This window comes from Hirundo rustica, chromosome 1 (genome assembly GCF_015227805.2).
Source record: "Hirundo rustica isolate bHirRus1 chromosome 1, bHirRus1.pri.v3, whole genome shotgun sequence".
Taxonomy (NCBI): Eukaryota; Metazoa; Chordata; class Aves; order Passeriformes; family Hirundinidae; genus Hirundo; species Hirundo rustica.
In genome coordinates this window covers 12,186,034-12,258,122 of record NC_053450.1, presented here as the reverse complement: position 1 = coordinate 12,258,122, position 72,089 = coordinate 12,186,034, and the positions used below count along the sequence as shown (strand labels likewise).

At 41.7% G+C, this 72,089-nt stretch overlaps 1 protein-coding gene across 2 annotated transcripts; it reads right to left on the bottom strand.

Moving 5' to 3' along the window:
• Positions 1-20,460: 20,460 nt before the first annotated feature.
• On the bottom strand, positions 20,461-39,994 carry HAS2 (hyaluronan synthase 2). Of its 2 annotated transcripts, XM_040067289.1 has the most exons (5): positions 39,878-39,994; positions 39,397-39,470; positions 29,845-30,471; positions 25,253-25,354; positions 20,461-23,282 (listed from the first exon to the last, which is right to left on the bottom strand). In XM_040067289.1, exons 3-5 carry the CDS (start codon positions 30,469-30,471, stop codon positions 22,350-22,352), a joined length of 1,662 nt encoding a protein of 553 aa, XP_039923223.1. In that variant the 5' UTR covers positions 39,397-39,470; positions 39,878-39,994; the 3' UTR covers positions 20,461-22,349. The 2 variants fall into 2 exon arrangements, with proteins under 2 accessions (XP_039923223.1, XP_039923213.1); XM_040067279.1 differs by having other exon boundaries at positions 39,397-39,984.
• Between the last annotated feature and the right edge of the window lie 32,095 nt (positions 39,995-72,089).

Below are 72,089 nucleotides of genomic sequence, written 5' to 3'. Positions count from 1 at the left end.
AGTATAGCAGACTATTGGATGGGGGAGAAGAGCAAGGAAAATATAAATTTATTGTTTAATCTGTAAAAATTGTTTATGGAAATCTAAAGTCACATTGCTTGTGACTAACTCACATCCTTTGCCCTATATTGGCCAAAGAGTGTTGCCGATGAATCACCCTGATCTCTGAAATCTTTGATGTATGCTTCTGGAGAAAAGGACATGGTCTCTATCTCTGACCATATGTTAAACTTTCTTCTTCTCTCCTTATTGGATTTATATTGACAGAGAAAAGGAAGGAGGTTTTGGAATAATCCCAGCAAAGTACAGAGACAAATGATTAATGTTTCCTCTCCTGGATGCTTGATAATGAATGTAACCTCAGACATCCTGAAGGAAGATATTGCATGTGTGGACCATACTTCTCATAACCTCCTAAACCTCGAAATTAGTTAAATACAGTCAGCTCTGCAGTTAGAAATTCTGTAAGGTAATGTCTTCGTAAAAGGAATCTGAAGTGTTTGGATTAACTGGCTGTCAACTGCATCTGGAAAATTAACTGAGAGAAGACAAGAGGAAACAAAAGAAACAAACAGATTTTATCAATGTCCCAAGGAAAACATATAAACATCATAAAGCTGATTTATAGTCTCTTATTTGATATGTTTAAACTAAATCCTCTCTAGAAACTATCAACATTAAGACTGATAATGCCAGAGACAAGTAAATTAATCCTGAATGCTCTTCAGTGTATCACTCCCTGGGACATCAGTTCAATATTGAACACCCCACAGAATCCTTAGGCTATCCTCAGATTATAAGGCTTGCACATGCAAAATAGAGTTCCTACAGCCCATGGATGGGTATTCCCACCACTTCTTTATGGCCTGTGGCCATGTTTTGCATGGATGCACTAATTGCATGTGACATTGTGCTGCAGACTAGGGTGGACATCCAAGATTGCTCAAAAAGATCATGCAGCCTTCAATAAAAAGAAAATTGCCTCTCCCCACATAGTAAGATCCAACATCCCCTGAAATTACAAAGAATGAAGCAACAGCATGAGTTTCCAGAGCAACTATGTCTGGACAACACTTCAACCTTGTTAACACTTCATGAGAGGGTATTGCCATTTCTCTGGTGCTCTGAAACTCATCCCAGGATTTGCGTTAATAAAGAAATTGACACTATGTCTCAAATTTATTTTATTTTATTTATTTTTTAAGTATTTATTTCTTTATTAGTATGCAGTAATACAAAAAAGCAGCAGCAAGTTCCTCATATTGTGCCTCACTTCATGGGCATTTTGTTGGATGCTAGAGAAAGTGAATGGCTTGCATCTGACTCACAGTGTTTTGGTGAGTAGTACAAAAGTCTTTCCTCATTCATTTTTCCTTATTCATGTTGCCTATGAACTAGGTTGCCACATATTTTTGCGACATTGAATTATGCTCATAAGTGCTAACATGCTCTTTTTAAACACTCAGGAAACTAATATTCAAAGGACTTGCATTTCTATCCAAAGTAAACTAGTGTTTAATGGCTCTCTATTTAGAGAATAATTATATTATCAGAGATGTAGGCCACATCCAGATCATCCACATAAACACTGTCATCCTTCAAAAGTTAAAAGACCATTTCAGACTGTGGAGTTTTCCAGTCTGTCTGACTCTGGTTCCTTCAGCAGTAAAGCAGGAGCAACAGGTGATTCATTGCCAGCTGTAGTAATATGGTCTGGATGTGTAAGTTGAAGCACAGATGAGTCTAATTCTGTCTAAGAGGACAGGAATTAGTCTTCACTTCTTAATCCGCCATTGCCATAAAATCCCACCTGTGAGAGGGCAACAAAAAAGTCACCTTATGTCTTAAAAATTTACCTTACCATGAATTAATGGTGCAGAAATTTGAAACAAGCAAGAATAAAGCATTTTCTTCCTGACAGCAAAACTAATTTAATCTTAAATTTACCTCTGGTGGAATCAAGACATGAATGTGTACTGGGAAACTGAACTAAAGACCCAAAAATGCATCTAAGATTAGAAAATCTCCACATTTGCATCTAAAAAGACAACCAAACACATTTTTCAAACCATGTTTTCCATATGTAGCTAAATTGCAGAGCAATTTCTCACCATTTATCATCCTGATCCATCTGGAAGACTATAATACTGAAGGAAGCACGGCTACTCTGCAAGGTCAGAGGAAACCAAAACAATACAAGGAACAGCTTTTGACACCCTGCCACAAAACCCCTGCTCTGATGCGGCCCCCAAAATTATCATGTTCTATCTTAATGTTTCACAAATATAATTTTCTAAGAAGGTGTCCTTCTCCCCATGGCTGCCCCTCAGGTCTGCAAGTTAAGTACAAACTCAGGCCCATTGTTTCCACAGGAAGGGCTGCATTGCACAGACTGCTGGGAACCAAAGCAGAAATCAGATTTTAGATTAAATTGAAGGCATTAGCACTAGTGAAACAGCAGTTTCCAGACAGACTTCCTAGCTATTTTAGTGACCCTGCTCCCTCCCTTGTCCCAACTTCCCCTCCCCTGCTCCCTCCCTTGTCCCAACTTCCCCTCCCCACATCACCCCGAGTTTTGTGCATGAGTTCTTACTCAGGACCTTTCCCAGCATGAAGCAACTGTCTTCCCAGCTACAGAGGGTTTGCTCCAGGGTTGCTTCTCACTGACAGTAGGAGACATTACTTTCCCCACTCCCAGATGTCCCCCAGACCTGTATCAGAAGTCTTTTGCAGTCTGAAATCCCTCTGCACCATCCACAAACACATTCCACTCATCCCAGCGCTGCAACCCAAACCCCCTGGATTGTGCAGAAGAGCTGCTTTGGGAATTATGATGTAAATGACTGGGTACAATTCCTGCTGCAAAATGCACATATGCATAAATGTGTTTTACTGCCTATAGTGAAAACAATGGCTTACACAATTAGGTCTTGCCCTGAGGCACACCAGGATCCCAGTGGAAAAAACTCTACCTGTGTCCATGTGAAAGTAGGCTTCTACTTTTGAATGGAAGAATAGATCCCAGAAGATACATAACTCTATCTTCTGACTACTGAACAAGGATAAGAGTGAAACTTAAAATTAAATCATTTTGGTAAGCTGAGAAAACACCTACAACCAAGATTTGTTCTTTGAATTATTTGTTAAGCAAAGACTGAGGTAGAAGTAACATTTTTCTACATAGAAGGTGATATTAAAATAATATTAGCTAACCATGCAGTGATCTAATATCTTATGTGTGCGTAATTGAAAAAAAGTTTAAAATACCTGTAATTTGCAGATGTAGTGGTCTTAGTACAAAAATATCTTTGGACCTGAGAGCTTGTTTACTCTTTCATCTCTCTCAAAAGTCTTGGTATAAAATAAGAAGATAAAAAAAATACCAGCTAGTGCCACAGTCCCATGCCTAGCTGCTAAACAAATGCAGTGGTGTTACTGACAGGCAGGGAATTAAAATTGTCTGTGCGGTGGGATTTTTTTTGAGGTTTGCTTTGGGATATATTTGTAAGCAACATGGCAAGCTTGAATGCCAGTTGTCAGAATGGATCCAACGCGTTCACCTTCACCTCAGGAAGGGTAGTTTGCTCCCCATAATTTCCACCCCTTACTTTCAGAGGTGTCAAAAAAAAAAAAAAAAAAAAAAAAAAAAGAGTTAAAAAATGCCTTCAGAGATGAGGGGGCTGCAGGGGGAAATGCAATTCTCAGTTTTTCACAGCAGGATAAATAATCTGATGACATCATAAAAACCGTGACAAAATCCATTTAAAATCCATTTACAGTGGTGTGCCCACAAATTTTCATTCAGTCTTCCTGTAAGTTCAGGTAGGCAAACATCGACATGTTATTTTAGGAGAGAAGGTTTAAAAATACTGACAGGCGGCTGTTGCTTTCTTGGGCCAGGAGACACACTCATTTGAGCCAAGGGCTCCCACAGCACAAGAGCTTTATTGTATCTGTGCATCATACCACACTGTTCATAAACAGTCAGATTATTCATGAGTAAAAACTTTTATTTAATTTTAAGAGTGAAGACTTACATATCTTTAGCTGGAAATGCAGTTGGTAGCAGTTTAAATTTCTTTTTCTTAACTAAGTGTTAAAACTGTTGGTGTTCTGGAGAGGCGCAAGATGACAGAACAGCCTGTTTGTCTCTGGTGTTTACTCACTCAGGACAGGGAAGGGTCTAAAGAAACATCTGGTGTCAGCTTTTTTTCCACTTAGAAAAAAACCCAAAAACCCAGTAAGTTTTTTAGATAGAAAAGTAAGTTCATGAGTCATGAAACTTCAGCTAGAAATCACAGAAAGTTAGAGACGATGAAGACCAGCTATATTTGTTTTTACATAATCCATAAAGGAGAATGGGGCATTCTTACTCATGCTTGTTTCGTTTTTGGCTTTGCTTTTTTTAAAATTCTGAATGTGTCTTGTTTTACATTTCCATCTGGGAAGAAGGTTGTGAGAAATTTAGGTGCAGAGGCCAGAGGGGCGAGAAGGGCGGGAGCTAGCCTGGCCACAGCTGGGAGCTTACAGTGAGTGGAGAGTAATGAGGCAGCAGGAAAATTTCTTCCCCTCTGGCCCCCCGCTCCACCTCCTCTCTTTTTTTTTTCTTTTTTTCTTTTTTTTTTCTTTTTTTTCTTTTTTTTTTTTTTTTTCCACTTTGAAAAGGGAAAATGGTTTCAGAAAGGAAAAAAGGGTGCTTCCTTTCCCCTCTTTCTGCCCCCTTTCCTTTCCATTCTCATTCAGCCTTCCCACAGGTCACCCCAGGTTTCCTGTGTCCCAGTGGGAACGCAAGAGAGCAGCATTGAAGTCCCAGGGCAAAGCCCCCTTGTAGCTTGCAGCTGGACATGAAAAGCAGGGAAGGACTAGCCCAAAATCTATCACTGCATCCTATGCTTGGGACATCCATGACCATCCATTAAGGCCTGAGACTGGCCTTGAAGCAATTTCCCCCTGAAAATTTTTATGTGGAGAATGGAGGGGTTGATATGAAAAATCACCTTGTGTTAAAATTTCCTCCCTCTCAATAATGAAACAGCCTTGCTAGGAAATCCTGTAATTTAAGTACAAGCTTAGCACCATCCATCAAAGAGAAGATGTGAGTAGCGCTTGTAAAAAGTTAATAACCTCCATGGTGGGACCGGGCAGTGCAAAAGGAAAGTGCTGAGCAATGGCCAGGAGGATCCTTTCATCTCCCAGTGAGCTCAGTGACTGGAAATGTGAAGTTCACTTCAATTAATAGTAGTTTTTAAATGTCTTTTAAAATTACTCTGGATAAGCAAACAGAAATACTCAAATCCAGTTTTTCTGACTTGTAGGTTTTGGGGTTGTTTTGGGCAGCTTCATAGGTCACAAATTCATATGAAAAAAATTAAGTGCAATTTTTAAGCAAACAGTGACCAACTAAGGTAAATGTGCATCTTTTCTTGACATGAATTGCCTGAAAATACAATGTTAGTGTACATCTCAGTAACTGGGGACTAAATGCATAAGCCCTACATATATTTTTCTATGTTTTTAATCCTTTTCATTGTTGAGAAAACCCTTTAAGTCCTTACCTGCAGTTTAGGTTCTCTGAATTCTTGATAACTGCATCCCTTTTAAAAACTGCGTACAAATGCCTACGTGCACAATTGCACCTAGACCATACACAAATGGACCTAATTTATTTTGGTGCCAAACAATGCTGTGAAATACTTTGACTTAATTTTAAAGAAAAGCAAACAATGACCAGTGTTTGTGATGACACAAGCTGTGTCATAAAATGCACCCAACAAACCATTTACATTGCAAAAAGTTGCCCCAACTGTTGTTTATATTGGAAGATTAGCACATTCATATCCTCTGGCTAGCAGATAACTATCAGCTGCAATCACTTGCTACCCATCAGCGGCAGTGAAGAAGAGGACATTCTCAAAGTTGAGACATGCAGAAGTATTTATATTGTTTTCAATGGACAGCTTAAGCCCATTTCAGTTTGCTGGAAAAAGTATTGTTAAAAATGCAGTAAAATACCCTAATTTATGTGAGTGCTGTGTAGAATGCAATCCAAAACTTACTACAAGTTTAACTGGTGTAAATCAGCATGAATCTGCTGAATAAGGCTGATTTATTCCAACTGAGGAAGTAGATTTTGTTATATATGTTCTATTTCATGTTCCTTTACACTTCTTGATGAAAAAATGTCTGAGGTTAGTGAATTAGTCCCTGTACACCTGATAGATAGGCTGCTCCCAAAGGCTCGCCAAAATATTTCTACTCTCAGGCCTTTTGCTCTACTTCACCTACACAAGGTAAGATTTGCTACTGAGTCCAGGGCTAGAAGGAGCATGTCCCAGGCCTTGTTGACAAATAAGGAGATATTTTGGTTTTATGTATTAGTGTTCAAATTTTAAAGAACACCTTGCGCTTTTAACCAAACTAATACAGGACAGCGGGGATGTCTTTTTATTCTCCTTTTGTTTCTAGAGGAACTATTTCATTGTTGGGGTGGATTAATTGATCTGTCAAGTCACCTGCACTTATGAATATGGGCTATGATTAATAATCCAAGTGGGCTTCTTCAGGTGCATGTTTCCTACTATAATACACAAGAACAAAAAAATTAAAGGCTCTTTACCTAAAACCCTAATTCATAGAATGGCCCAGCCCTAAATCACATATTATGAATGATCGTTTGAATGTGCTGTTGTCCCTGTGTAAGCATGCAGCTGGGGCAGAATGTAAGTGGATTTAGAATTTAGCGTCTCTCTCTCTCTCTCTCTCTCTCTTTTTTTTTTTTTTTTTTTTTTTTTTTTTTTTTTTTTTTTTTTTTTTTTCCTAATAACATTTCAGATTTTCATTATGCAATTTGATTTTTTTACTCTCCAGGACAAAAATATAGGTATTAAAAAAAAAGTTATTTTATAAATACCTATGGCCACTGTTTGTTTACACTTTCTATTTCTGCAGTTTTTTCGTGGAACGAGTCCAGTAAAGCAGAAAAATGATTTCGTAAATTCTTATTTCCTTAAAGCGTTAAGTGGAGGATATGTGCAGGGGAAGGATGGCACAAAAGAGGAAGGGAGTCACGAACCAATGACCCATGGAGGCTTCCTGTCGAAGTTATACATTGAACGGATCTTGATGTCCATTTAGAAACTGGGGAAATTTCGAAATGTCTTCAGATTTCACAATTGGCTTCTGTTTTGTCACGAGACCAGCTGAGTCCTCACATCGCAACACTTTGGATCTTTCGGACTCCAGCTCAGGCCCTCGGGCCTGCGGGTGCCTCTCAGCAGAATAGAAACATTCAAGAGGCACCAAGCGCCCCACTTCCAGCCTCCCTCCGCAGCGCCGGTTCCCACAGTAGGACAGGGCCCTTCGGGGAGGTGTCGGCTGTCAGGAGTCACTTGTCAGGGTAATTCATCGCCGCGGGGAAAGCGAGCCGAGGAGCGGCAGCCCGCTCCCGCTCTGGGGAGGTCAGCCACATCAAAGCCGAGATGTGCGGCGGCCTGCGAGCCGGGAGGAGTGGCCGCTGCTCTTGAAGCTGCCAGCTCTCCTTTTGCTGTGGAGGCCCGGGAGTGTCGGGGCCTGTGTTTGAAGATCTGGGGAAAATCTGAGATCGTTCAAACTAGAGCTGAGGAACAAAAGAAGAGGGCTCTGACTTAGTGAGGCTCGACGTAGATTTTGCTCAAATGGGTTGGAAATAAGAATATTTTTTGGGCATTGCTGTTTCACTTTGCTTTTGAGCTGGCACGGTGCAAATTCATTTCAGCTTCTCTTTCACAGTGCAGTAGACAAGGAAGAGTAGATCCATCTTCTCAGCGCAAAAAAAAAGCTATTTCAGGGGTGCAGGCTTTGTCCCTTATCTCCTTCCCACTCTTTGAATTCAGAGAATTTGGGAGTGAAAACAACTTACTGAACTTTATTTTCCCACTTCTGTTTGTAAAACCTAAGCACAAGTCTGCCAGGTGTGTGGAAAAAACATGACTTTTACTAAAGCGTCTGTGTGGTGAGACAGGGAATGGACACGCCTGGAGCTGTCAGGGGAGAGAGCACATATGGGAAAGACTGGAGATCACTAGGATGGATGAGATAGGGCATGACCAGAAAAACTGTAATTTGCAGGTTTTAGTTTATTTCAAGATTTTAAAGTTGTTGATGTTCAGCTCATTGCTGAATTATGTCTGGAAAAGTGATACCTTTTCTTCCTGTTACATTCAAATGTATCTACAAACTCTATTCTATCTATCTATCTATCTATCTATCTATCTATCTATCTATCTATCTATCTATCTATCTATCTATCTATATCACCAGGGAAGGAGATATATGAAAATGTTTCACTGCTACTGAGTGAGTAAACAACCGAAGATGTCCCTGTGTTTAGGAGACTGCTCTGGCAAGGCATGAAAAGAGTAAAAAGTGAAGATGAAATGGGATAGAATAAAAAACAAATAGGGGAAATACAGTTCAGAGCATTAAAATGGATTTTGCATTTGATTTACATGGCAGTCATGATTTAAGTTATGTTGTTGTATGGTCTTTGGAATATATTTGTCAGCCCATTATGTCTGCAGGCAGTTTTATAAGACCAGCTACAGCATTGAATAGGCTGTAAAATAGAACTTGCTTAATACCCTTTCTACTGCACAGCTGACTGCAGCCCTTTGAGAGGTGAACATGAAGCCTGGATCACATCACAGGAAAAGCCTGCTGGATGTTCCTGCCTGTATTCCTCTCTGCTGGAGTTTCCTAGGATTCCCCATTCACCTTTTCTGCGCCTTTGTCATGCTTTTTGAGTGCTCCCAAGTCAAGCTGAGACAAGTTCCCCTGGGACAGGCAACTTAAGATGGGTTTGCCTGGCTCTGCAGTGGCCAAAATGTGCCCAGGACATAATTGCTCTGTAAGCAGGCAACACAAGAAGAGTACACGTGCTCAGTCCAGGTTTTTGATCTGGAACATACTGTAAAAAGGACATAGTGTGATGACATTTATCAGCACTGGCCATCTAGTTAACAACCCTTTGAAATGAACAGGCAAATAACACCTCAAGCCTATTGTTTTAAGTGAAGTTGAAAAAAACCTATAAACCTGTCCCACTTGCTCTGTGTCTTTGCTTCAAGATAACCCCAGCTGGGAGATTTTTGCTAAAATCTGATTATCTAACTGACAAGTTAGCTCCCGAGAATACTTGCAGATGGCTAATGTGGCACTGTCCAACTGTGAAAAGGTCTTGCCCATTTTGCCAGCTGTGAAAGCGCACATAGGGTTCCATAGTGAATTAAATTGCATAAGGAAACCAAGTGGTATTTACACCTTCTCCTTAAGTTCCAATGTCATGAAAGCTGCCTGTGGATATCATTGCTGAAAGACAACAGGGAGTACCCCAACTGAATGTCCACTAGAGCAAAATTGATCAACAAGGTCTTCTCAGTAGGCCAAGGGGTAAGGAAAGTGGTGTTATATTATGCATATGTTATGCAAATTGGGATTTCTGGCTGTACCTGTTGTTGCTGTTAGTCTATGGGACTGTCGTTCCCACAAATTTCACACATATTAAGCTTGATTAAAAACAACCAAAGGAGTATTTAATGCTCAAAGAATCCTTTCATTATGGAGAACACTGAGATGCTTGTTACATTTACACTTAATGAAGTGCATAAAAGACAGTTGCTAAAATATGCTGCACTCTGGCATGTAGCTCAGTTAACAGAATTGGGGGGCGGGGGGGAAGTTTGAAATCTGGTCTCAACACCAATTCTAAAAAAAAAAAGCAGCATTTCTGAAAGTACTGATCGTATCTTGAAGAAAGTATGGGAGGACCAAGTGGACTACAAATAGCCAAGTAGGTAGAAAATGCCCATGTAGAAATAAATTCTGTATACCTTGGCAAAAATTCTGTCAACTGTCTGATCTCTTCCAGCAGAGAAGTGGAAGTTTCCACTCTGAACTCAAAATGTTGTTACAAGGAGGTAAAAGAGCAAATGAAGGAATGAATTGCTCATAGTAAGCCACTCACTAGAAAATAGTAAGCAGATAAGACAGAAATATCACAAAGCAGTACATGCTGCATATACCAACAAGTGGTAGCAGAAGGATAATTAGCACTTCAAAGAAATTTTATTAAGACAAGTAAAATAAAAAATAATAGTCTTTCCTCAGGCAAAATGCACATTGAATTTAGACCTGTAGATGCAGGCAGAGATCTCTGCCTCCTCCACCATATGTATGGGCTTAGTACCTCACAAGGCTAGACCCATAGCTATGCAACACTGGACCAGAAACGTGTAGAAGTTTTACATGGAGCTACACTTGGAAAAGCCTGCTTCTGAAGGGAATACTGGTAAATTTTTGAGACCAAATTTTATGAAGTGTGTGGGTGGTGTTATGTGTCAATTAGGTAATTCCCATTATCCTAGTGTCCCTGCTGACTTAGAGTATACACATCTTGAATTCATTAAGTCCTGTGTTGGTCTAAGAAAGAAAATGAAGGGAATCCTCTTCTAGCTTACAGCTAGAACTGATTCAAGGTTTAAGAACAGCACAGACTCAAATTTTCACAATTGCACAGTACATTCAGATAGAGGATGTAAAGTGCTCTGAACCACTCCCATACGTTGTAGCAACCATCTGCTTTCAGTTCTGTTAGCTCAAACGAGTGAAGTAAGATAGACTTGTCAGAGAGAAGAGGTGAAATGAAAGATTTTATTGCCACAATACGTTTAGAAGGAAAGATTAAGTTTGGCTGGGGTTTGAGAGAACAGATTGAGAAAGCCTCAAACTCATTATTCACCTGCATATTTTTTGACATAGTTGTGCTTGTATTTGCCTGAATATTGGGGGTGGCTCTGGACTATGGTTTGGGAACGACCTCAGGGCAAGGAGCAGAGGGCACAGTTGATAGGAATGGAGGTAGTTCAGCCTCATGTCCCTTCTGTTGACTCCTACCCAATATATACTATCTGGTCTAAAAGGAAAGACTGCTGAAAAAGCTATTTATGCAAGTGAGCATGGCCTTAAGCATTCACTGAGTTAACACAAAACCTTTTCTGGGCCAGTAGGAACTCTCAGGGACATGGGAGCCTCTGGTGGATTGGAGGCTGACACCATGAAAAGGAAGGCAGGAGAAAAGCAAAAGGAGGACAGAAAACAGTAAGTGATAAAGTTAGCTAACATGTCTTTTCTGGGAACAAATACAGTCAAACTGCAACAACAGAGAGAGCAGAAGAGAGGGAAGCTGTAGACATCAATTTATCATTTTGATTAAACTTTCAAGGCATTTCACAAGACCATATCTTGAGCAAGGACCTATGATCCAAAGGAACCCCTATAAGTTACATGGTTGGTGAAAATATATAGATAACAATTATATGACATCTGGTTGAAAAAAGTGGTTGCATTTCAAAGAGGATGTCTCAGCAGGGATACAATCAAGATCTGCCTAGAATCCATTTTATATTTGTGGCATTTGGGCATCAGACACATGGTGATTGAAATTTTATTCAAACTCTAGGACGTAATGGTGCCACAACCCAACTTGTCTAACTGGCCATTATTCAACATTGAATGATGCTAGTTGGCACATCCTTGTAACATTTTACACAGTTTTATAAAATAGTCTTGAAATCTTAGAATTCCATTTGAGGAAATCTGGTTTCATTGAGTGTTTATATGTACGCAATCTGTATAGAATTAACAAACATACTCAGAACTTTAAGGGGAAAACAATTTCTGAGGACTTATATTTTTAACAGAGGTATGTTAAACGGGGAATGCATTTCACTGGGCTTCAGAGTTCTTAAATGGAGAATTTCTTACCTTTCTGCTAAATACTAAAGCAACATTAGTGTTGAATTCAGCACGAAGAAATTAGACAGTGACCTTATAGCCATTAGAGTTGGGAAAAAAACTCTTCAGTTCTCTTCAGTTTGCAATTAGCTCATGGGTGGAAGCTACAAAGAAAAGTGCAGAAGTTACAAGCTCAGCTCTGCTTTTAACTCGTCTCCTCTGAAAACAACCAGTTTTTGTGGACTCTCAGAGTTGTGGGTTGGAACCTACTTTTCCAGAGTATTCTACTCCTATGTAAGTAATGTAAGACTGCTCCTTCTAGCATTTTAGCATTTTAATGTTCCTGTTTGCAATAAGTTGAGGCTTGTCTGAATTTTACTGTCTGAATTTTACTGTGTGAATATAATAATAATAGGACAATCCATGGAGGAAGCCTCTTCTACTCTTGACTTACTGTGGTGTAAGAATGGCTTTTTTGGCTTTAATTCCAAATAACATAGGCTTAAAAGAAAAATCAAAACAGGTGTGCCTGAATAAACTCTCAAGAGTTTCATTGATCTATTTGATTAAAATAAATGACTTAACATATACTAAATAAACTGACATGTGCAGACAAGGTTTTTAAAACATGCAGCCCCTCCCTCTCAGAAGTTTGGCAGCAGCAGCACAGGATGATGCCAGCTGGATTACAGTCTACTTGTACCAGGGCAGAGACAGACAATGTTTTCTGATGGAGCTGTAACTCTCAAAAAAGTAAATAACCCTGGCTGCTGCTGTTGCCTCCACAGCTGGGGTCATAGAATAGAATGAGATTGATATTTGCCTGGATAATGCCGTTCAAATATTTTATCTGAATAAGCATTGATGACCATGGTTTGCATTAAGCTGGCTGACCTGGTACTGAAGCAGGTGAGGATGCAAAGCATAAAATCTCTATGGCAACAGGTATAAAGATGGGAGCATCTTGCATGCCTCACCTATTTCTAAATCAATATGGGCTATTCATCATCAGTCTAGATGCAAGTCTTCTAAAGCACAATATTCCTGGGCAAGTTATTTTAGTAGTTTACTTCATACAAATGGGTAAAAGCTGCCCTGCTAGGATACAGTCCTGCAGAATAGTATGCTTTGCAGCCTAAATGGATCTAAGGAATGTTCCATTAACTCCTTTTCTGCTTGTCTTAGAAAAACATGTGTCCCTGTGTCACGATGACTTGTTTTGCCTGTGGTTGAGAAGACAAATCAAGATCAAATTATTTAATATGAACTAAACTTGAGCTAATTGCATTATCTTTTTAAACTTCTCTTAATGTCAAGGGATTAAATGTAGGTGAATCAAACCAAAGGCTTTTTCCAACTATTTTAGATGCAGAAGTACATAATAAATGTACAAAACAGAGGCTTCACTTTACCAGTACTGAAAATGTGACCTTATCTCCCTTGGAAAACATCTGTTTGTTGTTATGCAGCTGTGTTTTGGGAAAAGAAACATTCAGAGCAGAGAAATATCAGTTCCATTCAAGCTTCAGGAGCAATTCAATTAAAACAAGTGTTAACTACTGGAATTTATTATGTGTTTCCTGCCTAATCTTATGAAACATATGTAATTTCTATGGGTGGTTAAGACTTTAGCTTTATACCTGCCTGGGTCTGCTGATTTAAATAGAGAAGTAACAAATTAGATTTGTGGAAGTGGCTGGAAAACAAAAGGATTCAGGTGTCTTGTGCAATGATGCTGAGTTTCCCGGGGCTTTGCTTGTTAGTGCATAGGGGTATCACCCAAAATTCACAGGAAGAAACCCAGAAGTATAATAATCTTTTTGTTTTATTTCAGCTCTGGGCTGATCAGAAAACTTCCCACAGTTCTTGGCAAGCTGAAGGCAATGCCAGATATATTTCCAAATTACTTTTTCACTGGTTAGTTGTTTAAAAAAAAACCAAAGCAAACAAAGTGTATGGAGTGATCCATTGTGAGTGCAGAACACACTTGCAGAGACCAGCACTCTCCCCAGCATTTACCAACATGCTACAGCAATGTATTATTGAGGAGTGCATTTCTGTTGACAGATTCTTTCCACCACAATTACAGAGAGAATAATGGCTTAAAAAACCACCCATATGTCCCCATTAACTTTGCAATCTGTCTAATCTGTGTACTTACAAAACCCCCATCACATTTCAGATATTATAGTGATAACAGGAGAGATTAGACAGCCTTCAAAGCTGCAGGAGAAATACGAGCATTGATTCCCAGCCATGATTAATTTGGCCAGGACCTCACACTCCTTTAATTAATTAATAACATAAGTAGTAATCAGAGCAGTGACATAGCAAGAGAGGGACTGAGCTGGCAGCTGAGGACATCACAGGCTCCCCAACAGGTAAAGACACCCATGTGAGATCTGTCAGGCTGCCCTGGGAGTACACCCTGCTGGGGGTGGGCAGGTGATTCATTCTACATGGGATGAATCCAATTGATTACAGCATGCGGTTTAGAACTGGGACTGTTTTAAGCCAAATGACCATCAAATGATTAATTACTAGAATTAAAGACTAATAATTATAAATATTTAAATTAATGGATCTGGCAGCGGCCTGTGATCATGCTGTCATCTTGCAGTAAGTATTAAAGAGTCTGTCAGGAAAAGAGTAAACTGCTTCCAGTGGGCCAAGAGGGAAGACCATGCACTGTGACAGCTGCACCCAGCACAAGGCACTGTAGGTTCGCACTCTTATCCCCCTATGGTAACACATTGATATGCCAATGCTAGCAGGCAGAGCAGCCACAGTAATGCTCATCTGGACACAAAGGGATGTGCTATGCAGTGAGTTAGCTTATTTACAGCTTATTTATGCTTCTTTCAGTGATGAAATCCCTCTTCTCCCTCCTCTGCTGCCAGGACCAGATGTCTTACTTGCACACCCGACTTCTGTGGTTCTTGGCTAATATGGGTTTGCTGCACGTACAGCATGTTCTGTTCTACCATGGGTACAACATACATGCAGCCTATGCATCTGTCATGCTGGAGTTGCCTCAGAGGGCCATAATGCAGTCATTCAGCCAACAGCTTGCTTCTTGCTCAGCCTCAGCAAAGTGGATGCTGGCACTGGGAGGCAGGAATTTCAGTTCTGGCCTGTGCAAAGCCCATGCAGAGACACACCTGCTGCTACCTCAGCTTCATTTGCTTTGCAGAAGGTGGTATCTTAAGCATCTTCTCCAGTGCCTGCAGGAGGGCAACCCCATATCCCACACTTGTGATCATGTGAGCACATTTTTGGTTGCACTTCTAGTGTGCAAGAGGTAAAATGTCTTAAAGTAAAAAAAAAAAAAAAAAAAAAAAAAAAAAAACAAAAACAAAAAAAAAAAAAACAAACACAAAAAAAACCCAAACCAAAAATACAAACAAAACACAAACACACACACAAACACAAAAACAAACCCACACCCACCACCCACACACACAAAAAAAAAACAAAAAAACCCAACAACAACAACAAAAACCAGAGAAGAGGAGGTGTTACTAAATCAAATAGGAATTTCTCTTATTCTGAAAACACATTCTTAATGGAGTCTTCCAACAGTTTAAACAACCAGGCTGAAATTTTGGTAATTCACAATTCACTTCACAAGTCCAGGATGTCTTTGTGTGCAGTGGCACAAGCCCCTGGCTTACCTAGAAAGCAGTCCTGAGCAGTTTAAGGTACATATACATCTAAAAGCTCTGAATAGCCTAGGGCATGAATTTACACTGCCTTAATTATCTTACATTATCTGCCCATATTTCCTCTCATGCCCTGTGGCCAATGCAATATAACTAATGACTCTGACACTGCAGGCTTAAGCTACCTCATACTTACTGCAGAGCAAGGATTTGCCCAGGGCAGACCTCATGGAAAAAAAGTTCTGTAAATTCACTAATTTTATGGTAAATCATGTGAGACTGATCTGGCATAGGTCGACATAAAAGTGTCATGTTTTTCTGCCAGTTTGATTAAATCAATTTATTACCGCAATTGAAGTAAAGTTTTCTTTGTACAAGCTAATGAACAAAAGTTTCAAGTTTCCAGTTGTGAGCATAATTTCCCAAGAAAGATAAATCAAACCAACCCAAATATAATAACACTTAGACTACAATAAGTAAAATTATAAAGATTTTGGTTACATTACACTTTCTTGTGTAGACAAGGCTTTTAGAGTGCATATGTTTTTACACATTTGATCAAATCTGAGCATCTACAAGTCAGCATATAGGGGCAGGCTGTGCAAACTGTGGGACAGACTCTTCTGTCACCGAGACACACAAAGCAGCCACACACAGACAAGCGGTTTTGCAGAGCAGATGTTTCTCCGTCCAGCCCAAAAGCTGAATCCAGGCGGAGAGAGAGCCTCTTTGTTTTATTTCTTACTTTTTATACATTTGTGGGTCTAGCAGAAGATTGGCTTCTGGGGTTTTTCACCCCTCAGCCAAGTGGCTAAACCAACTGTCAGTTACCATTGTTTTCAGGTTAGAAATATGCAAACAAAGGACAGAGAATGAAAAACAAAGGATTTGTTTATGTTACATCTGTGGGAAAAGGTAGAAAACTGCTCTTAATATTGTACAATAACTAAAAAGATCTGACTCCATTTAAGAAAATCAAAAGGCTCAGAAAAACCAGGGTAACACGCTTCTGTTGGGTTGTTTTTATTTCAGAGCTGTCCCTCCTTTGAGCAAAATGTTGGACTAGAAGATCTCCTGAGACCTCTCCAAACTGAATTAAACGATGAGCCATGATCTGAGCTGGCCATTGAGCCTCCCTCCATAGGCAGTGAACAGCAACAAGCATTTGTAGGGAACGAGGTCTACTTCTGTATAGTATAAGCATGAAACAAGCATTTTGTGTACTGAGCAATGCTGCTTTTATATTTCTGTTATCAAATGTTTCCTTTTCTGAAGGAGGAGCCCTCTTCTATGATCTTCACAGACTTTCACTTTTGATGCTGAGCTATCTTTTAATACATCTCACAGTGCTGTCATGATTATCCAGGTATTATAGATGGTGGCAGAATCCAGGTCAGGACCAACTCTTAGGACAACAATGAAGAATGAATGCAGACAGAATTCACTGGTATCTGCAGCACCAACTCACTGGATGGGTTCAGCCTATAAGCCACATTCATTAGAAAGAATCAGTATGAAAAACTTAATTTTGGGGAGCAGATACAGGCTGCACTCTCATAATTAATTTAGAGCAAGCTCCCCACTTGATCTATTTTTAGCCACATTCATCTCACTTATTCATGACTAAGTTTTCCATGTAGCAGCATGTCCCCAAAGTGCTGTAGGGTCAAGACATAGAAAGAAGTGCTACTTTTACTCATAAAGACTATGAAATAAATAATTATATGGGAAGAGGAACTTACAAAATCTAATTTCCTGTGATTCACTTGCTAGCTGTCACTCTTTCACATGCTCTTTTTGTGGGTTTTGTAATTTCTAATAATGTGTCTGATAATGTCAGGTTCCCAGACTTTACTCCCTTGGGTTATATAAAGCAGTACTGATCATGAGCAAGCACTTAATTCTTCCTGTTCTCACTGGTATTTGTGAGAAGAGAAGCAGCCAAAAGGAGGTCCTGTCATAACCATACAATTTCTACAGACTGTGGCCAAGTGGAACAAACTGAAGTATTAGAAGACAGTCAGCCCAACATGGATGCTATAAAAGAAGCAATGGAAGTATTAATCCAATGGGTCCTAGACCCTGATTAGTGTTTTTTCTGGCTTCCTGCGCATGACCAAAGGACTTAGAAAATGTGTGGAAAAAATAAAGATGTGCAAACTCAGAACTAAATGGCATCTAAGGATCTCTTGAGAGAGTAAGATCCCACATGATGTCTGGTAAACGAGTGAGCTGACCTGCCTTTTGCTTCTTAGTAGGGTAGTGATAGCTTATGTTAAATCTAATAAAAAAAAATCCAGGGATTCTTTTCAATCTGGTCATCATCTGATGACAGGGATCACACCTGAACTCTACAATCTCCCAGACCAGTCTCCATGTATCAATCCTACATGTGTCCAGAATTTTCTGGGGCAGGACTCTCTGGCCTATGACAAAAACATGCCACAGATTGCATTTACATTTGAATGGTAGAGTATTATCATGTACCAAAGCTCAGAAATATGGCCTGGATCTCTCCTTTATTTAGTGACAATGTAACTACAAGGTTATTTTCCTCTAGGCAGTTTGGTAGTAACTTATAAAAATCTTAGTGTTATTTTAGGAGAATAAGCTGGATTTATTTGGCCGAGACAAATATTATAGACAGTATAATATTTATTCTAAAAAGTATAACATGCTTCTTCCATAGCTGGAAGAAGCAGGAACAATTTGTGGCATCCATCCATCCATCCATCCATCCATCCATCCATCCATCCATCCATCCATCCATCCATCCATCCATCCAAAACAAAGCTGAAGCAGCAAATTTAGGCTAAGTAAAAGCTGGGGGGGAAAATGTACTTTGTTTAAGATAATTGTGTTAACTCCAGAGAAAAGTGGCATTTGCAACAAAGCCTCAGTTATACCAAATCTCATCAACAACTTTCAGTAGTTTTGTCTCCTCTTTACTATCTTAACTCTTGCTAAGAAAAAAAAATTAGACCAAATTTTTAACAGACAGATTCAGAACAGCTTGTGCATCAGGACATGTTTGGCACTATGTGTCTGACAGGAATTTTTCTTCCTCCTAGAAAAGTTCTGTTAAATATTCATGCATTTCCAATTGAAAGAATCCTGATTCTTAGCCAAAATGAAGCTTATTAGCAGACAGAAGAGGAGGGGTCCTTCCTCCCTGCTGCACCTCTGATCATTGTAGGTTCTGTATCACACCTGGTCTCTGCAAACAGATGCTCTCAAACCCAAATAAGTCTACTATGGAAATGATTTATAACTTGAGATACTGCTAATTCATGGCATTATTTGGAAAGGGGTTTTTTTTAAACTTTTATGTGGAATTCATATTTTGTGGGACTTTTTTCAGCACCATCTGTCTATCAGAGGTGACTAAAAAAGAATATCTGTTTTTAAAAATGTTCAAAACAGACCATGAACATTTCTTTTAATGTGTTTTCTTCTTTTGACAGAGATCTCAAAAATATATTTGCTATTAATGAAAACCAGGAAGTGTTATTAGAAATCTTAATTTGCTTGAGAACACTCTCAATAAGAGCTGTTTCATACTCTATTTTTCTGCTGAAACCTTTTTTTAAACAGCCACAAACACGTTGAGGAGAATGACCCAGTCACAGGAGTACTTAGTACCAGCTGCTGCTGAGCTATTTGTGCCTGGGGTCAGGGTGGATATGTTTGGAACAGAGATGGAATGAGCCTCCATGCAGGTGGGAACTGTCAGCACCTGCTTGAGAAAGGATGACCGGTGAGTTTATAACTCTACCTCAACCCCTTGCTTAAAGTAGGGGCAGCTCCAAGGTCAGACCAGGCATCTCAGGACTTTACCTAGTTTAGTCTTGCAACTCCCTCAGGATGGAAGGAGGATGCATTGTCGTGGCAACCTGCTTAGATGCCTTCATGGGGAAGATGTCCCTATTCATATCCAGGCCAAACCCTGAACCTTGAATCTCTTCCTTTCAACTTGGAGTCTTTCATCATTCAAACAGCACTGTGAAGAGCCTGGAACCATTTTCTTGAAAACCTCCTCATAGGTATTGGATGTGACCTTAGGGTCCTCCTGCCAAAGCCATCCCTTGTCCAGCTCAACCAGCCCAGGTGTCTCAGGACCTCCACTCAGTCTAAACCAGCCTGGAGTGAACTTGCTGCAGTTTATCAGTGATGTCCCTGTACTGGGGAACTCAATACGGGGTACAGTACACAGACATAGGGTAACAAGCACTAAAGGTTGAGAAAGATGTCCCCAAGTACCTGACCTGTTGCAAGCCTGTGTGAGATTTCACTTAGCCTCCTGTATCCCTGCCCATAACTTTCAGTGACAGAAAATACACAGCTGTACTTTGGCTGTGCCAGGGGCAAAGGGGGATTGACAAATAGCAGGAATGAGGAGCAGGAGACGACCATGGACTTGTGTCCTCCTCTGCTTCCCGAGCTGTGGAAGGTGATAATTTCCAGTGGACATGAAGGAAAACATCAGCTCCTATGTAAAGTACTAAAGTACTTTGGCCATAAACTTCAAAGTGCTTCCCAAAAGGAAGTTGGATTGCTATTCCTGTTTTGTAAATCAGGAAGCTGAGGAAAAAGGGAAGGAAGTGTTTTGACTGAATTGATCTAGCAGGTGCTGGCAGAGACTCTGAGTGCTGCCTATGCACTGTTCTGCCTTTCAGAGCAGGGACCAGCCCAGGCTGCCTCAGGCATGCACTGCACTCCACGGGCGCTCCATGGCAAATTCCCTCTTGGAAATCAAGCTGCTGACATGAGAATAACAAACTGTGCAGATTTCTGGCTTCAAAGTGCAAGTGCTGGTGAGAAATACCATGAATTAGTCATAATCTTATCAAAAATATTTTATTTATGAAAGTAACAATTATACTATACAACCTATATTGGAAATACATTGAATAATTGCTAGAATAAATACAGGCAATTAATTCAATCTTTTTATAGAATGAGAAGATTTATTTGACATTTGAATGTTAACCCAAGCTTTAACTTACATCATAAATAGTTAAAAGGCATAGTCAAGTTTTTTTGATTTTTACCGTTTCTCTTGCTTTCTTTTAATACTGTTCTATTTTGTAATCAACATGAATCAACTCTCCAATCATTAACATAATATTAGTATGACTTTCAAGCAATCATGTACCTCAAGATAATCAGACAATAAGGTAGTGTGTGTGCAGTTCATTCTACAGCAGAATCTATTCATGTCTGCAGAAAAAAGAGAAGCTGAAAATGCTTCTAAGTTCTTTAAGCATCATATGCCGATTTCTGCTTTACCACAGTGCTTTTAATACCAGAATCTAAAAAGGGCAGCTGGTCTTTCTGTTGCTTTTTATAAAGTATATTAGGGCTCAATGCCACATTCCTTTGGCTGGTGAAGGACTTCAGAATTTCGTCCCGAATATTATTTCTCAAAACCATGGTCCAAAATAAATGTCCAAGACTGATTATTAGGCACCAAGGAAGTGATACATTTGCTAAGGCTTGATGTTTTCTGATAAAAAATTGGCTTCTTTTCTGGTAGATATGCTGTAGTTAAAAACAAATTATTGGGCTCAGTACTGGGGTCAGTATTACACTGGATGTCAGAGAAAGTGATGTGTTTATTTTCTGTAAACTGTATGAAGGGCTCTGCGGAAGTTTTATAGTACAACACACACATTTTGGAAGTGTTGACAAGTTTTTCCTTCAAATTTTTTTTTTTCTAGTAAAAAACCTGAACTGTTTGCTTGGTACTAGCTGATTATGAACAACTATGACCATCAGTGAATTCAATAGCAGTTTCAGGTGCCCCGTATTTTCCAGATCAGAAGTTTTTGACTGCTCAGGTCCCATATAAAATCAGTGGGAGGCTTTCCATAGCAATGTTTTTTTCCAGTGGCATGGAGGCCTGCCTTGCCTTACGGTTTATTGTGCATGCCAGGGATATTAAGTTCTCAGCAGAGAAGCAAATTTCCCATTTACAATGTTATCAAAACAAAACCCCCAAATTGCACATATCTACCCCTTTGGCCTTTTTTTATGCACAAATCTGCTTGTATGCAAAACCTGACACTTTGGGGCCTTTCCTAATAAATTTCTTAAAAGAGCACATTTAAATGCTTTTTCACAGAAATAACCATTCATTAGTTGCAAAAATGCAGAGAGACTTTTTATTCTTTCTGTTGTGAACAATATAATTTCAGCAGAAATTTGGGGGGAGAATGTATGATATTTTTGTCCCCAAATATATTTTAAAAAGTGAAAGAACAAAATGTCGGGGAGGCAGCTTTTTTTGGCAGATAGTAAAATATAAAATATGTGATTTAAAAAAAAAGTTGGTTTAAAAATACACACACACAAATAATACAATAATATAAAAATACAGCTCAGCCAATGGCCTCTTAAAATTTACCTTTGGCATTACATTTGGCAGCCTAAAACAAAAGACCCTTCCTATAAACAGAACTATAAAAAAAGAGAAGTTCATAAATTAGGTTGCAAGGGGTTGTACGGTCCTTTTCTTGATTCTCCAAACTCCCTTTCTTTCTGTCCACACACACATAAGCATGACCAGTGAGGTATATAGAATGTAACACTGTCAGGCATATGCACAATAAAAAAGTGCATAAACATAGAAGTTCTCCCCTTTTCTTGTGAACAGGTCGTAACTGTGTGGTTTGTGTCTTTCCCCCCTTAGAAACAAAAAAATCTGGTGGGTTTTTTTTTGTTGTTTTGTTTTGTTTTTCTCTTTTTTGTTTTTTTTTCTCTCCTTACTTTGGCAGGATGAAAATGAACCCAGAGGAATACAAGTGTCCTATTCCCAGCAGCAGTGATCCATTTCCCTTGGCAACATATGTCTGATGCCACAGATACTACAAGGTCGTTGGGTTGCTTTACAACTCTGGGTAACTTCCCATGGAAACATCATACGTCTAGCACCATGTCGTAGTGTTGTTGCTCTTTCTTCCGCCTGCCACATTTGTTGATAAGAACCATGTACAAAGTCAAAAGCAAAACCCAGTAACATGCATAGAGTATTGTGCCAATGATGAGAACTGTCTGTTTTGACTCAGAAAATGGCTTTTTTGATTCCTTGTAAATAGTGAAAATTACGCCACCTAGGAGGATTGTAAACCAAATGGAGACTGGAATGAGTCCTATAAAATTAACTACAATGGTTTTCCTTCCTGACGTGCCCCACCCTGCTTTGTTTATCGTGGCAATTGCAAACATCTTTGCTGGCAGTAAACTTGACATGTACAACACTGAGTAGAGTGACATGAAAACCATGACAATGTTGCCCCTAAGGAAGCTGGCAAAGGAAGACTTTATCAGGCCAACTAACTGAACTGTTAACAGGAAGAGAAGAATGTTCCAGATCTTTCCCCTGTAGAAGAGCTGAATGACTGTGGCAATGAGGAAGAAAGGAAAGAATCCAGTGATTACAGCTTCATAGGTCATCCACAAATGGTGCTTGTGGAACCACATGGCATTATAAAGCCACTCTCTAAAGTAGGATTTACTCCAGCGGGTCTGCTGATTCAGCCACCTGAGATACTCTATTGGTGTTTCCGTAAGGCACTTGGATCTAGCTGTGTATTTTGTTGCATAGCCCAGACTTAGCACTCTGTTAGTTAGATGCCTGTCATCTCCGAAGCTGCACTGGGAGCCCATAAACTCTTGATTGTACCAATCTTCCACAAATTCATGGAGTAAGGAGTTTCTGTACATTCCCAGAGGTCCACTGATGCACTGTACACAGCCAAAGTAGGACTGACAGGCTCTTTCGATGTTAAATGCCATCCAGTATCTCACGCTACTCAGAAAGGAGATCCAGGAATCATATTTGTTCAAAATCTGCAAAATAAAAAACAAGTTTTCCTTTTAGATGAGCTCTTAAAAAAAACCAGAAAATGTGCACATTGGATCAATAAGGAATTTGCTGAGACTAGAGCACTATTAGATGAAATGTGGTGGGAACCTCACTTCTGTGTCCAAGCCAATGGCAAATCCAGGACCTACACAAACATTTCAGCCAGGACATTGACAGGAAGAGTGAGATGAAACCTTCAAATGTGTTTCACCAAGTGGTTCTTCTTTTTCCTTGCAACCTTTCCTATTCACCATCAAGAAATTTCCTTATTTTCTATGTCATTCTTCCTTTCCTTTTGTCCCTGTTAAAGACCTGCTGGATTTAGACCTTACCAAAAGGAGCTAGTGAGTTCATGGCCTCCTGCTGCTTTTCTGCCTATGCACATCTTTGGGACTCACAGGACCACTTCCAGCCCTCCCAAAACAATGCTGGAGCATGAGAAAAGCTGAGCACATGGCCTTTGCACAACATTTTTGGTATCATAAGGCTGACCCTAGAGATTTAACCCTGAACTATGTTCCCATATCCAGCATTAGGTCCTCTGAGGAAGAACCTGTTCTGTCTCTGCAGTACCAGCCTGCTACCTTGTCCCAAGACATATGGTGATATTCCAGCAGAGTATTCCTCAGGCCCACATGAATGTCTCAATCCTTCTCTTCTGCACAACCCAACTGCACAACCAGTCGATGTATGAGCGCATGCAGATGCGCAAGTTTGTGGCTTCACATCCAGGTTCTCAACACACACCTTGCGCCAGAGGATGTGACAAATGTATGGATCTTTGGCCTTCTACAACTATAAAGCATTGCCCTGCACCTAGAAAAAAATAGTCTTTTGCTCTGATGGTCCTAATTTCTGTCAGTTTTAATTCCAGGACATATTAGAAGCAGCAGGGCTTGGGGATAGGCTCAAGCCTGGCTCAAATGTAATTTGGTGTATGCTGGAAAATGAACTGGGGAAAAAAAAAAGCCCAGAGCCTTCATTTTGTCACCTTTCCTCATAGAGGACACATGTCCTTCCCAATACAGATGCTTATGAACCTTCAGTGTCACAGCTGAACCTGCCTGGAATTTCACATACATAGGCTGTGTAGACTTGGTTTGTGGTCAGTCTAGAGCACCAAAGCTATTCAGGTTTCTGTGGGAATCTAATTTCTAGAGTTATGAGCCACATGCCTGAAATACTTCTGACTACTTGGGCACTCATTAGCAAGTTCTTGGCTCATTTACATGGCTCTCTCTCCTCTGTCTCACAAAAAGTCCAGCTGAGTATCGGGGACTGATCTTAAGGCCAACTGAAATATTCATAAACATTTCTCTTTATAAATTGCAGCAAAAGTAGTTGTGTCAAAAGGAACCAACAGTCTTTTGCTATAGTAATCAGCCAAACTCAGTAATGCTGAAAATCCTAACACACATGGAGCTGGTCTGACTTGGAAGTTTTCTATTGCCCTGCCTGACAGAGATGGGAGACCCAGCAACATAGAGAGTGCACAGTGCACAGTGTTTCAAAAATGGTTTTATTTCTAATAATTTTGGCTGCCAGTAGTAATATAATTGAAGTGCTTGAGGTTGCTGGACATGGCTTTGGGAGACATGTTCTTAATTCCCTGCTCCCCTATAGCTTTTCTTTTGTAGCTTGAGCAAGCAGCTATACCCAGGGACTAAAAGATGCCACAACAGTCCTGACAATGCCAGTGCCCCCCTTTTCACATATTACTTATTTCCTTGCTATGGATGTTAAAACCATACAGTGCTCACATTCAAGAAGAGTTTCCATTCAATGGACAAGAAGGCTAAGGTATGATAAGAGCATCTATAATGGCATCACATATTATATATACATATAGTATATACACATAAATTATATTTAATGCTATTTCAGGCAGAGAAATCTGTTGCAGTGCAAATTGTTGCTTAAACACCTCTGTTAATCTGAAAATTGTTGTACTCACCTGCACATCACCTCCAACTCCTCCAACCATTGGATCTTCTTCTAAAACTTTTACCATCTCCACTGATGAGGCTGGATCAAGCATTGTATCTGAATCACACACCTACAAGTAAGAAAAAACAAGAACAAAAATGGGTTAAGGAGTACACTACAGAGGAAAATAAAAACTATGCAAGTGGTTATAATGACTCTAAATGCATATTCTCCTGAATGCAATTAAATCTGACTTTGAAGTCTGCACTGATATTTCTGTTAAAGGTCACTTGTACCAGGCAGCAAGGCATAGTTCTGCACAAACCACAGAGCTTGTTAAAGCTGTGCACACAAATAATCCTCTGTATCAGCTCCATTTGTTCTACTGGCACACTGGACTGGCTTCCTCAAGTAAGATATGGGGCACTGCAGAGTTAGACGGTGTTTGTGGGTGTGCAGCAGATTCCTGTTGTCCTCTGACAAAGAATTTCCCTGCATCAGCTGCATGGTTGGAACACCCTGGTCAAATGTTTCCCACTGCCATATGAGAGAAGGAGCTTGGAGTTAAATCCCAGGCACTTGTTATTAAAAAGAAAAAAAGTCAAGTAGGAGTCTAACAAGAAACATAAATTTTTTTTTTTTTCACTTACAGAAGGCTTTAGAATTCATGTAAAACTTGTATCTCATATTTCAGAACAAACTAATTTTTAATTTTAGATGCATGATGTGTTATTAGTAGTGCAGGGATTTGACATTTGATGTAGAGAAATTATTTGCTATTTTCCTCTGGCATTCTTATTAAAAAATATGTAAGGCCAGAAGGCATGAGTCCTGAAATTCAGTACTCCAAAAGACCAAGGCAGAAGTAGATGACACACAAGGCATTTCAACTACACAAACACTCCTAGTCAACTAAACACTGTGTACATTAGGAAATTGGCTTTCCCCTGGAGAGTAGGAGGAGGGCTCAGACAGGCTGGCTGGTCTGTGAGACAGCTGGCATTGCTTTCATTTGCTCTGAGGAGAATGACTTAGGCTGCAGTCTGTTTAAAACAAGGGTGTTTCCTTGTTGCAGTTGCTGCAGCTGAAAGAACTGGCCACATGTGTGTGAACTCATTTCACAGACACCCAGGAACTGGAGCAGAGACTGTCCCAGAAACACCCTTCTGACCAGGTGAATCCCACCCTATAAATTCTCATACTGCCTCCAGTTTTTGTACCCGTATTGCATTTCTGTGACTTCAGATGGAGTCAGCAGGAGCAAGTCAGCAGCTCCTCATAAACAGCATATTAAGACAGATTCTGCTGAGGCTTTGTAAATGGGTATCCTAATTTTGGTGTCCTTTCATGCAAACTTCCAATTCAAGCTAAGCCCTCTTGCTCCAGGGGACAGGTAATCTTTATGTCTGTTCTGTGGAGGGATAGGAGAGCATTGGTGCTCTGCTCTGGACCAGGCTCAAGAGGAGATGTTACCCAGGACAGCTGGACTGCATAGCTTGGGATGAAGCTGGGACTCTGCCAACATGCTCCTCTCCATGCTCACTCAGAGGGGGCCAAGAGGAGAAAGGTGTTGAAAGCTCTCATATCTCTGTCAGGAGAAAAGCCACAAGCATCTCCAGCTCCCACTAACTTGATGCATCCATCTCCTCAATGGCCTCATCCCACAGTATCTTTGTAATCTGGCCAAGGTGTGACTCCAGCCTTAGTGAAAAGCTGTCATCAGTGGGTGACAGAGAGCAAAACAATTCTGCTGAAGAGGGGAAACAATGCCTACACTTTTACCTGGGTCTTCCTGAACAAACCTGTTGCTAAGTGTTTTGCACAGAGAATCTGTAGTTTGCTGAATTCCCAGGGTGCTCAGGCAGTGACAGGCATGCCATTTCTTGTGAGCATGAGTGGTGGGCTGGGATCAGCTGCCTCCCAGCCCTTCTGCTTTCCCTCCAGCACCTGTCACTTGAGCAACTCCCACCTCATCAGATGCATTTACCTATGGCAGAAAGGCCTGCCCATGAGCCATAACATTAATATATTAGAGATAAAAATTCAGTGTTTTTAACAAAATACTGTCACATGTCCTAGGCGTGCCAGCACAGTGGGTATGTCTGGGTTTCTGGGACAAATCTAACAAGCCATCATTTTCCATCTGGATGAGGTTTTTGCAGGTGAACAGAGGACCCACCTAGAGAAACAAAGTCACTTAGGAGCCCAAATAAACACTGACACCTGCCTAGCCAGGGTGTGCCCAGGACAGCCCAAGAGACAATTTGCCATCTCTCCACATAAGGGCTGAGTGACCTAAACATCACTGCCTTGGGTCACAGACTTACATGAAAGGGACAGCTGACCTTAAGGGAGCTGTTCTGTTACTTGCTATAAGCAGTGACAGTTTATCCCAGCTGCTCTGAGTTCAGACTGCACTGGGCTGTCCACACAGGCACCTCCATCAAGCCAAGATGAATTGCATCCTGGTTACCTCACAGCTCTGTACTGATAATATCTGCCAGTTTAACTCCTCCACCTGATTACCTGCACACTCATAAACTCTTCTAGGATGGAAACGAGCCTTCACGAGCAGTTTTCAGTACTTAATGAGACACCACTAATGAGTAACAGCTTGTTATCTGCAGTGGTCTGACTGTTTATGATTATCTCTTCATAGTTCAGGGGTGTCTTTTAAGAACTGTAAGGCCTACAATTTTGGGGCTGGGCAGTGGTGCTGACTGGCCACTTTTTAAAGTGCTTAATCATTGATGCAGACTGCTTAACCCTTGAAATATTGGGCTTGTTTAAAGTAATTTACCCTGGGTCACCCCAAAGGACCATTTGAAATATCTCAACCTTTATTCATGCATAAAACAGAGCCACATTGTAGCTTTAGCCACATTTTATGACTGTAGTAGCCAGGACCACCAAGGGGCTGCATTTCTACTACAGATGTGACTGTAGATGTGACTGTGGCATCTGTCACTACTGCAGACTGTACTCACAGCAGCACTACAGTCCCTGACAAATTCATTAGAACTTCTGAGCCAGGTCAAGAGTGTTAACTGAACAGAAATGTCTCTTCTGTTTTCTGAGTTTATGCTATGACTGTTGAAATAGAATCACTTTTTCCAGGTTCCCTGAAAAAATACAAGAGCTGAACTGAGGGAAGAAATTTGCAATGAATCTGCTTCCTCTTTGCCTTCTTTCTCTGCAGTTTGGTATGTCTGTGTGAAGTGATTATAAACCCATGTTAATAAAGAAAATTGGCATTTTTATCCCATCATAGCTCCTCACAGCACAAAACCAAAGCAGAGACAATGGAGAGCTTAAGCCCATTGTTTTGAAAGAATAAATCAGTTTCAGTTTGGGAAGTGGTAGAGGATGGGTTTTAAATCTTGGCCTTATTCTCCTAGCTCCAATAACAGAGCAGTTCCTGGCACTCTTCTGTTTCTGCCCCTCCTGTGCACTCACTGCTCTCAGCCCAGCTACTGGCCGCATCTCCAGGTCCCTAGCACACTGCACGTGGCTGCTGTGCTGTGCAGAGCATGCACACACACCCACACAAGGCTGGGCACAGGCCCCAGAAACACATGTGGCTCAGCCGTGCAGCTGCCCTGAGCCAGCAGAGAGCACCTCGCGGGGAGCTGCTGCTCCACTGCAGGAGACCGCTGGATGCTCTGGGGGTGGGAGAAGCTTGGAAGAACTGAGGGTGGTTCATTAGGAAAGTAATCTCCTAGTCAGTGGGATTAGTGAAATGAGCTTTCTTGGCCTAGAGGTGTGAGGAAGGGTCCTCAGTGTCCAGCCAGAGTATCTGATCCCACCCGCCCTGCTCCACCCCTTCCCCTTCCCACAGTCAGCAGGGCTGTTTGCAGGAGCGAGGAGTGCTTCTATGTAAGTAAAGCAAAAACACAGACAATCTTTCAGGGGATCCAAGGCAGCTGGAAAGAAATGTGCCTCTGCTGCTTTGGAAACAGGGAGAGAGGACCCAGCCTAATTCATTTTTAAGTGAGTAGTGTGTCATAAGGGCCTTAAAGGCCAAGTTGCAGTGAGTGAGGTAATGCAGCTGTAAGTGATGAAGCAAAAGCTCCTTCAGGCTTTAGGTGAAGAAATTTTCTTTCAAATCTACACATTGACCCTTTTATTGAATACTCCACATGACCTTCAAAGCCTTTAAAATACGTCCCCGTCTTTTTTACAGACTTCACCACTTCTCCAAGATATTCCCTAGTGAGACCAAATACCTGTCTGTCTGCTCATATATGGGGCCACTAAGTCACAAAATACTGCCTTACCCAAGACCTTCACCTACAGGAGCAGAGATGAGGCTTTCAGGAGGTCACTGGCTTTGTCTGAAGGAAAACCATTTGGATGAGGGGGCAGTACTGAAGGCAGGGGAAGGATTTCAGATTTCTCCAGTAGCTGGTGCACAGATTTAAAACAGTCACAGATAGACTGGCCATTTTAAAAGGTAGCAAAATACCCTTTTAATGGTCAAGCTGTTTCCAAACAGACTGAAAGGAGCACTGTGTTCATCAGGGACTAGGATGGCCTCTAACATGCTGCACAAAATATACAAAAGCTGCTTTCTTTCAAAGTGTGTTTGAATTGGCACTGACCTGGTGCTCTAATACCTACCTGTACATAATCCACGCTTCTCCCCAGTGCTTTGAATGCTGTGTACATTACTTCTCTTTTTCCACCCCATTTCTGCATGATGCAAACACTTTTGTTGGACAGGACCAGCTGAGATACATGTTGCATGCTCTCTCTGTGAGATTCTTCTGTCTCACCCGGACCTTTGTCGTGGAAGTTATTACTCCAGATATAAGTGGCACAACTGTCCCTACCCATGATTTCAGTGAAAATGTCCATCATGTAAACGTCATCTTCTGAGTTCCCATCAATGACCATAACAACTTTAATTCCAGGGTAGGTCAATCTTTTTACAGAAAGTAAACATTTTCTTAAGTAGTCAGGATCTTCTTGATAGGCAGCAATACAAAGGGCAACTGTTTTGTTCAGTTTGATTGGAGTCTCTAGCGACCGTTTCATTTTCCTGTGCTCTAAGTAGGCAAACAGGCTTTGGATGATGAGATGTGATGCCAGGATAGCACCATAGAGTCCAAAGGAGAAGTAGTAGTTGTCTGTCTGGATGAACTGGTAGCCCACAATGTAAGCAGCGGTGATTCCCAGCAGGAGGGACACCCCGAAGAGTGTGGTTCCAAGTATTCTCAGGATACATATAAACCTCTCACAATACATCTGCAAAGAAGTAGGGAAACCATTAGCAGAGACACCTTATATAAGACATTATAAGGGGTGCATGTGACTGCAACACAAATCTCAGCATCAAACAGATACACCCCGAGCTTCTGGCTCACACACTCACTGCATCCCCTTGTTCAACTGCACATCTCTTTGCAGTGCTTCTTCCATGTTAAGTACGATCCAAACAGACTTAATGTAGCAGAGATGTTTTCTGCTATTCACAGTGCCCTCACAGAAGGTGCTGTCTGTGTCAGGAGATTATTTTGGCAGCCTGGGCTGGCTGAATAAGACACTGTCATATTATCCTGAGGAGGTTGGAGAAGGGGTTTTTGGGCCACCACTCACTTCTTACGGTCACAGGAGAGCAGAACAGCTGAATGTCTGGGCAGCCTCTCCTCATGCCCCATCCATGTCACGACTGCATCCCACCCTGAATAGTTTCTGTCGCTTAGTTATGTTTTCAAAAACATTGGAAAGACATTCTTAAAACAGATGCCTGAATGTATTTATAAATTTTTAAACAGATGTCTGGCTATATTAATAATTTATATTTATATAATCAAACATCTGCTTTAAAAGGTCTTCTCAATACCACTGCAAAAATGTATTATTCATATAGTTGTGTACATAGATAGATGCACACGTGAGCATGTGTTAGGGGCTAAAGCTTAACTGAGATTAAGGCTGTGGCAAAAATATGCATAAATTTAACAGAGCCAACACTCCACCCTGGACTCAGAAATTTGCTAGGACATCCGCTGATTCTGACCATGTCTACATATTTAAGTTACCTGGCTGTAAAATATTCTAACCTAAACTCTGGACTATGGAGCAAGTGGCTGGCATGGAGGGTGCTCTGACATTCTTGAAACAAACAGTGTGGGCAGGCAGGCAGGTGGAATCTATTGGTACCTAAATGCCTTTTCTGACAATCACATTATCCATTTTATGCCACAGCTTTCTCAGAATTGTAAGAAGTTAATGACAACATTTTCTGTCAATAGATGCATTTTATGTGAAGGACAGAAAACAGATAATGTCTGTTTAAGGCTAACCCAGCAAGTGTGTTGCAAGTCAATAAAGCTCATGCTTAGATATTTTGCTGAATTAGGTCCTCTCAGAGTAATGGATTTAATATTTGTGTTTGCTTGCTATTATTCATATTTTCCCTGCTGCTATCATCTCACTCCTCTGCTGTTCATGTTTGTTTGGCCAAAACTGAAGCTGGAACAGGACTTTCTTACATCATATATGTTTTTAAGTCTTCCTTGAAAAATTACTACCAAGATGCAGCAGCATAGCTGTCATCAACTATATATATGTCTGAAAAGTTATAGCCTTGGAACAAAAAAGTCAGCACCGAATCACTTACCACATAAAAATAAACTAGGCAAGCATGAAGTTTGAGGTTACAAAGACTTTGTCTTTTTCCACTGGCTATTTGGGGTCTTAAATTTCAAGACAAGAGGAAGCCTCTTAAATGTATATTTGGAGGCACTGTTAAAGAAATTGGACCCTATCTCTAGGACTTCCTTGAATACTTAAGGCTGGGCTCTGACAGGTGCTGTAATCATCCACCAGCAAAAGGGACCCTCCCGGTTCTGGCCTGTCTGAAAATCTTTCACAGCAGGGGTCATAAAGATGCCTAATAAAAGACAACTTATGCTTACCACCACTATAGGTGAATTGAAACTCAGAGTCCAAAATAGACTTGCTTTAGAAAACAGATTAAGTAATAGAACTCCTGTAGATTACCACTAAGTAAAAGAGCCCATGTGTTTACTAATCCCTCAAGTATGCAAAATGTCACAAACATCAAGGTAAATATCTCATTAATGGTGCACTTGTACTCTGCTTTCCCATTTGAGGTCCTAAAGCCTGCTTACATTAATAATTATATGGCTGAAATAAACAGCACTTACATTAAGATCTGGAATGGCTACATTTGAATGACTACTGTAGCAGGCATCTTTTACAATTAATTTGCTATTGTTTTGCTCTACCAATGAAGTGCTTCTGCACAAAAGGAAAAAAAACAAAAAACAAACAAACAAACCACCAACAAAACAAAAACAAAACCAAAAAAATTCTCTAATTTTGTCATTGCAGCACAGATCCTCTCCATTGCAAAAATCCAGTCTTTTAAGACCGAGAAATTAATTTCTGGTTAATAAAACAACATTTCTTTTTTCCTTTCACTGTCAACCTTAGGAAAATAAATAGTGTTTTGATCTAAATTCCTGGCTTTCATCAAAGAAACTTTCCTCTTTGTATGTACAATTGAGGGTTTGATGTATAGTCCTTTAATTGACTGAATCTCAGGGGAACTGGAAAAGTTGCTCAATATTCTCAAGATTTAACACAAGATATTGATAGCTTGCCCAGCAGAAATGGTTTTTATCAACTTTAACATGCCCAAACAATGGCAAAGATGCCAAAAACTCTCCACCCACCTCCAATAATTAAGCCAAGAAGTTAAAAAGAAATTATGCTTCTACAAGTCTGGGACCAAAAATGAACTGCTGAGTCAGATACTAATACTGAGGCTAGGCAGCAGCTGCATCAGAGACTTTCAGATCAGGTGGTGCTGTTACAAACATCTAGCCTGGCCATAACACAGTGAAATATAACAATTCTATCCTGTAATTTGGGCACCCAAATCCCTTAGGCACCTTCACCTAACTCCGTGGTGCTGAACTCAGTATGAGTTTTACACGGCCTCTGGCAAGCAGACCCAAGGTTGGCATGCAGAAGGTGAGTCTATGTAGGGGGCCTTCAAAGTCTACTACTGAGCAATTTGTTGTCATGATATTGCAGCTCTTTCCTTTCAGGGACAGAGCTGAGCAGTGCTCACCAGCCCATCTAGTGAAACTGAAATGTGAAAGCCGTAGGCTAAATCCTAATGCTGTGTAGGCTGCTGCTGATTCAGTGGCACATTTTGATTCACAAAGCAGTACCAAGTATATATGTGCCTTGTAGTGACTGTAGAGTAGCAGGCAAGGAGTGCCTTTCTTTGGAGGCTCCTATGGAAAAGCATGACCAAGAAATGAACACTTGCATGCACTTGATATCAGAGTCCACCCTGTGAACTGTTTGGCATGGTCTCTTGGCATCCAGATAAAGCCAAATATATATACAAAAAGAGTATTTCTCCTTTGTGATGAAGGTGAATTTCCATTATTATTAAAAATTGGCATAACTAAAAGTTGTAGTATTCTAATAGTGCTTTCATGAAAAACATCAGGTTAACAGATGACTGATACCTACAAGGTACATCAAATGATTGTGGTACTAACTGTAGCACAAGAGATCACACTCCTTTCACAGACTGAATAATGTCTTAGATCTCAAATTAGAAGAACTTAGCAAAATATGCTTCAGTTTTCTCTATTCTGAAAAATATTTAGGCTAGTATTTACTGTAGTTATGGTACAGAGATCTAACTTTTATAAGCTCTAGACACTTGACTGAAATTCAGCATGTTCTTATATCCTGTTTTTAATTGAGTCTTTACTTAGCAAAGAACACTGGTGACCTCCATGGTAAAGTACCAATTTCTCCTCCTCCAAAATCCTGTGGCAAAGTTTATCCACATGGCTATTAATCAGCTTTCATGCATCTCTGAGAGTAACAGGGCCTGAAGATAGTTCATCCCTTTACAAAGTCAGGAGACAAAGAGAAAGAAAAAGATTTTGTTACTAATACTGAATAGGGGCAAATAGATATCCAGAAAACAAACATGCACTGGTGCCAGAAGATATCAATATTATTAATATTATCCGCAAGGCTGTTCAATTCTGCACCCTCTGCTGTGTAGCTGCTATGAGGACAAAGGAAGCAATCAGGTGGTGCCTGGAATCTATTGATACAGAACATGGATCTAGTGACAGGGCTCAAACTGAAGTCAGGTTTGCTTGTAACACATGGGATGCATCTCACTACATCATCTCTTTTAGAAATCCTCTCTCATGTGCAATACTCAAACATTGCCACATACTAATTCTGGGTAGCTTTTCCTCAGAAGATTAAAAAGCAAGAAAGGGAAACACAGAAAGTTTGTACCTAACGTGTGTTGATTTGGAAGGTTGTTTGAAAGAATTGGCACTTTTTAGTTCCAAACATCTGAAGACATTTAGAAAAACCCTCACCATAATATGCAAAAGCCAATATCGATCCAGGAGGCAGTAATCAAACAAAAAAGTTTGATCACAAATGTGCTCATTTTTGTCCCTGTACTGGGCCTGGCTGAGATGGAATTATTTTTTCCCATTGCCCTCCAAGTGTTCTACTTTGTATCGGTAGCTGGGAAGGTGTTGATAACACTGTGTTTTGGCTACTGCTGAGCAGTGCTCCCACAGCATCCAGGATGTCTCTCCAACATTGTCTCCCACACCAACATGCTGTGGGTGCACAAGGTCCTGGGAGGGAACATAACCAGGACAGCTGATCCAAACTGACCAAAGGGATATTCCATACCATATGACATCTGCTCAGATACAAAAGCTAGAAGAGCAGGGGGAAGCATTTTTTGTGACATTTGTTTCTCAGTGCTGAAATCCTACTTCCTAGGAAGTGGCTGAACATCACCTGCCAATGAGAAGTAGAGGATAAATCTTTTGTTTTCCTTTGCTTCATACACAGCCTTTGCTTTATTAAGTTGCCTTTATCTCAACATACAAGGTGTTTTGCCCTCTTATTTTCTGTGTCTACATCCTGCTGAGGAGAAGAGGGCTAGAGCAGCTGGGAGGGCACCATGCAGCCAGCCAGGGTCAACCCACCACAGTCCCATTCACTTTCAAAGGTTACAAAGAGTTGTGCCTCTCTCTAGACATCAGGGGCTGTGGTCACATAGCAAATAGTGCAATACCACACGAACAGATCTGCAAAGAGGAACACTTGATGCTGAGGGCCTAACTCCACTCTCCATATATTTTTGTGCTTTACTCTGAACTAAGTATAGTTGGACACAATTGACAAAAACCTGAAAAGTGTCCGCTAGAGGTATACACTGCAATTAGTTTCATTCAAGAGAAATCCAATTTGGGTGTCCAGTTATTGCTTTGCAATAGAAACTCAAGCAATTTCGTTGAAGAGGGGACACTTGTAGCAGCAGCTTCAATAGCACCTACTCATTGAAAATAAATTGATAATACAAATCAACCTCACATATAAGATCTGCAGATCAGCTTTGTCTGGAACCTTTGAGGAAACCAGAAGTGCTGAGCACATAAAACCTTTGAAAATCTCATTTTTGTATGCCTGTATGGATGCTGAATTCCTGAATATCTATTCAGCCTTAGTGCTGAGGCTTTGAATTCAGCAAAGCATGTATGTCATTAAAGATAAGTGTGCACTTAGGTATTTTGCTGAAGAGGGAAATTGGTGGATGATTTATCTTGCAGTTCTGTAGTAAAGGCACAAAAAATCTTTCTCTGAAAAGCTGCTATTTCTGGGACACTTGAGATAAAAATGCAAGTATGTTTTTGACAAATTTATTGTAAAGATTAACCTCCCTTATGAAAGTTGTTGGATATGTCAATAGTTAACTACTGCATTTCTTACATTAGAGAATCTAAGAGCGGATCAGTGCCTAGACAATTTGAATTTGCTTCCTAGTGTTGTCATTCACCTGTTGGGTGACTTTAGATAAGTGAATTCACCTCTCTCTGTTACAGCTTCCTCACCTGTAAAATCAGAATCATGATCACCCAAAAAATTTTGGGATGTCTATAAAACCCTTTATAAGGCTTAGGCTACCTTTTTAGTGATATAGGAGATCCACCTGTTCTCTAGTTCCACATAACTGTTTTTAGTCAAAAAACTCCAACAAAAACCACATCCCTTGCTATTTTCCTTGCCTACATTCACCTAAAGGCATAGTCTGTGGGGTCTGTCTGTAGCAAACACACAACTCTAACTCAGCAGGATGCCTGAGATCAGTGAGGTGGCCAGTGTAAAAGCCAGCACACACGGCTTTAAATGCACACAGCCACCAAGGGCTGTTTTGCACACAACCAAAGGAAGAATATAATCTTTATAAGCCTTAATTCACACTTCCTTACTTAGGAGAATAACAGCACTGGCCACAGAGCAGCAGCCTCAATGACACAAGTGTGTCTGAGTGCATGTGTGAGTGCCGGCACACACTGTATCTGGGTCTATATATACAGTCTCTGGGAGTACATGGTATTTGAGGCTTACAGTTTCTCAGACAATATTTGGATTCCTTATTAGCCTTACTCTGGTGGCAAATGAAATCATATATCATTGGAGTACAAATTATTCTAGGTACATATTAATCATAAACATAAGATAGCTGTCCAGACTCCCTCTTCTATTCTACAACTTGCAGAGAGGAAAGTGAAAAGTTAAGCTCTATCTGTACACCTTCATTACAGCACAATTACCATATCTGGAACTTTTGGTTATTTATAACTTCCAGATTTTGTTATGCTATTGATTTTCTGGAAAAGACTCACATAAGACTAAAGTTAACTCTGAGGTTAAATTAAAAGTAAATAACAGGATTACTGACAATGGCAAACTCTATCTATGCACAGGCTTTGATCAGCAAATCAACAATCTCCTATTTGTTCAGTGTATGTTTCCCACTAAACTGCCCAATTTTAATCTCTTACAGGTTTGAGTAACCAATGTGGAATGAATTCTATGGCTGCAGGTTGGATTTGACCCTAATGTATACAATAATACACTAGTTGTTAAATTAACCAAGGGAAAAGAAAACAAAAACAAAAACAAAACAAAACAAACAAACAAAAACAACAAAAAAATCCCCAGACAAATGCCCCAAGAAACAAAACAATTAGTAAATCATATTTGTGCTAGTTTAGAATCTATCTTAGAAATCTAGTTTAGAAATTTTTCTGGTTGCTAGTTATGAAGTCCATGGATGCTTTTGGCACAAACCTATTTCATGCTTTAATCCAGCAAATAAATAATTATCTGGGATACACAGCTTATTATTTTGTAATTTGTTTATAAAGCACAGGTCATACCTTGTTTGACTAAGTCCCACTACACTGAATGAAAGAATACTTTGCTGCTCCATACACTAATCTTGAATAATAAAAAATGAAGCAAAAGTGCTTTCATGCCACAAACATGGAGACTTGAGTTTTATCCTAGTGAACTTGCCTGGAAAACCCCACTGAATCCAATAGAGGTGCTCTTCCGACTGGGAAAACCTTGACCGAGGTTTTTCTACACTTGGATGCAGGGTAAGAAAGATTTATTACCCTTACCTAGTCCTCAGAAGAACCCCCAAGGCACTCATGTTACACATAATATGTGCTTTCAAAAAAGTGCATGGGTGCCAATGGAAAAATGATCCCAAGGGCAGAAGACTATGAAGCCAAGTGAAATACAGAGAAGCTGCTATGGCCTAAGAGATGTGGGATCACTGCAGCCCTGCAGAATCACAGAACCCTTAGGGCTGGAAGGGACCTGTGAAGATTGTGGAGTCCAAACCCCCTGCCCAGGTTTGGTCACCTAGAGCAGGTGACAAGAACGGGTCAGGTGGGTTTGGAATATCTCCAGAGAGGGAGAATCTATGACCTCCCTTGGATAATGTGTTTGGTGCCCTGCCACCCTCAACGTGAAGAAGTTCTTCCTCTTGTTGAGATGAAATTTGTGTTTTAGTTTAAGGCCATTGCTCCTCGTCCTGTCACTGGGCAGCACTGAAAAGTGGCCTGGCACCGAAAAGTGGTCTGGCACTGAAAAGAGTCTAGCACCATCCTCTTGGCACCCGCCTTTGAAATATTTATATGCGATCCCCATTAATACTTAAATGAGATCCCCTCTCCGTCTTCTCTAGACTAAGAAGATGCCCATCAGGAGTGTGGTACTACAACGGGGTCCTCTCGGGGCAGGGAGATGGGGGAAATTCTCTCCCAAGGGTCAATGCCCCCTTCCGCCAGCTTCGCTGTGGAGCCTGGCGAGGCTCCGACGAGCTGGCTCTCGGCCGTGTCCGAGAGACACGACCTGCCGCTCCAAGAGGCGCCGGGCAGGGCTGCCGGGGGCAGAGGGCTCTGCGGCCGGGCAGGAGGCGCCGGGCCGCGCACCGGCCGCGGGCCGCGCACGGAGCGGGGGAACCCCGGCCCGGCGCCGCGGCCAACGGGGCGGAGCGGCGGCGTCACCGGGCGGGGCCGGGGGATCCCCGCGCGGCCACGTCACGGGCCCCGCCCGGCAGCGACCCGGGCCCGGCCGTGCCGGCGCTGCCGTCGCCCCCCGCGGCCGCGGCCCGGGGCGGCCCTCCCTCGGCCGGGGCGGGCCCGGCGCGGGCGTGCGGCGCGGGGGGCTCCGGGCAGCCCCCCCCCCGCAGCCCTCGGCTCCCGGCCCTCCCTCGGGAAGCCGCCCTCCCTTCCCCTCCCTGCGCTGCGCGGCGCCCGGCAGCGCTGTCCGGGCGGGACGCCCGCCGCCTCGCCTGCCTTCCCTCAGCCCCTGCCCTCCCTCCGCTCCTGTCGCGTCCCCGCCCTGCCCTGGATGCAAAGGCGAGGGGCGGCCGGAGAGAATCCGGACCGGGCTCTGAGCAGGTCTCGCCTTCCCCGCTGCGATCAGCGGACCGCCTGCCAAGCCTGTGCTCGATTTTTTTTCTGATTTCAGAGGGTTTATGGGGCCGTTGGCTTTTTTTGTGTCTTGGAGTTTTTTCCCAGATCTTGACGCTCAGCAATGTCTTAAACGGATTACACGGAGGAGGGGTTGAAGCTGAAAACCTCATTCATCCTCACGACGGTCCTATTCATTGCTGAAATAGGTGTAGCGTAGGAGCCGGTAAGATCCTCCCCCAGCCCCACTCGTATTTTGGGGATCTGTTCCAGCTTTCCTCCCTTGAATAGTGGGGTTGGGAGGAGGGGGTCTTCTGCTCTTGAGCTGACAGAAGCATAATCATAAATCACCTACCTTGTTTGTCCTTCTGTCCTTTGGTCATAGAAGGGCTCCAGCCAACTGTGTGGTCTCACGTACCGTTGCTCCTGCTGAATAGTTTCCAAGTTTGAGGTAAAAGAACAAATCGCACTTTTCAGGGACTTATTGAGACGCTCAGAAATAAAAAAATAATTAAAAATGAAAATAATTAAAAATTCCTGTAAGGCTATTCAGTCCTACTCATTTTCTCCCACGTGTTTTCACAATTATCGTGTATTTGTCTTTCTCTGCTTCAGTTTCTAGCTCAAAGTTGTGGGATTTTTTTCCCCCAAATAATAGTAATAATAATAATAATAATAATAATTAAAAAATAGCAATAATAAATTAGGAGTTAGTTTCTCGTGGTCGAAGCTGAAGATCTTATTTCAAACCCGGCTAGCCACGAGCCTGGAGAAGTTGCAAGGCAGCGTCTGAAAGTTTGAGAGATCAGCATCAGATAAAGTCTCTTTGGTGATACCTTGCTACCCGAGTAACTGTTTCAATGAGGTTTCTCAGCAGCAGCAGCAGCAAACGGGTAATATTTTCCAGACGTCTTTTTCTTTCCTGCTGCTGCTGCTGCTTTTCTGCCTCTTCCACGTTATGGGGTCTTTTAACAAGGGAGACTTGACTTGTTTTAATAGGCGGAGGATGGGAAGAAGGAGGGAACTCCTGTAAGGAGGAAAAAAAAAAAAAAACAACCCAACCCTCCCAATTGCCATGATCTCAGCCAAGGACCAGTTCAGCGCCAGGAATTTAATTAGCCAAGTTGCAAATTTTTTCAGAGAAATACAATACACATATGTTGCCACCAACTGGTTTCCTCTTCATGCCCCACAGTTGGGGGAACCCCCCACCTTCCCCACTCCCTGCATCCTTGGGCTTGGGGTGTGGGATTCATCTCTCCCACAGCCAGTATTCGGCTGGGACAATTTTTGCTGCTGATGGTTTTTATTAATAGGGAAATTGCGGCTATGAATGGATGAACTTCGCCGTTTTCAATCCTGCTTTACCCGTTCACTCGGGAAGATTTGTTGTAGTAAATACGCAAGGAAAGTCTCACTGATATTCATACCCGTGCCTCTTGTGTTAAAACAAGCCGGCAAACATGTTAGGCCATTTAAAAAACTGGAAAATTGTGGTGTGGGCTTTGTTTTGGTGTTTTGGCTTGGTTTGGTTTGGGGGTGGTTTTTTATTGGTCTCGTTTCGTTATAAATCAGAAGTGTTAATTCTGTCGATGGTTCCCGGTTAGCCAGGGGCACCAGCAGCTCGCAGCACACCCCATTGCCGCTTGCCGGCCGCTTTCACTCGCTCCGTGTGACTCCGCTCTGCCTCCAAGGCGGGTTTCCCCGTTTCCAGTGCGAGTGACATGAAGGAAGCACTGGGTGGCACTGTTGAGGCGGCGGAGCGCCGGGAGCCGCGGCGCGGGGCCGGGGCCGGGGCCGCAGCGGGGCCGGGGCGGCGCTGCCGCGTCCGCCGTGCCCTGGCGGGGACCCGCGGGGGAGGACGGCGGGGATCGGCTTCCCCTTCCCCCGTGCTGCTTGCTCAAGGACCGCAGAGGTCGCCGCTTTGGGGGCGTCGAGCCCACAAAGAAAACTGTATCCAGACGCCGTTGGGAAATCCGGAGATGACTCTTCGCCCAGTTATCGCCCCTCGTTACCTTCTGGTGTGGGAAAACTGCAGAGCACTCTGGGGGCTTCTCGTGTGCAATAAATGGTTTAAAGTCGGTGGTTACCCAGGCTGGAGATTTTTTTGAGTACCTACTTTGGGGAAGTGGTTACATTTACAGGTGTGTTCAGTCACTGCCACGGGGAGAGTGGCTTTAGGACGTGCATTGAAGCCGAGCTCCTTGAACGATCAGTCTTGTCTCAAATAACAAATCTGATTACAGTTTAAGCCGGAGGTTTGTGGGCAGTTTTGACCTGGCATTGCCAGGGAAAGCAACTGTTTCACCCTCCTCCTCACTGTTCCGTTTCTTATGTCAGGAGAACTGTCCTAGGTTAGAAATTAGTTGGTTGGAGAGAGGGACCAGCAATAAGGTAAGAAATAATTTAGGCTGGATGAAGGCAAAACAACTGCTTTGGCAACAATCTGATGGTTTGGAGTGTCCTTGAAAGTACAGAATGACTTAACAAGCATAGAGTTAATCAGGGCTTTCAGGTATTCCTCCCTCTCAGACCTTCCTCCCATGGCAGCTCCATTCGCATATTGCAACCACCTCCAAATCTGTGTCACAAAACCTTTAGATACAGAGCCCTGCACACCTCTGTCATCAGGCAAGGGACATATGGCACTGTCTGCTGCAAACAGGGGCAGAGGGCAGAAGGGTGTCAAGAGAGCTACTTGAACGCCCTCTCCACAGAAGCCACCCTACTAGCCAGGTATCTGGTGTAAGCCAGGCTTATAACATGATCACAGAACTACAGAATATTCAGGGTTGGAATGGACCCTAAAGATCATCCAGTCCCAACCTGCCATGCCATAGGCAGGGACACCTTCCACTAGACCAGGTTGCTCAGAGACCCATCCAACCTGACTTTGAACACTGACAGGGTTGTGGCATCCATGATCTCCATGGGCAACTTGTTCCAGTGCCTCATCACTCTCACAGTGAAAAAATTCTTCCTAATATGTAGCCTAAATTTCCCCTCTTTCAATTTGTACCCATTGCTCCTTGTCCTATCGCTCCAGTTTGTGATGCATGATGAATGTTTGTCTTTTAGCCACATAAGGTGCTACCTCAGCAAGCTCTGCTATCGTTATATGTATAACCAAGTCCTTGATGTCTGTGTGAGTCCTAAGGTGTGATTTCCTGGCATCAGACTTTCTCTGACACTGTCAGGGGCAAGAGAGGATTAGCACAGGTGTCCCTAGTCTGTCCATCTATGGCTACTCTCAACACTGTGCCTTGGGGAACTTTTGCTGCCAGCCTCGTTTGTGTTCCTTGGGCACTTGGTGGCCTTGTCTTGATTCAGGGAAATGTGTGTCCTGCACAGGGGACTTAATGTCTAGGATATTTTCTGGAATGAAATTTCAGGGGGAAGGTGGGTTTGTTTACTTTGGTTAATAACTAAATGTTACAGATTAATGTTTTCAAGTGAGCATTCGTTATAAATGAAGTAGCTTTTTTGGTTGGTTTTTGGTGCCTTTTAATAGTTACATTTGAAGTCTGCATGTCTTCTCTGCTGATGAATGTACATTACTCTGGAAATGCACTGTATCCCATTGGCTTAATCCCATGCTCCTTAGGTTTGAACAGGGATCAAGAGACACAAATCTTTGAGCAGCAATAGGAGTGCTTAAATCACACCAAAACTTTAGAAAATGACATAATGGGAATGGTGAGTCTCTCATGTCTATAGCTATTTCCTTCTCAGCCATAGCTCATGTTGTGTGATCACACTGTCAGAGCAAGCAGGATAACGTAGGTCGGGAAGTTAGGTTTGCCTACCAGGAAGGAATTAAAAGTAGGAGGATATGATTAATGCCAATCCATGCAGTGCTATAGAAACCAGATGTAGATGTGTTTCATTAGAAGTATATCACATCTACATTTAAATGTTATGTTATGTCTACATGGTTACCATTATCAAACAATCCTGTCTCCTAATTTTGATTTATAGTCACAAGCAGTGAAGAAAAGGGAGTTCTTGGCTATTGCTGTCCACAGGCATAGATTGTTACCAGTTGAAGGAGAATTACCTTAATGAACTAACCTGATTTAATCTTCTAATGAGGCAATGGGTTTGTGTGAGAGAGGTCAGAAAAAATATATTTTTGGAGGACATTAGCTTATGATATGGTTAAATAAATTGGTTACTGCAGAGCAAACTAGTGGATGATCTGATGGCATGTAAGCCACTCTTCAGCCACTATTGAGTACTCACTTTTGCCCTGAGGGAATGGCTCCATGTGCATTTTTCCTCTCTCTTCTTTCCTGTCACCCTTGAATATGTGACTACTCATCCCCAGCATACACGCGTGCTTGGACTGGCAGAGTTTGCAGTGCTTCACTGATCCCTCCAGTGACCTGTGCTGCAGGCAGCTGCAGAGCACGATGGCCATTTCCTACGTGCATGTGTGAGCTGGCCATGCAGGGCGAAGGGAATGGGGCTGCTCTCGAGTGGAAACGAGCAGCCAGGGCTAGCAGACAGCAGGACTGCCCTAAACGGCCTCTTCAGGAGTGCTGCTGCCAGGAAGACAGGAGCAGATCTGGTCCCCCAGTGATGCTGAGGTGGCTGAGCCCACTGATGCTGGAGGCTCTTATCCTGCATTGTCTCTAAGGTAAGGATTTACACACATCCTTTTCCTGCAGATCAGCTATTGTGTAGGGCTTATCAAAAAGAAAAGCAAGAAGCAGACTCTTTGCAATGCATAGTTGTCTTCAAGTAAAAAAATGAGAGAATCTAAGGATCTTTGTCATGTAACAGTGAAAAGCTAAAACTGGAAGGTAGATGTATTTATGCTAGACAGAAGGCACATTAATAGCAAGCTTTCTTTAAACAGTTATCTGAACAATGAAGGGGAGTGGTGGATTCCTATGTTTTGAAATCCTCTGGCTGCTTTTTTGGAAGCTGCATTTTAGTTCAGTGAAATTTATTGGGCCCAGTACAAAAATACCTGCATGAATTTCCATAACAGACAGGTCAGACGAAGTGATCTAGCAGTTCCTTCCACCTCTAAACTCCATGGAGCCATCAACAACCAGACTACATGTCAGGTGTGTTCCACACCTATTTTCACATGTAGCAAATTCTGCTGGAAGTGGGAGAGTTACAGAAACCCATATGTATGAAAGTGAAAGCAGAATCATGCCCTAAATTATGATTTTATGGTAACTGAGAATCCACTTGCAGATTTTAATATAAATATCATGGGCAGTTTAAGGCTTATGAAGACTGGGTGCAGATAGACCTAGCACTCAGTGGTTGTTTTCACCATATATAGAGCCATTTTAGAGGCTTCCAGTGTTCTGGAAATTTAAATCCAAGGTTATTTAAGTGCAAAGATTTACAAGGTCCAGAGAAAAGCACTGGTTTTTAAACTTAAATCACTCTTGCAAAATTGAAACTTTCCAACAATTTCTTTTTAATATAACAGAGAAAGCCGTAACTTGAAGCTAGTTAGAAGTTAATAGCAGGCAGGTTCAGACTAGAAACAAGTCGTGTACATTTGGATGTGTCCAGAATTCTTGGCTAGAATGGACTGTGACTGTCAGCAAAAATGCCTGTCAGGATGGTTTGAAGTAATGGGTTTTAATGTGCAACCAGCATGGAGCAGAAGGAAAAGCAGGTCAGTTAGAGGTTTCCTTTGTGAAGACTGATTTAGGAGAAATGACTTAATCACATGCCTATAGTCTAATGTGACAGTAGTGAGAGTCCAGTTTAGAACATCTCAGTGTTAAAGTAGAAACATTATATTCTGTAGGATCCACAGATAACACCACATGAAACAAAGAACACATGCAATTAAACGTAGATCTATACACAATGGCTCTGCTAGTGAATTACACTGACCAGAGCCAGGCAGCTCAAGGTTGGCACATGTTCATCCACACAATTTCACTGCTGCCAAGCTCCTGGCAGGGCTGACCTTGACCAATCCGGAGACTCTGACTATCCCTGAAGGGGACCAGGTCCCCCCCAGAAGAATCCCTGGGCTCTCATCTCCAGTGGGCTACTCGAAGGATGCGGAAATATTCCTCTACATTCCCAGACACCTTCAGATGGAGAAGCTGACATGCCAGCATAGTGGTTTTTAGAAGCTTCCACGAGTAGCTGGAGGTCATTGCCTTTATTAATCTCCCTTCTTCCTGGGCAGAGCACTGAAGTGGTGCAGCCAGCCACAGCCTGCTTGCAGCATTGCCCTGGCCTCTGACAGCCTGTTGTCCTCCCAGTAGTTATGCCAATAGAGGCAGTGCAATTCCCAGCCACCACATGGGAACAAAGACACAGGGACCTCTAAGGTGCTTTTTTTAAAATAATGATAACAATGATAACAACAACAACAACAACAATAATAATATTCTTAAATTATTGACATTAAATACATATTTTCATTGACTATGAATTTCCTTTGGAATGAAATATTCGTTAACTGAAATAAAAAAAGAGCGAGTGAGGCTTTCCTAGAATGTGTGAGATTTAGGCAGAGGCATAGAACACCCCTTTTATTCATTTTTAGGATGCTTTTTTATCTGTTGCTGGTACTTACCAAACCGTTCAATCAAAGTTTCCACTTTACCTAAATAATTACATGGTCTCCTGCTTACTTCCCAGGAACACATATTGCAGATCGGTGTTAGGAAGGTGAATATGACTATATTGACAGGCCCTCCCTACCATCACCAGCTCCATGAGAGATGGGTTACCATCCTGCAGGCATCTGAGAACAACTACCCCAGGAGACCTCAAGGGATGCAGCTGCACTCATACAAGTTAGAGGCCCATTTTCTGCCCATGTTGTATGAGAATTCACCAGAAATCAGAGCTCTCATGTATCACTTATTCCTTTCTCTGGAAATCCCACATCAGAGCATCAGCTCGCAGTTAATTTTTTCATCAAAAGTATCTAAAAATCAGGAGAGAAACCAACACTCGTGGGGAGCTGTGCACCTCCCAGCTGGCTGCTGAGCAGTGTGGCTATGTGGAAATTTGGCTGTGACATACACAGTTTACCAAGGAAAGGGTGCACCTCAAGATGGGACCCAGCACCTTTTGTGACAACACTAGCAATTGAGTCCTGCTGTAGGAGTTTGGATTTTTTTCCAGTCCAAGTTCTTTCTTGCCTGTTGTATACACTCAGGCTTTAGCAAGAGCAGAGGTTCCATTTTGTGGAGCCCTCTGTCCTTCATGGATGTTCTTGGCATGTGGTCTGGGTTGTATACTGGGTTGCAGCATACAGTAGCTGAGCTCTCTGTGTTATTAGATGCTCAGTCAGTCAGTAGCTGAAGATGTTTGCTCCATGTTACCCAAAGCGTCCTGAATGTGTGAAAATGTCTGGCAGAGTTGTATTGTGGAGCAGGAAATGAACCTGAAGAGAGCAGGGCTGCTTATGAATAACAAGTATCAGAGAGTACTAGTGATCTCCAGCAGTTTGCACACAAAGCAGGTGAGATCTCATCACAGGCAAACACTTTTCATGCTTTCCTCTACAATTTGATTTGCACAGGCAACTGTGCCACAGCCCTTTGACAAATGTACTCTTGAATGTATGTGCTGATAACAAAGCACACATGTGAGCAGTGACAGTCTGCAGAGCCTGCTGATTCCACTGGCTCTTCTGATCTTTCATTGAAAATGTTTTCTGTTCTGGTTATGAGGGCAGATTTCAAAGACACAGCTTTATGCCTGTTGTCAGACTGAAGTCTTGATGATGAGGTCTTTTCCTGACCAAAGCCACAGGAGTAGGTGACACATCAGAGCTACCAGTGAATTGACAGAGGTCTATTTGGGAGTATTAATGTGCCCTGATATAGAGTTCAGCTTTTTCTGCTGCTGCTCACTGTGCGCTGAAGTGACATCAACTCTGACCTTTGTGGAGGAAAGTCTTTCTGCTGCTGGGAAGTGGAAATTGTCCAGGTAGATACCAGCATGGAAGCAATGCCATGAGAAGACGTGGACTTCCATGTACATCTGTCAGGGAGAGCTGTGAGCCTTGCTACCTGCTGTCCCCGCTGTGGGCTGCAGGCAGTCACTGTGCCTCTGATGCCCCAGCAGGGAGCAGCGCCCCTGGCAGGAGGGAAGTGGTGTAAAGGCTGGATGGTTATTCCAAGATCTTTCCAGAAAGTCAGCATCTTCCTGAAGATTAAGAGCTGTTGTGTTATCATGTGGACTGACTCTTAAAGGAATTGAGAGGCTAAAGAAACATCCCCCCATTGCATCTTCCCTGTGTTTCAGTGAATGGATGTCCTCGCTGTGGCTGGAGGACACACAGTGATCCGGCTATTAAAGTAACTCTGGTGTTCCTGCCATGTGCCTGTTTCTAGATGTTAAACATAGCTTACACTATTGATTTTATTAGACAGTGGACTGTGCAGGCAAACACACAATTTAACATAATAAATATATAGAATCATTTAGGCTGGAAAAGATCTCTAAACTCAGCTCTTAACCCAGCACTCCCAAGTCCACCATGTAGTGGTTTCACGTTCACTAAATTTTGGTCTTGGTACTTACTCTTTTTCTGGGAGAGAGACTAGGAGAAAAACAAAGCAGGCTCAACCTTAAAATTAACAAATAGTTTATTAACATACACTAAAAGAATAGAAAAAAAAAAGAAAGTTGGAAAAAAACCCTGAAATGTAATGAAACTTCAAAAACACTCTTCCCTCCCCTTACAAACTGTTCACTTTCTTACAAAACAACTTAAAAAGACAAAACTTTTCAGTCAGTTTCACTAACTGACAATAGTCTTTCATCAATTCATTAGGAGAAGAGTATCTTTTAGAGTCACGGATCCCACGGACAACTTAGAACAGTTCTTTTGTGGGTTTTAAACTGTCACAAAAACAACCGCCCGGAGAAACCTGCCTTTGTGACCCTCCCAGGAGCAGTTTCCCAAGCTGCTTATGGGTCATGGGTCTTAGACTTTTGCATGCTGGGGTGTCACCTTTTAAAGATGAATAACTCCAAAGCAAAGGATTCTTTACTTCAAGGTACAGAGATATCTTCTCACTTCTCCACTGGTGCAGGGGGCTTTTCATCTTTATCTCTGTTCAAGCATCTTATAGGATATTACTTAGTTCATCACAAACACCTTTGCTTAAATCTACACACAAATTAAAACAATCATCTCCCCAAATGCGTGTCTTTCCCATGATTTAAAGGAATGACCTAAATATAGAGTTCATTTCTATGGCTCAAGTAAGAATAGAACAACCAACTCTTCAAACCTCTGTCTCAATGGTCTTTTCACTCTTGTTTTGCTGACTTCATCCTGTTGTTCTTTATGTACACCCTGTCTTTCCTTACTCTTTCAGAGAAGGGCTAAGCTCTGGAAGCTTCATGTTGCCAGGAAAGAGTTAAATCTGCTCGGAGTCTTTGTCTCTCCCTCTGTGGCTCGTGGTGTTAGATGTTCAAGGCCGTGCTGGTGAGGGAGGAAGAACTCACAGAAACATCAGAGATCAGAGCACTCGGGCAGTCCGGAATCACAAAAAAGCCCCAGGCAGGATCATAAATGCCTTCTCAGCCCACCCCTCGGTGTAAATCGGGGCGGCCTCTGCCCAAATGGTGCCCATATCTCCCATCAGGGGCCCGGCAGAGATCTCTCCCTGCTCCAGGAAAGTCTGAAGAAAGCAGCTGTTACAAAGCAGCAACCTCTCCTTCCTCCCCGCAACCCGAGAGCCGATGGAATCCGGCCAGGCCTCAGCCCAGCTCCCCACCAAAAGCGGGGAGCCGCAGGTCCAACTCAATGTTACCTGTCTCTGTCTGGCCAAAGGAAGAAGAAAAAGGGACCCACCTACAGGAAATCAAAGGGTTTTATATGGTACTTCCCAAAGTTGCAGCTAGTAATTTCAGTAGTCAGAATAGATGCCAATATTCCAACTAACTCTCTGATAGGTCTCTGTCTCTTCCAAAGCAATTCCCAGGTCCTGACCTGACCTGGAGAATTATTTTACATTCTTTTGTAACTAAAAAACCAAACTGTACTAACCCATGACACACCATTAAACCATTATTTAAACAGTGATTTTGCAAACACTTGTATTCTGTGACCAATGGTAAAACATACCATCCTCTATCAGCTATCTGTCTGAAACTCTGGGTCCTTCTGGACTTTACACTTCAAAAGCCCCTTGTCTGAAAGTACCTTCTAGAGAGACCCATGTCCTCCCATGACAGAAGTTCTAGCTTTCTGAGGTCAAGAAAGTTGGGGGGGGGGGGGGGGGGGAGGGGTTTGTTTGGGGTTTTTTGGTGTTGTTGTGTGGTTTTTTTTTTTTTTTTTTTTTTTTTTTTTTTTTTAATATATGCTCCTCTGACAGCAGGTCAGGCTGTCCCTACTGTCCCAAACCAGGGACAAAGAGTTTCAGGCTCCAGTCCAGTTATGAGAACACAAACCTTAATATGACCCTTCAGAACTAGTGGATAGACTCCAATTATTTTCATTTACTAGAATAAACACAGACATGATAATATATTAGGCATATGATTGCTGGGAATTATGTTACAGCAGCTTAACATCTTGCAACTTATCACTTGACCCAATCAAACACACTCATTCAGGACATGCCTTAGCAATTTTGAGGAGTTTTTTTGCAATGGGTTTGAGCTTATCATAATCTGTGACTCAGATGAGTATGTACCATAACTTCCAGCATGTGAAACCCTACAGGCATGAAGCAAACAGATTACAGCAGACACAAGCCTCTTTAACACAGATGCATTAAGGGTCTCAGTCCCTCTGCTAGTCCTGCAAGAGTCACCAAGCCTTAACATGCTTATTTTTCTCACTCTCCGCTCTCTAATTCATAGTACTGATGGATTTGTCCTGCATATTGCAAGGAATATTAAGTATATCCATGACTTCAAGACCAAAATCAAGGGGTATAATTGAATGAAGAAGGACAGATAAAATCTCTTCACAAAAATCTCTGGGTTTTGTAGCATTTCTTAATTCTTCAGGTTGCTACGTCCTGCTGATTGCCTTTCATTAAAACACCTTGGCAGCAAAGTGCCACTGAAAAGATCTACTCCACTTCCTATCAAGCTATCATTGAATGGGCAATTACATTAGAAAATGAGAGTACAGCATGATCCCTTGATGGGCTCAGCTAGGGATATTCTCAAAGGATTTTCCTTCCCACATTTTGTGAAGTTTAGTATTAATTGATACCAATTATTATTAACAATGAACTCTATGAACACATTTTTTGAAAGAAAAACACAAGGTGTTTAGCTACAGTGATGACACACAAGGCACAGATTTCACACCATTGGTCTGCAGATGGCTTGCAAGCTGTAATGCTGAGGAACAGCGTCTTGATTTGATTTCTGCAACAGCAGCAGCATAAATCTCCAACTGCTAAGACCCCAAGTCCATTCACTCTAGCAGACCCATTTCATTGCCTGGCTTTTGGCCAAATCTGTCATGGGGAAGAATCATGTTGTAATGCAATAGCACCCTGACTCTGCAGGATGCTGTTTGATCTCGCCTGTATAGATGGGGCTGCGTCCTTGCTATGATTGCATTATGGCTATGTGCTGCAGCCCTTTGAAGATCAGGGATTTTCTTCGTTTTCATAAGCTGTACTCCTTTCTGGAAGGAGACCCATCCTGAATAAAGACAGAGAAATCTTGGGAGAAGCAGAATTAAATTAGAGAACATCTTCTCATAAATCTCTGTTCCCAAAAGAACAAGAGAAAATTTTGCCAGTGCCCTTTGCATACTGGTCCAAGGGCGGTGACAGCTAACAGACACTTATTTCCCCACTTCCCTTCCAGACACATCTGCTGGGTCCTTTGAACCTACAGCCTGCCTCCTCCTAGTGCTGTGGAACAGCAGCTGGTGGCTTTTCCCTAGATTCACCCTCTGGTGTCCCCAGCTGATGGATGTACTGAGGCTTTCTCTCTCCTGGTACCCAGGACAGCAGAAATTTGTATCCATCCTTTAGTTACAATTCCTTGTAACAAAGGAAAATATGGGCATATTAATTGTTTCTTTTATCCAAGAAATGTGGATGAAAGTATTGAGGTGATTTGTGAAGGCGGGCGAACACCAGTCATTGAAGACACCTGTAACATTTTTACTGCTTCCTCAAAACTACAAAGCCATTCCTGAGGGACTCGAGCTCAAGTCCAGGCCTCATCTAGGGATACTTCCATAGCATCTGTGCACCAACATTCACAGTCTGTAAAAAGGGGGTACCACCTCGCCCCTTCCTGCGGTTTGTTTGTTATTTTTAGAATGGAGCAATGGAAAACCAAAACCTCAAATCCTTCTAAAAGCTGCCTTTATCTTGCATCCTGCCTTTGAATTTGCTTAGCTACTCTAGCCTTTCTCTTCTAGAGGAAGTAAAGAGCCATGTGTTTCAATGAACTGTCACTGCCTTGCAAGAGGTGAATTTATGCCCCTTTATTCCATTTCAGACAAACAGTGCAGGCCTAAGGCTAGCTTGAAGATTCGGGAGGCAGAGTCACATATTCTCTGTCGGAGCTACCAAAGATCTCAGAACCCCCCAGCTGCATGTTCAAAGGGAGTTTACAGGTGCACATGGGAACTGAGGAGCCTCAGAGTGATGGTCACTCATGTGTGGGTGGCTGTGGCCTCAGAGGGAGGTTTCAGCCCTTTGCCCCTCTCAGCTTTTTGTCCACTGCCAACCCAACAAAGAGTTGCAAATGGTTTTCCATATGCTGGTGCCTTGTCAGCTCTCTACAGCTCCAGTGCCAGTTCTGCCCTCAAAAGCAGAGTGGTCTTTCAGCTGACACCTGTTGGGGATAACTGAGTTTGGAATATGGGGTGTATAAGCAGCCTGGTAGTGCTGACTCTGATATCATCCCTCTCAGACAAAACAGTTGTCTCCATGGTCTCCATTTATAGCTGAACAGGTGGGAAACCTGAATGCCAGACTTTCTTTGCACAAATATTTCTGTCTTGTATTGTTCGAAAAATGGTGTGCTGTGCAAAGCAATGAAAGACAAAGATGCTACGTTAGACTTATCTGTGAAAAAGACCCTGAAAAGGTCATGAAAGCATGAAAAAGATAATTCTATAAATAAGATTTTGTATCAAAGCAAATGATGCTGTGATGCTGTGTCCACCGCTTCCTGTCAAGTTGCTTCTGTGATGTCTACTAAGGGTTATGGCTCTGCTGATCTCAGTTAGGAAATTCATTTTAGTCATCTTTTGGACACTGTTTCAGCCAGTGCTTGAAATACCTTAATATTTTGGAAATTTATCTGTCACTCTGATTAATTTCTTAGAAACTGGCATGAGAGTTAAAAAAACCTGACAAATTAGAAAGAAAGTTAAAATAGAGGATGTAAAAACAACTTGCCAGAAGTTAAACAGACAAGGTAAAAAATACTTCTGAAAACACACTCTTAAAGAACAAACTGGAAGTGCCCATTACCGTTAATCCCCCTTTCATATCCCAATATTAGCTGTTTTTTGCCTGCGTAATGGAATATCTACAATTTTAAATGCCAATGAAGTTTAACAACTCTTAGTCACAGGGAGTTGCAGGGGATTAATAATGATTCTGGCATAGTGAAAGCTTCCTCTTACAAGTATTTTCACTTTTTTCCATCATTAATCTTGGATGATCTGTCCACATCTCTTTCTTTATCTTCTCTCTTCCAGGAGCTGGTCTTCCCCAAAGCAGCTCAGCAGTTGTGTGGGCTGCTTGAGCTGGCTGCAGCAGGGAGGGCAGGGCTGCACAGCGCTCTGAATCCTTATCGTGTGTCTGCTACAGGGAACCCCCATCTCATCTGGTGTCATTTGTTTTGTCATCTTCTGGGTGGCTGATCAAACCCCTCAGCAACTGGGTATTGTTTCGGTAAATGAAGTCAGGAACCAAATTCCCCAAGGTGTGGAGCTGCGTAGAGCTAGTTCGTGCTGACATGTTACACTTTCTCATCTCCAGTTCTTTCTCAGAAACAGAGAGGAATAGTTCATTGAAGCAAAATCTAAAAGGGTTTTTTAAAATATTTTTTCTTACTTTCTGTCTTCCTCTGTTCCTACAGAAACTAGGAGCCCCACTGAATGTTCCCCATTTCCCTCTCACCCTCTTGATGGGGCATAATCACCCAAGCAGCACCTTGTGTGGTGCAGGGTTAGGCTTGTCTTACTGTGCACACCACAAAAGGGGCTCACAGGCATCTCTACAGGGTATAAATAGCCCTGAGACCCTGCTTAAGTGTCAGTTCTCTTTCTGCTCATGTTTCTTGATTATGTGGACACCTGTGGGGCTGCCTCTGACTTGGCCCATGTAAGTCTCTAGGTAAGTCCTGGAGGAGGTTTGGAGGAGCACTTCCCCACACTGTGGATGGGCTCCAGCACTTTATGCCAGGCCAAAACCTTAAATGTCCATATGTTGAGCCTTCATATGACCTCTGCTCTGCAGGCCAAGATGCTGGAGCATTTTTCTAGGAAAGCCCATCGCTGTTTAGCACAGGAGAAGATAGAATGTGAAAACCTGAGCTCAGATTGAGGTCCTGAGAGTGGTTTTCACACTCTAGGCTGAATCTATTTGGTAATTCAGGCATCAGGAATGAGACGATCCTTTCATCCTGGTTCCAGGTGTCCTTGGATGCCCTTGGGTTGGGTGGACCCAGCCAAGTGCACTCTTAACTGCCTGCCCTGCTCCCTTTTACGTCCACTCAATATTGAGGCTGGGGGAGAGCAAGCAAAGCCTTTCCCTTGTGCTGGGTGTCCCATCGACACCTGGCATGGACAGGGATACTTAGTCAGAAACCACTGGAAGCGGAGCAACCTAGGAGGAATCTGCTCCCTCACACAGCTGCTATTGCCTAACGTGAGCTTTGCACGACACAGTAATTGGTTCCAACTGACTCACAGCAGAGCTGGCGGGGAAAAGTTCACGTCAGGAAGGGCGTGCGGCTCCCACGTCGGGGACACGGCATCGCAGAGGTCCTCAGCTGGCAAAGGAGCTGGGCAGAGAACAGCGAGAGGTGGTTCTCCACTGAGTGTCACAGGGAGAGCTTTGAGTAAGGAAACACAGCCAGATCCTTACTGTTCTGAGTGAGGAAACACAGCAGATCCCTTTCTCTGCATTTTGTGTGGAGGTCTTGCTCCTCTGTCCAGAGAGGGCACTCTTATTGCAGATATTTTAAAAGACCTGCAGAGGCAAGCGATAGCACGTAGGCTATCAAGGCTGATTGTAAACTATTGTAAACTATTACTAATATTAACTAAGAACATTTCTTACCTTGATCTAAGCTGTGAATATTATATGAGCTCAAATCAACTGTATTTGAAAATATTTGAAATCTGTTAAACACAGACTCACACTTCACTCTTTGTCTGATGTTATTAGCCAATAACATTAGCAGCGCTTAATATTGTATCCCTTAAAAAGGGGATAAGTGATAACGTAAAGGCAACATGAATTCAGTCTTTATTTACACAGGCAGACACTAGGATTTACTCATTCTTGGTCTGTCGGGTCTTGTAGCCCGACTTAAGCTGACAGCCAGAGTGAAACCAGGTTTCAAATGCACTGTGGTTCCCTTACAGCTATAATGTAACACTTTTGAGTGAGATGAGTTTTGAGACGCAGGATTGTTTCGCACTAGAGTTGTGATTTCTGACACTACCCTTTCCAGAGATTTATAATATCAGTGGGATAGTGCTTTCTTTTCTTTTCTTTTCTTTTTTAATTTTTTTTTTTTTTTTTTACTGGTTTATATATGAATTAGGCAGTGCCCTTTTATTTTCTTTTCTTTTTTGTTCTTTTTGCTACAGCTCACTGGCTGCTTCCCTTTTTTCCCAGCCTTGTAGTATTTCCACCCTCCTCTCCCTTCCCCCAGTCTGCCACAGTGTCAGTGAGAAACAAAACTGCTGAAACCTGAGCTTTCTGGCTAGAGAAGATGAAGAATGAGAGGAGGTGGTAATTAAACCCTCCCCCATATTATTCATGCACAGGAATTGTCTTTGAACACCACTTCATCCTGGGAGCCTCTCGGAGTTCAAAGAGAAAGCTGAGTTGTTGTCATTCTGGGGCCATAATCTAATCACAGTGTCCCCCTTTGATTTAAAAATCTTCTTAGGAGGTGGCAAATATCTCTCCCTGTCTACCCTTTTATATTTTATTTTTAATTTTTAGTCTTAGGATTGTGTTTCTTCTTGTTTTGGCGTTTTTCTTGTAGTGCAGAGTTTTATCACTCAAGTTAGACTGGTTCCTGTCACTGGCTATGGCTTAAGATATCTAATCCTTTAGCAGTATCAAGAACAGAAAAATTTTCCTCTCTGTAATTTCAGACAATGCTCTGTATGCATGATAAGACTGAAAGGCTCTCCAGGAGCCTCCATCTTCCAAGGTATTTCCAGATTCACACTTTCAGAAGCAGGTCTGGTATAAATGGTGCTTCTTGGGACAGGCATCTACCATCTACTGGGACAGATCTACCATTTTTAATCACTTGGCAGCTAAAGAGCACTGAATGTGCTTCTTCATCTTCTTCTTGCCCTGTTTGCACTGAAGGAGCCCAGCAAAACATCTCTAAACATCAGTCCATTTTTACACACACCATAAATGCTGCCACTGACACACAAGTGTGTGCCCACACAAAGAAAGTAGGACAGGATGATCTTAGCAATCTTTTCCTTTTCAAGGTTATTTGTTATATGATTCTCAGATACACACATTTAACGTGTTTTGTGTTCTTCCTTTTGAGGGCTGTTCTGGATCAGCGACTTGCAGATAACTAAATCATCTATTATGGTTTTTGAGATCTTCAAGTGAAAGCTCCAGTATTACTCAAAGGGTTGGTGAGATAGGGACTATTCCCACTTCCACCAGCTACCCTCCAGGTAATGCCCACCCTTGCTTTCAGAATTTCCTAGGTCTGTTCAGGGCCCACATACTTGTTCAAGGTGCTCCTGCAGATTCTTGCAGAGTTCAGAGTCTGCAAATAAATTAAGGCAAAATTAGGTTAAGGTCACTGCAGGCTGGGGTATTTTTGAGTGTTTCACATGCAAGTGATTGCATGGTGAATTTTGGCTCCTTGGCAGTGTAATGATGCTAAGGAATTGCCTGTCCGATTGTAAGTGTGAACACCTGGGCTGTGTTCATCATCATCTCAGACATCCTGAGATTTCAGGACATCTGAACACTGCCCTTTAATTCTATTTTAAAATGTACAAAAATGGATCATTTTGCTGTGAACAATTAAAACTTTAGGAAAAAAATCAAAAATAAGAAAAGTAATGTCATCAAGTAGATTTCTCTGTCAGTTTAAAACTTTTAACACACAGCTTCATTTCAAAACCACTAAATGCTAGTAGCTCCCCTTGAGCCCATCTGGCTCTGCTCAGTAGACACACTTAAAGTAAATCCTTACCCCTTCTTTATATATCTAAATATACACCTGTCACACTTATTTTTAACATCTTGTCTTAGATTTTTGGTGCTAACAATTTTTAGATACAGATTTACAGCAGTGATAGTTTCTTTTCATCTATATTTGGTCAAATTTCTTTCGTGCTGCTTATATAATTATCATTTTAAAAGCTGCTAAGTAGTTTTTGCATATACTTCTCATGCTTGAATTCATCTCTGCTAACTTTGTGTATCTAAGTATTAGATATTGAGCTCAAGATGGTCACTTAGCTTCTCTCACTTTTTGAGAGAGACACATAGGCACTGACAATGACTGTTCATCCCTTCCTGAGGTTGCTTGGATTACTGTTTCATGAGGAATCTGGAGTGATCACTAAAAAGGAAGTGCCTAATTCTTAGGCAGCTAAATGAGAAAAAGCTTATCCTTCAGCTTTGGCTTTCACAGCAACCAAATCTTCTTCATTAAGAACTGAACCAGTTTAGCTAAAATGCTGAATAATTATTACATAAAATATCTGATATTCCCAAATGCTAGTGGAACACAGCTGATAAATATCTGCCTTGTTTCCTGCTTCCCATGTAAAAGTAGCCAGGCTGAATGCTGGCTGGTTTGAGTTAGAGCAATGAGAAGGGAAGAGAAGATCACCTGAAAGATGCCTCCCTCTCTAAGTGTGTATTCAAATACACAAGAAGATGACATGAAGGAGAGCAGATTTTGCAGGAATCTAGTTAGGAATTAATATCTGTATTTTTTAGATAAGCCCCTTCATATAGCTGAATAGCTCTTTTTTTCTGGCTAATGTATAAAGCTTGTCTTTTTGTGTGAATACACCGTAACTTGCACAATGGAGTGAAACTCTCATAAACAGACAGTTTGAAAGAAAGTAACTGTCTTTTGCTAAACAGATGTGGGTCCAATTTCAGATGTCAACAATAAAAAAATAAAATGCTTCACAACAAGAAAACAAATAACTGAACAATAACATGGAAATTCATCATAATTTTCTGTAAATTAAGCCAGACTGTTAGAATCAAAGCTTCAGTATTTAAATCAAGTTTTCTGTATAGTACAAGATTTTGCAATTCTGTGGGAGCTGGTTATCCTTCTCTTAGGTGATGCTTATCTGCACAAAACACACATGGAAGGATACCAAAGTGTGGTTCTTGAATACCTCTGTAACTTTATGTTGGTCAGTTTACAGACAAATTCAGGATGCCCTGACCTAATCTGAATGAACTCAGGCTATATAAAATCACATAAACATCCAGTAGTATTCTGTTCAGAATAAAACCAAACCACAACCAAACCACCCCTCTATAACCCATACCCCAGATCTCTGGTTTCCATTCATAAAAGCCAAATGAATGAATAGGCAAGGTTATTGAGGTGGCTTCCTGAGCCACACTTGCAGCATAACACGACAAAGGGTGAATTTGTGTTTAGAACTGGCAGATTCAGTGACTCCTAATCAGATTTATGGGTCTGTTTCCTTAAAATGACCAACACAACTGTGATCACCAATTGCATCAACATTAGACAATTTTGTAATGTGTAATGTGGCTTACATCTGTGGCTAGTAGGCAGGAAAAACATTTTTTTTTAATGGGCATTGCTTTTCTTTAAGATAGAAAACAGTGTAAAAGCCTTACACAAAAAATGGACCCCAATTTTTTTCAATTTTACTATTGCATTTATTTGTTTCAAGAACAAATACAAAATTGCTAAAAACCATTATTTTCCCTGACATATATTGGGTATGTTTCCTTTGTACTCCACTGTTTGTGATTAACACCACCGTAAAGAAAACAAACCCATGATTATTACTACTGTAACTGGAGAAGAAAATATCTCCAGGATATTTTCAGGAATAAGATTCACAGTACACCACGGTAATTCGTAGAGCAACTTGGGGCAAGCAGCTTTAAATTTGAGTGGAGGGTTATGGGGCTCTTAATTAAGTTATTCATTAATATTTGTCATCTACAAAATGAGTTTACTTTCTTTGAAGTCTTTACATATTTGTAGATTTTTGTGGTAAAAATCATCTTTATGGTATTGGCAATTCAATTAGTCGATGTATTGGGAAGCCAAAGTTATGTCACATCCCCATCTGCTTTCATGACTGGCATCTGTGATGATCTTTCCTTTCATGGTCTGAGGTCAGCCTTGGTGACTTGCATCTTGGATGCCCACCCTTCCTCTGAAATTCCCTAAACCCTACTGTCACTTTCCTTCTGATGCTTTTAATTTCCATTTACATTTTTCCAGCCACTGACCTTTAGTGATAGGTGTCCTTCACTGCACCTTGTCTGTGCTGGTAACAGAGGGCTGTGGGTATTTTAAGGTGTGTCCTGATTTACACAAACAACTGTATTTTGCATTTCTTTCATGAGAGAAAAAATTACCCCAAATTCCGGCATTTAGTGGCAGCTCATGGAGACTCGCTTTGATCCTTTGGCCATCCTGAGTGTCCATATTATCTCAATGACAAGAATTCCTTACTTATCTCCAAGGATTCATAGACTTCTAGGAAAGATGTTCAAACTTTAGCCATTTGACTTTAGCAGGTTTGGTTCTCATGCAGTCAAAGCCCAAGGGTATTGCTTTGGATGTTTAACTAGAAGCAAGAGCCAGATAAACACAGAGCAGAAGGCCAATGAGATCTTATTGTAAATCCACCAAGCAAACACAAACCACTCCCTGACCATCAGCCTGATTTCAAAAATGTGCTTAATGGAAGATTCATGTGCCAAAGGACTCCTGTTACTGGAGTGTGCAGAGCTGAGGTATTATTGAATCCTGTGTCTTTCTCTGCATTTCCAGCGACGTGACTGGAGCTCATGTCCTGCCCTGCACTGTCCCAGTAGCTGTAGAAACCAATGGAAGTATAATTGAACATGTGAGATTCAGTTAATTCAGTTATTCAAAGCATGTGGCTGTATTATCTTCCAAAACATCCTCCAGCCAAGCAACCCTTAGCTTAGCCGTATCTAAAAAATGTTCTAAAATACGCTTTTGAGGTCAGCAGCTCTGTGGATGACTGAAGGAGTGCAATAGCTGCAAGCCTTGCTGAGCACACTTCGTTCAAGGCCCAGACACGCCGCTGCCGAGGGTGCTGCTGGCTGCTGGCTGCTGCTGCTGCTTGGAGGAAGCCCATCCAGGCTTGTTCTTAAAAAGTCACAGATATGCACTGGAAAATCCTTGATATTTATTTTTGGATACAGGGCTAAACCCTGGCTTTGTAGAGGTGAGGAGAGTTTCCATTGATTAGATTAGAGCCCAGGCTTCTTTTTCCAGCTTGATTTCTAGCTGAGCCCTGTCTCAAGCTGCTTCCTGAAGCAGTGGCTAGGAGAGTTTTGCTTTTCATGTTCACCAAGGGCAGGGTCTGAGGCTGGGAATCAGCCTTAGCTACCGCCATTTGCACTAACTGAGTGCAATGGAACAGGAATTTGATAATGCACGCTCTGAGTACAGACAGTATAGATTTGAGTTCTGGGTAGCTGCAGTTTACTAATCTCTGCAGCTGCTGCTTAGAAATTTTTTGGTAATAGCTAACAAATTCTACAGAGAGATCAGCTTCCTCACCAGAAGGAAACGCATTTACTGAAATGGATTAAGTTTTTCGTGTTTTATTTTTAATTTCTTCTCTTATTGCTATGTGCAAAATAAGAGTACCCAGTTCATTTCACCTTTTCTCTCTGTAGATTTTCATCCTTCTCCAAGAAAGGTCAGGTTTCCCCCCTTTGCAGATGGGGAAACTGAGTCATAGGGAGAGGTGTCTGAGGTCATTAAGAAGCAAATGGAAAAAAACGGTTGTGTAAACTGGTCTCTGGAGTGCCTGCCTAGTTGCTTGCTCCCTTAAATACTGATCCCACAGGGTTTAAGCTAAAGCTAATGGAGATAAATAAGAAACTCCACACTGATTTAGATGGTCTTTGAAATGAACGTACATGTCTATACATATATACATAGATATATATGTATCCTTTCACAACTTCAAGTGATTTTAATGTCATAATATCTTGGTCTCATCTAAAAAGTGTTGGATTGGCACAGCAATTACAGTTCCTGTGGTCAGTCAATAACATTATCACTACTGCTGCAGGATGACTGAGGGGCTGATTAAACACACCCAGAGGAGAGTTTGCCCAGTGGAAGATGCAGAGTCCCACTGCTATGGAGCCGGATGTCGAGCAGACTGGGCAGATCTAGCAGTGTGCTGCACTGGAACACTGAAAGGTTTCTTCTGGCTGGATGATGCCGTGTGGGCTCATGAGATGGGTCCAGCTGTGAGGAGTACATGAACCACACCAGGCCACCAGAGACAAGAGGAGAAAGCCCTGCCCCCCTCTGGTGCAGAGGCAACATTTTCCAGGAGGATGTGGAGCCCCCCGAGTTAGTTTCCAATCCTGGTACTGGATCTTTTGTTCTTCCTCACACCTCCCAAATTTCTGGTCTCCCAAATTACAAGGTTTCCTCTGCTTGACTGTGGGAAATCTATAAAGCCAGTGATGAGGTCAGGGCTGGGCAGCATGCAGGCAGCTCTCCCTCCAAGGAGGGCTTCCCCTGGCATCAATATGGCATTCCAAACTACTCCCAGCTCCCACACCCTGACCAACATGCACTGTGCAAGTGTTCAGTGTGCCCCAGGTGGATCTAACCAGCTGGATGGGACACAGAAGAACCCAGGGAGCCCACAGTGCTATAATTGAGGCAGTACCACTTAGAGTTTGGGCAGATTTTTTTGTCTTCTTTTCCCTTCCTCTGAGGAAAGTATCGCCTAAAATGTGTCTCCTTGAACTACCCAGATGGCTGAGGTATCACCAAATGTCTGGATTCCTGTGGGTGCTGTTCTTTAGCTGGATGTTTTCACTATGGGAGTGATCATTGTTGCCAGTGAGCTTTCCCACTCTGACATCCGGGAGGGTGCCTGGGGTCCCAGTGAGGTGCCAGGAGCGAGGCAAGCAAGGTATCTTGCCCAGGGTCTGGATGGGAACTAGAGTTGTCAATGCTTTGGGCTGCTCCTCAGGTCCGCTCACGCCACTTCCTCTGCCCAATCTCACTCAGTGCTCCTCTAAGTATTTTCTCTAAGAAAAAGGGAGCAATAAAAGCCTCAGAGAGCCCCACACCTTTGTTAAACTATTTTAAAAGTTTTTATTTCCTAAATGCAATAACTCAAATCTTCCAAGTCACATGAGTGCTACTTATCAACATTTTCTTGCCCGGCCTTTTAAAACTTCCACTAACTCATCCTGAGTCCCCCCATTAAAGATATGATAACATTTTGTATCCCATTTCCCCTATACTTAGATTGTACAAACACTGTTAGTCTTGCTGAGAAGGAGACTATCAGTAACAAAACACTCCATCAACTTCCAGCACTTTAACAAGATCCCCCTTTTTTATTTTATCAGTCTGATGTGAATCCCTCTGATCAGGTGTTAACAAGCCAGGCTATTTTCCCTCGATAATCGTCTAGCATTATAAATATATATACTCACTACTCAGACATCAAATCACATGGACTGTAAGGGGTTTTAGGTTTCCCACTCCTGCCTCATTTTTACAAATATCATTGTTTTTCAAATTTCTCCTTTTAGTCGTCTGTAACAGCAGCATCTGTACCGTATCCAGGAAGAAAAAAAAAAAAAATTGCTTTAAGGAAAGTTTATGTTGCTGCATGTTGTAAGGAATTTATTTGATTTATATACCTAAATTTCTATGGATTTTATCAGTGATCCACATCTATCTGTCAAGTCCACCTCCTCTTTGCTTGATGGCTGAAGTATCTTTGGTGATCACAACCATACAACAGACAAGAACTGAATTCTGTTTTGCCCTTGGAAAAGGCACTTCACTTTCCTGTGGTCTTCTTGAATATACCAGCATCTCTTTTTGTCCTTCTGAGAGATTTCCAAAACAGACATGGACACAAGATATCAGTAACTGAAGAGCCCTGAAGAAGAAAAAAAACAAAACCAAAACCAACAAACCCCTCCCCCCCCAAGTGGTGTAAGGAGACAATACATTTGTCTTCTGAATTTACAAAAGAACACAATTAACTCCTGCTTCATTATGCAGTTTCTTATTTGGTTGTAAGAATATTATCATCTCCTGGGGAGAAAAGGCAAATAATGATATTGGCAGGAATTATGATCTGAACTGCCCAAATTTTCAGTCAAAATCTCCTAGGACTGTCTGAAACAAAGCTTCTGATATTGTCTCCACCATTCTTTTTTATATGACTTTGTAAAAAGCTGTAAATCATTTTATGCTGATTTTTCTCTTAGAATTTGCTGTCAAGGCCATAATACTTAAAATCCAGAGTGACTCTTTAATTACTTAATTTAAATATTTAATATTCAAGCCAAATATTGAAATGAAATTAAATTAAATATTGAATGTTGCACAAGAAAATGTCTACATCAATATTTACACCTGTCTGGCTTTATATTGCATCATACTCCTTAGAAATTTTTTCCCAGAGCAACATCACCACTTCCCAGGAGCTCAATATGTGAGGGATGGGGCACCTCTCCTACAAAGACAGGCTGAGGATTGTTCAGCCTGGAGAAGAGAAAGCTTTGGGGAGACCTCAATGCAGCCTCACAGGACCTAAAGGGGGATTAGAAAAATAAGGGAGAGGTGGGATTTTTTGTTGTTGTTGGGGGGTTTTTTTGGGTTTTGTTTTGTTTTGTTTTTGGTTTTGTTTGGGTTTTTTGTTTGGTTTTTGGTTTTGTTGTTGGGTTTGGGGGGTTTTTTTTGTGTGTGTGTGGGGGGGGGAAGACAGCAACAGTGACAGGACAGGGGACAATTATTTTAAACTTAGATATAGCAGGGTTAGATTAAGTATTAGGAAGAAATTTTTTACTCAGAGGGTGATGAAGCACTGGAACAGGTTGCCCACAGAAGCTGGGATTGTCCCATATCTGGAAGTGTTCCAGACAAGTTTGAATGGGGCCCTGAGCAACATACGTAGCAGTTGGCATTCTTGCCCACAGCAGAGGCGATGGAACTAGCTGGTATGTAAGGTTCCTGTCAACTCAGGACATTCAAGGATTCTGTGATAAATAAACTCTTTTCATACCTTCAGAGCCTCAAAATTAACACTCAATCAATGCTAAAGATGTTTTCTTCATATATGGAAAAAATTACCTTTTGTGGACAAGTTGAAAATAATCTAAACATACATCTAAAAATCTGAATCACATAAAAAATGTGGTTCAATTGATAGCAAAGGTAGAACAGATAATGAATGATATCTCCAGCAAAACAGTGATACTTTGCTGATGACACATTATTGTCTTGCCCTTTCTGTGAAAAAAATTGCCCTCTGACTGCAGTCTAATTTTCTTACTGTTAAGCCATTTTGAACAAAGAGTGATTTTGGTATTGAGCATCATCTGCAAAGATTAATATACAGATTCTGCCACTGCTTTTTTTCTCCTCTATCATTTTTTAAAGAGATTTTGTTTTCTTCTGGTGTTTCGGTTTGAAATTTAACCCAGGAAACTTCCATTGCCAGGCAAAACAGAAATGAAGCAGAAAAAAGATCAATAAGTAAAGAATTATGTAATACACTGATGCAAATCAACGTGTATTGCTTTTGTGTGACCAGGTTTGGTAGACGGGTCTATAAGGGGTGGCTTCTCTAGGAAGCTGCCAGAAGCTTCCCCAACGTCCAGGATGGATCTGCTGCTGGCCAAGGCTGAGCCCATCAGCTGTGGTAGAAATGCCTCTGTCATAACACATTTTAGAAGGCAAATAAAAAGTTATTGCACAGAAGTAATTGCAGCCAGAGAAGACTGGAATGAGAACATGTGAGAGAATCAGCCCTGCAGACAGTGAGGTCAGTGAGGAAGGAGGGACAGAAGGTGCTCCAGGTGCCAGAGCAGAGATTCCCCTGTAGTCCACGGTGTAGAAAATGGTGAGGCAGCTGTGCCCTGTGATCCACCTGCAGCCCATGGAGCATCCCACACCAGAAGAGGTGGATGCCTGAAAGAGGATTGTGAACATGTGGGAAATTGTGTCCTGGCAGGGACCCTTGGAGAGAAGGCTTAAAGCTGGAGCGGGTTTGGTGGCAGGACTTGTGACCCTCTGGGGGATCCATGCAGGAGCAACCTGTACCTGGACTGCACCCTGTGGAAAGGGAACCACACTGGAGCTTGATGAAGATCTGCAGCCCATGGGATGGGCTCACACTGGCAACGCTCATAAAGAACGGTGTCCTGTGGGAGGAACCCCACACTGGAGCAGGGGAAGGACTCCAATCCCTGAGCAGCAGCAGATACAACCTGTGATGAATGGTGTAACCCTCATTTCCTGTCTCTCTGCACCTCTGAGTGGGAGGAGGTAGAGCTGAGAAGGAGAGAGGGATGGGGGGAAGATGTTTTTCAAGATTTGTTTCATTTCTCATTATTCTGCTCTGATTTTGATTAGTAGTAAATTCAACTTTATTTGCCCCATTCAAGTCTGTTTTGTTTGTGATGGTATATGGTGAGTGATCTCTCCTGGTCCTTATTTTACTTTAGTAATGTTTGTTATCTTTCCTCCTGTTCACTTGTGGAGGGGAGTAACAGAGAAGCTTTGGTGGGCATGCGGCATCCAGTCTGTGTTGACACACTATAAATGATTTTGTGGAAAAATGTTTTCTACTATTTTGTTTTTTCAGGAAATTGTATGTAGGTTATAATAATTCAGATTTAGCATAGGTATATTCCAGCAAAGGCACTTAGTTTAGCACCTTGGTAGCTAAAATGTGAGTATAGCATGCACCAAATGGATTAAGAGCTAGCCAGCTGGCAGGTTTCAAAAAGTATTTGTTGATGGGGAATTGTTACCAAATGAATGTGTTTCTCATGGAAATTCCCCAGTGGGCTGGTCCATGTCTAACACTGTTCAACACTTTTATCAACTCCTTATTTGCACATGTTGTAATAAGCTTTGATTTTCCTTGGTACGCCTGACAGATTAGTTAGTGTTTAGTGATGTACATGTTTGCTGCAAACTGTTAGCCTCTTACCAGAGTTTTGCTGCAATTCATTCTGTTGCCTCTTGTGGTCTGGACATAAAGTTTAGCTTTTTAAGACCTGTTGTGAAATTCCATGTAGAATTCTGCACATTTTTCTCTTTCTCTCACAGATAAAAGGAGACACTCTCATTACAAGTTTTGGTGCTCAGCTGAAGTAGCTGGAGAGTCCACTCTCTAGTGACTTGTACTTCAGAAAAAAAATTGAAAACTTTTCAGGAAAGAAAAGTTTAGTTACACATTGGAAGCCTCTGTTTCTGGATCTGCAAAAGAAATTTAGCTCCCACTTAAAGTCTTCAACTGTTATCTGAATGAGAGATGTGTAATTCTGGTAATGTTTTGCACACATATAATGCTCTTTATTTAAGGATGTTGCAGTGCTGAAAAATATTACATCATTAGGAGATTAGGTATTAGAACAATATAAAAATATTGATCAAAGCTAAATCACCAAAAGTAATGCTAGCAATGACACTGTCAGTATGTTTGATGATTTGATTGTAGAGGAGACACCCTGATTACTGTGAGAAGGAGGTACCTTTGGTTGGTATGAGTTCAAAAGTTAAAGAAATTACTCTGGAAGGGACTAATGGAATAGGATGACTTGAGGAAAAAAAAAAAAAATATATATATATATTTTTTTTTTTTTTTTTTTTTTCCTGTATTAGGGACCATTTCTTTCATGACCAATCAGATTTTAAAGAGGTAGAAAACATGGTACTGTTCTTCACACTGGGGAAAGTAGGTGCTGTACAATGTTTAAGTTTCAGAGGATGAAAGCCTGAAGGGTGTTCCTCTGGTTTTGAAGTGAGGAGTCCATAGGTTTTGCGTGTTGGATCACTGCAGGGGTTGTTGTGAGAGCCTCTTGGCAAACCAGGGCAGCAGCCAGGAAATTAACGAGGGAAGCAGCAAATAGGTGGTGGGAAAGATTACTTGGGAACAAACCTTGTTGGAGCAACTAGCAAAGAGCAATTAGCAGGGCAGCCTGCACCAGCCCTGGCCAGTGGGAAGAGCCAGGCACAACCACTGCCAGCAGAAAGCACCCACAGGAGTGACAGTAAGGGAAGGACGGTTTGCACATGGGGCTGTGCCCGCCTGCGAGCGCTGTGAGCCGAGCACTGGCTGGTGGCAGTGCCCAGGGCTGCCTCTGAGGCCAGCCAGCTGCCAGGGCATGGGTAGAGCTCAGGCGTGAATCTGCTGAGAGTGACCATCCTGCTACTGAAGTCTGCCTGAGTCTGGATCAGAACCAGAGTGAGACGCAACAAGAAGAGGATATCTCTGGCTGACACCAATGCACTGATCTTTCAGAGGTCTCTTTTAGCCTCTCTGGAGTGAGCAGGTACCTCAAGGGGGAACGGGATCATGTTTCCTTCTCTTGCTTGGATTTTCTAGGTGGAAAGGTGTGCCTGGAGCTCAAGTGTCTGCTGTAAAAGCGCTGCTAGGCTCATGGTTCATACTTTAACAGCAAACTACCACTGGAAAATTTACTTATTATTAATAGGTTCAGATTCCTTTATTTGCACTTGGCTTGCCTATAGTTGGTATTTACCAAACTCTGGCTTCTCTCTCTGTTTTGAGGAATCCTCAGATATTCAAGAGTCAGATGACTCTGATGCCATCTTAAATGGGAAATAAGCCCAAAACTCAAAAAAAATGCTTTCACCCATGAGAGTGGGAAATATCCTTGTACCAAGTATATTACTTGTAACCATGTAAATGCATTTGATAGCCTTGAAGAATGAAAGACTGAGACATGACATGATGGGCTAGAAGGCAGTGCCCTGCTGAGGTCAGATCCATCCATTTCTGCTGAAGCCAGGAGGAATCTAAGGGATTTTGCAGGGGAAGTGTTTCTTCAGCCATAGACCCAGTCTCCTGGTCTGCTGACAGACCAGCAGCATTTCTCCTTTGTAGCACTGTCTCTCTATGCTTCCATGAAGGGACTTCAAACAAACCTCTTTGGTTTTGAATATTTGTGTCTTGAAGGCCTGCATGGCATTCTTCCTTCTGGCAACGTTGCTTTTACTTAAGACTGGACACGTCTAGGAGCCAGGCAAACAATACTACCGAGCAATGGCAAACATCTCAGCTTTCTTTGGACTCCTAATATTATTGGCAAATTCAGTGCAGACCTGCAGACTGCAATTTGTTCTCTTTAAACATACAAGGAATATTCCTGTGAAGCACAAGCTGTCAAGATTATTTTGTGTAAGCAATTATCTTCTATCTTGACTGGACTAATGTGGGCTGGACACACAGCTTTGCTTTGTAATCATGTAACTGCTAAATGAAATCACAAACTGGTGGGTAAAAATGCAGAAAAGGTGTTATTAATATTTCAATGTAACTGCTACTGAATGTCACAACATCTGCCATATTGACCTCCACTCTGAAAAAGCAAGACAAAGAGAGTTCATTGATCATTTAATACTGTGACAGTGTCTTCAGGTCTTAGGGCATCATGGGCTCTGCTGTGATGCAAGTGGATTGATTGAAAAGGTTCAAAAAGTTTAAAATTAGTAAAAATAAGTTAGGAAATAACAAAAAGAGAGCTGAATTTTAAACTCGCGATTTAGGCATGAAAAAAGTATGAAATCAAAAACAATAAGCAGAGGTGAGGTCTTGGGGTCTGCTGCTGATAGGGTATGTGCAAAGAGGAGAGAAGGGCACCCAAAGCATCACCTTCTGCAGCACTGCTGTTTGAGAAAAGATCACAGCAAAAAAGAAAAAAAATAAAAGACAAAGAAAAGCAGCTGCCCAGGATGAGAGAAGCACATGCTGTTTCTTTTAATTCTTTTCCTTCTTCTGGGAAATTATGTGTATATGTTGAAATATTTCTCTCCTCCAGCCACAGCAGCTTACCTCAGATAGAGTTTTATTTTAGTTCAGTGAAACAAAGACAATATATGTTAGTACAAAATATCTCACATTGGTAGAGCAGCTGAAAAATTAGATTTAACCATGGCAGTAGGGAGCTCTGGGTTTACAGAATTGCATAGCTTAAAAATTGAAGCGCAGGCTAGGCCCTAGGGTATCCCATGATTCTGGGATGAAAGTGTATAGCATCTTTATTAATATTATAAAAAAATTTACCCATAGATGAACTAAATCTGAAGTAAGCCTTTCTTCTGAGGCTTCCTCTGTCTGTCAGACTTCTGTTTGTTTGTGAAGTTTACATGCTTCCCGTGTTTGACCAAAACCAGGGCTACTGAAATAACTTGAGAAACATTCTCAGTCTGATGTTTCTGAGCCAGCTAGGATTAGAAATGACTGGAAATGTTATGGAAGAGCCTGTTTTCATGAGATTTCTATCCAGATATGTAGACCAAAGGGGTTTCTTCCTCTGTGAACTTACAGAACACCTTTCAGTGCTCTTTGATGTAAACTCCTTGTTTCCTGTAGCATAAAGAAAAGTCTCCCCTGCATTGTATCTATGCAAATTACAGCAAATAGAACAGTATAAGCTCACCCTTTAAGATCTGACCTTTTGTTTGAACTGTTAACACCTGAAAGATGGAGGATTTTCAGTTTTCAAAGCTGGGTACTACAGTTTGTTTGTCGAGCTAGGAGAAGATTGTGTTATAACCGATCCTTTCAGGACCCTCAATAGGCGTAGGAAATACTGTATTTTTTTAAGCCAACAGAAACCAGACGATACAGAGTTAAAGTCCCGACTCCATCCTGAGGGGTCCCTTGTTTTCTTTACACAATTACCTGTGGTCTCAGTTTGTTAGATGATCTCAGCTGGCATTTGAAGTAATACTGAGACCATTGACACAGGGATGAAGTTTCCAGCTTCGGCTTGAAAGATCTCTTGTGTTTGTGGATTCAGGTCAGACATTTAGTGTTACCTGAACTTAATTGCAGTTTGTTTTTGCTCCGCATTGTCTTCTAAAAAAGCAGTCCAGGGAAAGAGGGAGGCCTGGGAAAAACAAACTGCTTGACCAAAATTACTCCAAAAGCAGCATTAGGAGCACTTCCAAGTCTAAACACATCTCTGACAGAAAGGTTATCTCCTTGCTCTCCAAACCTTGCCACTACCTGCAGAAGCCCTGCTTTCTTTTTTTTTGTTTTGGGCCTTAACAAAACCTAGGTCTGCTCTTACCTTACCTTTGTCTCCCATCTCAAGGTCAGACTGCTTGTGCAGGCAAATGCAGCCCAGCACAACTCTTGACTCCTTTTTCCCAGTTTTGCCTCAAATTTTCCTTTTCAGTCCCATTCAAGGAGGTTGGGTGCCCTGGCTGTTAGTGACCATCATTAAGGTCACAGTTATCTCTGGTATCCACATACGGCTGTCATCTTTGATTAGCAAATACAGTCCTGCTTATTCTTTCTCGAGTTAGGGCAGGCAGGCTCCTTGGTTTTGGGCGTACTTTAAAAGTTGGTTCAGTCTGGAAAGCGTTTCTATATGCCTCAGACACCACTGAAAAGACACCACTAATAAAATATGGCCCTTGAGATTTGTGTGCATGTTCACAGTGTTTCCTTTTAATATTTTAATGTAGATATCAAAAATATGGGATATATGTTGTGGGCTCAAATTGCAAACTCCATTGACACAAAACTTTATTTGACTTGAGACTAGTAAAAAACTCTTCTGAGCTCCACTTACATGCTGATGATCTCTGCAATGCATTTGAATACTTACAAATGATGGCATATACTAGTGAGACTTATCTCAAGATTGGTATGTCACATCAGAGCAGGCAGATGAGCTTGAGACCTCTTGTTATCTCAGTTTAATGGGTTCCTGCAGATGAGCTTATTGGCAGTAAATGTTTGTGCACATACTTGTAGCTAAGACATAGTGGGCTGACAGCAATCTGCTAATGTTATTCATTCCCATGAACAAATGACAATTAGTTCCTAATTCACCTTTCTTTAGCTGTAACTCAATCCACACACGTGCAGTTTCCATTGCTCTGACAACGAACACCATATCTTAAACTATCATGGCTGGATCGAAAATCCTTTCAGTTAATCTAGCTTCTGCTTTTAAGGTATTATAACTGTTTATTGTTTATTCTTTCACAGAGATGAACGAAATGGGTTTGAAGTGAGACTGTGGCTGCTGAACTCTCTCACCAATTCACATAATAATCACCATCATAATAAAATAATATGTCTAAAAAAAAGATAGTTCTACAGTCTTTCATGAAGAAAAATCTAAATCAATAGTGTGACTGTCTGAAGGTGCTAAATGAAACCAAGTAGTTTCAAGAATTGAATTGGAGACACCGTTTACCTATGTGAACTCAATTTGTTGAAAACAAGTGAATAAAGTAAATCTGGAGAGTTCAGTAATTCTTTTAGGAATGAATTCTGTATGCAAACTGCAATCATGGCAATAAACAGACTATTCTGCCAAAGCAGTACAGCAAGTGAAAACAGATATCAGACTTCGTGCCGGAACTCAAAGTAAAAGTTAACACTATGTAATGATCTTGAGCCTCACATGCGAGCAGGCTTTTGTGCTGAAAGCAACGACTGAAGAAACAAGCTATGCCAAGATGAATGCAGCAGAACTGAAACAGATAGGGCAGCAAACCACTCATGAGAACACAGACTGACTGCATTTCAGAACATGCTCAGCTAATGAATGAGGGATATATTGCTTTATAGCATAAGGCAATAGAAGTAAAATATCAGGAGGCTGGCAAAACTACCCACACTGTTTCTTAAAAAAAAAAAAAAAAAAAAAATTGCCCAAAGTTGCCAGTCAATAGTAAACAGTTTGGTAAAATGCAAGGAAACATGTCATATGTATGTGAATAGAGAGACAAACCACATCATGCCCATAATATTCTGTTAACTGAGTAAACTTACTTCAGGGTATGGAGCAGATGCCTCTCTCTGCTTGTTGGGTCATGTCTGTCCAAACCACTTTCACTCTGCATCAAGAGACTCGGCAAGCAGCATCTACACAATTTAGGAGTACAAAGTATTGCATAATGCATGACAGGTAAGTAAAAGCAGCAGCATCCATAAATGTGCTCATTGCCACCTAGAAGACACCTGATGGTGGCCAGGCAGTTACCACCCAGCAGTACAGCAGGATCAGTGATGCTGTTGAGTTGCCATTTTTGACCTTTCAGTTTTTTCCTTGGGGGCATATAACTCCCATGCCAGTACTTTTTTTCTTGAACTGTCCTCCCAAGGCATTAAAAAAGAATGAAAATATTGAATTGCCAAGTTAATCTACCTTTATATTGAGCTTTGCTTCATCAGTGTTAACACTGTATTGATAACTGAAATGGGATTTATTACTGCTTATTAATATTTAATACCAGCACTTTGAGGGGGGGAGGAGGAAGGGGAAACAAATACATAAATCAGTAATTACAGATTTATGAAACAGTGTTGAAAAGAATTAGGCCTCACATATTACCATCTCTATAAACATAATTTTAAACTACTGATAGCAAGCAACAAAGTACCTGAAAATCATAATTTTGGCACCTAGAAACAGTTTTCCAATAGCAGCATCCATAGAGTGTCTTACTGACAATGAAATCTGGTGCCCAGCTGTTTTATTAATTACAGTATCAAAGCTTAATGATGGGTGAAATTTTATGACCTGCTCAAACTGGTTATGAATGGTTAAACCTTTCCTTCAAATATGCTTTCCTTTTTGAGCCATAAAA

Bases quoted from the DNA above. Each gene is read 5' to 3' on its own strand.
- HAS2 (XM_040067289.1), bottom strand. From the start codon at position 30,471: ATGTATTGTGAGAGGTTTATATGTATCCTGAGAATACTTGGAACCACA. The intron at 25,355-29,844 runs GTAGGTATTAGA...TCTTACTTGTAG, and splicing joins GAAGCGTGGATTATGTACAG to GTGTGTGATTCAGATACAAT. The intron at 23,283-25,252 runs GTGAGTACAACA...TTTATTTTGCAG, and splicing joins GAGTTGGAGGTGATGTGCAG to ATTTTGAACAAATATGATTC.